This window comes from Odocoileus virginianus, chromosome 28 (assembly GCF_023699985.2).
Source record: "Odocoileus virginianus isolate 20LAN1187 ecotype Illinois chromosome 28, Ovbor_1.2, whole genome shotgun sequence".
NCBI classification, from domain to species: Eukaryota; Metazoa; Chordata; class Mammalia; order Artiodactyla; family Cervidae; genus Odocoileus; species Odocoileus virginianus.
Window position 1 is genome coordinate 35,393,128 of NC_069701.1, and position 72,089 is coordinate 35,465,216.

General features: G+C 41.6%; 1 protein-coding gene, 1 non-coding gene and 1 pseudogene across 2 annotated transcripts; 2 read left to right on the plus strand and 1 right to left on the minus strand.

The window, feature by feature from the left end:
• Positions 1 to 10,066: 10,066 nt before the first annotated feature.
• On the plus strand, positions 10,067 to 10,173 carry LOC139031946 (U6 spliceosomal RNA). Its single transcript, XR_011484495.1, has one exon. It is a non-coding gene; the product is annotated as a U6 spliceosomal RNA (small nuclear RNA).
• Positions 10,174 to 20,417: 10,244 nt separating this feature from the next.
• Positions 20,418 to 40,799, plus strand: LOC110145291 (solute carrier family 22 member 10-like). Its single transcript, XM_070457517.1, has 10 exons — positions 20,418 to 20,853; positions 22,751 to 22,854; positions 29,390 to 29,544; positions 29,640 to 29,808; positions 31,431 to 31,554; positions 32,024 to 32,139; positions 33,794 to 34,008; positions 35,863 to 35,971; positions 38,083 to 38,286; positions 39,508 to 40,799. Exons 1-10 carry the CDS (start codon positions 20,452 to 20,454, stop codon positions 39,566 to 39,568), a joined length of 1,659 nt encoding a protein of 552 aa, XP_070313618.1. The 5' UTR covers positions 20,418 to 20,451; the 3' UTR covers positions 39,569 to 40,799.
• Positions 40,800 to 41,270: 471 nt separating this feature from the next.
• On the minus strand, positions 41,271 to 41,826 carry LOC110145292 (tubulin-specific chaperone A pseudogene; annotated as a pseudogene).
• Between the last annotated feature and the right edge of the window lie 30,263 nt (positions 41,827 to 72,089).

Below are 72,089 nucleotides of genomic sequence, written 5' to 3' on the forward strand. Positions count from 1 at the left end.
TTCAGAGTCCATTGGAGAGGCGGCCTAGCATGATCAGATGGACAGGCCTGAGATGGAGTCCAGGCCCTATGAATTCCTTCTTCAGTAGATCCAGTATAAATTCAAAATTAACCCTTCCTGGCTACAGTTACAGTAACATATTCACAGGTTCTGGGGATTGGGATGTAGCATGCATGCCCACTCCTAAGTAAGCATGTTGATCCTAAGACGAAGGTTTGAGTGCAAGTGGTTTATTCAGGGAGTGACCCCAGGACACCCAGCAGGGCAGCGGGGAAGTGGCATAGGGAAGGGAAGGGAAACGGGGACGATAAAGGAGGCATCATCAAGCCAGATGCCCCTGTGGACAGCTGGAGCTGGACCTCTCTGGGGAGCTGAGGGAGACAGAGTGGAGCACACCCCTCATCCTGGCTGGGGGAGCTGGAGCATTTTTCCTTGAACTCTGGCAGCCATGGGTTGAGGGCTGTTGTACAGTGGTTAGTTCTCCTGCACTTCCAGCCTGCCTTACTTGGGCAGAGCAGAATCTAGTGACCAGGAAAGAACATTGGCAAAGAGATGCAGGTGCTCGACATTAGGATGTCGACTTAAAAAATGTTCACACCCTAAAAGTTTTTTATTCGGTGGGAATTTTTCAAGCCCAGGAGACAGCATCCCAAGTAACCCTGAGAACTGCTCTGAGGAGGTGAGGGGAGGAGACAGGTTGTAGAGAAGTTTTGCAACAAAAGGCAGGTAGTCTGAAAACCAAGAGTTTATTGTTAGTTAAAGAAAACCAGATATCCCAAGTAAAAAGAATTTAGTGCTTTTCTGTGTATGGGAAGATGCAAGAGTTTGGGCTCACTGAAATAGTTTCTTTCATATGCACCTCAGTTCTCTGGGGCCAGCATCCTGTTTTCACATCCTGAGCTTCCTTTCCTTTGGGCTGGCCAGGGGAATGGCTGTAGTCTGATGGCTGCTAGATAGCAGGTATTCTTCTCTTTCCTGTGTTACCTTAGGGTTTACAGGCTCACATTGCAGGGCTGTAACTCTGAGGACTGTGGGATCCTTGTTTACTGATATGGCAGGAAATATTCCACTTCTCAAGGAAGTTTGGTTGTCAGTCACTGACATGGTAAAGGCCAACGGGATGTGGTCTGGAAGTTGAGAGCCTCTGCTGCTCCATCCCAGGTATGGGGGGAGGGGCCGGTCACGGCACAGCAAGGCCCTGCCCTTCTTTGTGAGGGGCATGTGGCCAGGGCCATCTGGCAATCAACCCACGTGCTTTGCTCAATAGGTGGGTGGCTAGGCTGGGGTGTGCCACCTTCCCCTCCCTCAGCCTGTTCACAGCCACATTTTCCTTGGACCTCCTGGGAAAACTAGAGCATTGATATTGTTGCAGGGAAGAGCCAACTATGACTCCAGTTTGGATCTGTTACTTTAACCTTCGCTTCTGATTGCTTTTGTTTACTAAAAGGATACTGTTTATACAAAGTAGCCTGCCCGGAGAACCCTGCTCCTCTGTCTGAATGTTAAACCAAAGTGTCTTTGTTCAGAACCCTGTCACCTGTGTGTGGCTACAGGAAGCCAAAAATTAACAATTCCCTGCCTGAGGCTTGCCATTCCAGGAGATATTTGCTAGATTGATGGCCTTTTTGCTTTATTTCCTTACCTCCCCCATCTCTGTTCTGTAAAAGAACCTGGCATCCAGATGTCATAAGATGGTTATTTTGAGACATTAGTCTGCCATCTTCTTGGTCATCCGCCTTTCTGAATAAAGTTGTACTACTTGAGTCAACACCTCCTTGTATTTAAGCTTGGACTTGGTATCAGTGTGACTTTTGCTCACTCAGAAGTCAGGGTGAGAAAGCTTCCCTTCCAGGACCCAGAGGGGGAGGGAGGGAGTCTGGTGGTGGTGTTGGGGTGGGATGTTGTGGAGACACGTGTGAAGCGGCTGTATTGCTGGTTATGAACGGCATTTCTGAGAGCAGGGAAGCTCTCTCTGTCTGTGCTGTGCTGTGCTTAGTTGCTCAGTTGTGTCCAACTCTTTGTAACCCCATGGACTGTAGCTTGCCAGGCTCCTATATCCATGGGGATTCTCCAGGCAAGAATACTGGAGTGGGTTGCCATGCCCTCCTCCAGGGGATCTTCCCAACCCAGGGATGGAACCTGGGGTCTCCTGCATTGCAGGTGAATTCTTTACTGTCTGAGCCACCAGGGAAAGCCCAAGAATACTGGAGTGGGTAGCCTAACTCTTTTCCAGGGGATCCTCCTGATGCAGGAATTGGGCCAGGGTCTCCTACATTGCAGGAGGATTCTTTACCAGCTGAGCTACCAGCGAAGCCCTCTCTCTGTCTGCTTGTATCTAATTCCCACAATTCTTCTCTTCCCCTTCCTCCTTCCTATTTTATTTTTAGAACTGCATTTCCATCCAGTTTAGAGTTAAAACATACTCATGGATGTACATACAAAAACCATTATAACTTACCTTCACCATAGTTTACTAACATGTTTTTGATGGAAATAGTCAAGCATATACAAAGATCACCCAACTTCAACAGCTATAAACATTTTTCAAATCTCAGTTCACTTATATCCTTCCCCCACCCAATACCTTATCATTTCTTAAAGATGTGTATGCTCAGTTGTATCTGACTCTTTGCAACCCCATGGACTGTGGCCTGCCAAACTCCTCTGTCCATGGAATTTTCCAGGCAAGAATACTGGAGTGGGTCGCAGTGCTCTCCTCCAGGAGATCTTCCCAACCCAGGGATTGAACCCGTGTCTAACCTGCATTGGCAGGTGGGTCCTTTACCACTAGAGCCACCTGGGGAGCCTCTTGTTAAATTCGTTTTCCTCTCTGTGAAGTGAGGGAACCAAGACCAGGAGAGAGGGGGTGTGGTCAAGGCCATCCAGAGAGGGACGGCAGAGCAGGTCCTCTTGGTGATAGGTCCGTCTGCAGCAAGGCTAAGAAGATCTATTATTCCCCCTGGAGAAGAGGAAAAAGTCAGGAAGTGGTTCATGATAATATCCTCTCCCTGAACTCAAAGCTTGACCTGCTGTGAATTCCACATTTATTATAGGATGGAGGTGACCTTAGGACTGTATCAATTACTATTACTGGATGAGATCTCCAAACTGTAGTGGTTTAAAACATAGTCATTTATTTGACTCATGAGTTTGCGGGTTCTTCTAATCTGATCTCTGCCTGGCTTGCTCACGTGTATATGGTCAACTGCTGGGTCAGCTGGCAGGCCTGTTGGTCTAACGGGAGGTTCTTCAGCTGGTTTGGTTCACTTCTGCTCCTATGGCCTCTCATTCTTAAAGGAAGCAAGCTAGCTGGGCTGCCAGATATCAGCAAGAGAGGAAAGTCCTATGTATGAGTACCTTTCAAACTTTTGCTTGTGTCATGACTGGTAATATCTTCTTCACCAAAGCAAGTCACAGCCAAGGGGTGGATTCAAGCCAATTCTTGAGGGGAGGACCATGTCACAGTACAAGAGCGTAGGTGCAAAGGGGGGGCAGTGTAAGAGTTTTTGGTCATTCTTCGTCTACCACAGTGTCTTAGCTTGTGTGGACTGCTGTAACAAAATACCGTAGACTGCATCATTTAAATTTTATTTGTTTTTTTTCATTTTTGGCTTGTGGGATCTTAGTTCCCTGACCAGGGATTGAACCTGGGCCCCCTGCCATGGAGGCACAGAGTCCTAACTACTGGACTACCAGGGAATTCCCTGGAAGGGGTCATTTAGACAACAGAAATTTATTTCTCCAAGTTCTGGGGGCTGGGAAGTACAAGGACAAGGTGCTGAGAGATTTGGCATCTGACAAGCGTTTCTTCTTATTGACAGCGGTGTCCTCCTTGGGGGCTCACATGGCCTTTCCTCTGTGTGTGCACGAAGAGAGGGAGATGCTTGCCTGGGAAATCCTGTGGGACATGGCAGGCTATAGTCTGTGTGTACGTGTATGTGTGTGTGTGTGTTAGTTGCTCAGTCGTGTCTGACTCTTTGCGACCCCATAGACTGTAGGCCTCCAGGCTCCTCTGTCCATGGAATTCTTCAGGCAAGAAAAGAAAACTGGAGTGGGTTGCTATTTCCTTCTCCAGGGGATCTTCCCAACCCAGGGACTGAACCCGGGTCTCCCACATTGCAGGCAGATTCTTTACCATCTGAGCCACCAGGGAAGTCAAAGAATAGTGGAGTGGGGAGCCTATTGCTTCTCCAGGGGATCTTCCCGACACAGGAATTGAACTGGGGTCTCCTGCATTGCAGGTGGATTCTTTACCAGCTGAGCTATCAGGGAAGTGTGTGTGTGTGTGTGTGTGTGTGTTTAGTTGTGTCCAACTCTTTGCTATCTCATGGACTATTGCCCCCCAGGCTCCTCTGTCCGGGGGATTTGCAAGTCCATGGGGTTGCAAAAGAATCAGACATGACTTAGCAACTAAACAACAACTATATCTATATCTATTTATCTATCTATCTATCTATCTATCTATCTATCTATCTATCTATCTATCTATATTCCATGGACAGAGGAGCCTGGAGGCCTAGAGTCTATGGGGTCGCAAAGAGTCAGACACGACTGAGCAACTAACACACACACACACACACACACACACACGTACACACAGACTGTAGCCTGCCATGTCCCACAGGATTTCCCAGGCAAGCATCGCTCTCTCTACGTGCACACACACAGGAAAGGCCACGTGAGCCCCCAAGGAGGACACCGCTGTCAACAACTACATATATATTATATGCATAAATATATTCCTTTTCATACTCTTTTCCATTATGGTTTATCCCATTATATTGAATATGGTTCCCTGTGCTATACAGTAGGACTTATTCACGCATTCTATATACAATAGTTTGTACCTGCTAATCCCAAACTCCCAGTCCAGCCCTCTCCCGCTTGGCAACCGCAAGTCTGCTCTCTACGTCTGTGAGTCTACTTCTGTTTCATAGATAAGTTCATTTGTGTCATATTTCAGATTCCACATGTAAGTGGTATCATACGGTATTTGTCGTTTTCTTTCTGACTTACTTCCCTTCGTGTGATAACCTCTGTACTATAACCATGTGTAGAAGCTTATTCTCCTACGGTATTGGAGGCCAGGAGTATGAAATCGAAGTGTTGGCAGGGCCACACCGCCTCCGGAGGCCGCACGGGAAGACGCATGCTTTGCCTCTTCCAGCCTTTGGAGGCTCCTGGCATTCTTTCGCTTGTGGCTGCCTCTCTCTAATTGCGGCTTCCTCCTCGCCTGGCAGTGGAATTTCCCTCCCTCTCACTCTTTTAAGGACACTTATTGAATTTAGGACCCACCTGGATAACCCAGATAAGCCCTTCCTCTCAAAATCCTTAACTTAATCACACCTTTAGTCGTATAAAGTAATATTTACTCTTTTAAAACGTACGGTTTCTCGTCTTTTTAAAAATGTGTTTGTGTCCCTTCTGGCTGCGCCGCGTCTCGGTTGCGGCGTGTGGGCTTTCTCTGTGGATAGTGTGGGCTGCTCTCCGGCGCAGCGCATGAGCGCCTCCTTGTGGCGGTTCCTCTTGTTGCAGCTTGCGGGCTCTAGGGCGTGCCCGCTTCAGTAGTTGTGGCGGGACAGGGAAGCCTGGCATGCTTCAGTCCTCGGGGTCACGGAGAGCTGGGCATGACTGAGTGACTGAGGATACATGCATGTGTGTAAATGATTCATTCTGCTTTACACCCAAAGCTAACACAACACTGTAAATCAACTATACTCTAATAAAAACTTGAAATAAATATGTGTTTTAAGTCATGACATTGGGAGTAAATTTGTTACAAACAGCCTGTCAGACTCCTCTGTCCATGGGATTCTCCAGGTAAGAATAATGGGGTGAGTAACCATTCCCTTCTCCAGGTGATCTTCCCAATCGAGGGGTCAAACCTGAATCTTCACCATCTGAGCCAATCTTTACCATCTGAGCTCATACATACACTTATATCCATTCTTTGTAAGATTCTTTTCCCAAGTAAGCCATTATAGAATATGACATGGAGTTCCCTGTGTTATATAGTGGGTCCTTATTAGTTTTCTATTTAATGTATAGCAGTGTGTATGTCTACCCCAATATCCCAATTTATCCTTCCCCCACTTACCCTCTAGGAACCTCTACAAACTTATATAACTCTATTTCTGCTTTTTAGATAAATTCATTTACCACCCTCCTTATTTTTAAGATTCCACATATAAGTCTTATCATCTGATATTTGTCTTTCTCTATCTGACTTGCTTCACTCAGTATGACAGCCTCTAGTTCCATCCATATTTCTGCAAATGGCATGATTTCATTATTTTTTATGGCTTAGTAATAGTCTGTTGTGTGTGTGTACCACATCTTCTTTATCCATTCCTCTGTTGATGGACATTTAGTTTGCCTCCATGTCCTGGCTGTTATAAATAGTGCTGCCATGAATATTGGGGTGCATGGACCTTTTCGAATTATGATTAAAACATATTTATTAGCTCACAGTTTCTTGGGTCAGGATTCTGGCTTAACTGGGTGCTTCTGGCTTGAGGTATCTTATGCTAAGGCTAGGGTCTCATCTGAAGGCTAGGGTCTCATCTGAAGGCAGAAGGGAATCTGATTCCATGTGGTTGTTGTCAAGCCTCTGTCCCATGATAGACTCTGCACACAGTGCTCTCACAGCATGGCAACTGGCTTCCTCCACAGTGAGTGAAGCCACAGGCCTTTCTCACCTAATCTTGGAAGAGGTAGCTTATCACTTTTACTGTTTTACTTTTTTATTTACTGATTTTATTTATTTATTATTTATAATTTAGTAAAATCCATACACAATTTTATTTACTTATTTATTTATTCTTGGCTTCACTGGGTCTTCGTGGCTGCATGGGATTTTCTTTAACTGTGGCAAGAGGGGGCTACTCTCTATCTGTAGAGCGTGGGCTTCTCTGTTTTCAGAGCACAGGCTCTAGAGTGTTTGGGCTTCAGTAGTTGTGGCATGTAGGTTCAGTAGTTGCAGCTCCTTGGCTCTTGGCTCTGAGCTCCTCGGCTCAATAGTTGTGGCACGCGGGCTTAGCTGCTCTGAGGCATGTGGGATCTTCCCAGACCAGGATCGAACCCACGTCCCCTGCATTGGCAGGGGGGATTCTTTACCACTGAGTCATCACGGAAGTCCCTACTGTTTTTTTATTTACCAGAAGCAAGTCAGTAAGTGCAGCCCACACTTAAGAGGGAGGATTGTATAACAGAAGTGAAAAATCATTGACGGCATCTTAGAGGCTGTCTACCATAGTCTCCAAGTTGAATACATAAGACACAGAGAAAATCTAATTACCTTTACAATTAAAAGTGGATTTGTTTGCTAATTTACGATAATAAACCCAAACATCTTAAAACTAATGTTTATGTTCCCAAGTCACCAATTAGACTGACATCAAGTGCCTCAGCAGGATTTTCAGTTAGATGGCATTATCTCCTCCTCCCTTTGTTTTTCTAGATGAAATGGGGCTTGGAGAAGTTAAAACGTTTCTTAAGTAAATACAGACAGTAAGCTAGCATTAAAACCAAGTCTACACAGTTCCACACCTTCAGTTCAGTTCAGTTGCTCAGTCATTTCCGACTCTTTGCCACCTCATGGACTATACAGTCCCTGGAATTCTCCAGGCCAGAATACTGGAGTGGGTAGCCTTTCCCTTCTCCAGGGGATCTTCCCACCCCAGGGATCCAACCCAGGTCTCCCTCATTGCAGGCAGATTCTTTACCAGCTGAGCCACAAGGAAGCCCATTCCACACCCTAAATGTGCCCGTTCCTTTGGGCCATGATGCTCCCTGAGGGGAGAGCAGATTGTATGAGGGACTGGTAACCAGGAAGGGTTAACTTTGAATTCATACTGGATCTGCTTCTCTGACTTTATCCCTTATCTTGCCACTTTTGATATTGTAGGCTTACATAATGGCCCGCCTCAGGGAGACAGGGGGACCCTACCCACCAGTGAAATGTTGTAGGGAAGGGAAACTAACACATCCCCCTGCCTGAGGCTTGCCCCTCTAAGAGATATTTACAAGAATTAAATGGTCTTTTTGTTTCTTCACCTCTCCCCGTCTCTGATCCATAAAAGAACCTGGCATTCAGACCCGGACAAGATGGTTATTTTGAGGTGCTAGCCTGCCATCTTCTCTGTCAGTTGGCTCCTGATAAAGCTCCTTCCGAGTCCCAACACCTCGTCTTGGATCTATCAGCCTATCATGTAGTGAGGAGCTTGAACTCGGTTAAAGGCCCTCAACTGCTGGGCAAACGGAAGCCCACAGCTTCTCCCCCTAGGGCTGCTGTGACAAACTATCACAAACTGTGGCTTAAAACAACAGTGGCTAAGAATCCGTCTGCCAATGTATGGGATGTGAGTTCGATCCCTGGTCTGGGAAGATTTGAAGAGGATACATTGGGAATGATGGGACCACCGGTCTGAAAGGAGAATTATGAACATATTTGTAAATCCTGGATTTTTTTTGCCCCTCTTCTCAACTCCCCCTCCTGCACCTAATCCACAAGCAATCCTGTGGGCTTTGCCTCCACAGTGCAGACCAAACGTCTCTCGCCCTCCACTGCCTCCTTCCCAAGCCAAGTCACCTCTCATCAGTCCCTCTCACTGGGACCTCTGCAGTAATTATCTAGCTGGTCTTCCTGCTTCTCTTCTTGTCCTCTGAAATCCACTTTCCACTGAGAAGCTAGAGTGGTGTTTTAGAAACCTGAAACCAAGCTCACGCCCTGCGTTAGGACTCTCCCTTCACGTCCCCCAGCACTCACTTCCCCCAGCATTCCACATCCTACACAACCTGGACCCTGTTTACATTGGCCTGGCACCACTCATGTTCAGTTATTTCTTACTTGGTATCATCTGTTCTTTCCCCGGTCCCTGCCCCTTTCTTTTCCCATTAGAATGCAAACCTCTGGGATGTCCCTGGTGGTCCAGTGGTTAAGACTCCGCCCTTCCAATGCAGGGGCTTGCAAAGAGACAGGACTGAGCAGCTTTCACTTTCATTCCCAATGCAGGAGGTAAGGGTTCCATCCCCGGTTGGGAAACTCTAAAGTTTCACATGCCGTGATTCTAACTGATGGATTGAAAGTTGCTCAGTTGTGTCCAACTCTTTGTGACCCCATGGACTATATGGTCCATGGAATTCTCCAGGCCAGATAACTGGAGTGGGTAGCCTTCCCCTTCTCCAGGGGATCATCCAAACCCAGGGATTGAACCCAGGTCTCCCACATTGCAGGCAGATTCTTTACCGGCTGAGCTATCAGGTAAACCAACTTCCTGTGGGCATGGCCAAAAAATAAAAATAAATAAAATAACAACAAGAAGAATAAATAACAATGTTTTTCAAAAAAGGAACACAATCTCTGAGAGCAAAGATCTTGCTTGCCTTGATCGCAAGAGACAGACTGCCTGGGGTTTTGTGGGTGCTCCATCCATCTGCGTACAATGCAGGTGGTGTAATCAGAAATTTAGGTGAGGAATTATGGTTATTCTGCACTCCACTGACATAGACTTTCAGTCTTTTTCACTAAAGGTGTGGTCAGAGTCTGCAGCCAGGTGGTAGAGGGAATAATCAGGATTTCTCCTCTCCTAGGTTCCGCGAATACTCCTGTTTGTATATTGTTCTTGTTCCACACTGACCCCTGGAGCTCCAGCGGCCCTTTTGACACCCTGCCTCCAGCCCAGTCAGGAAATTGACTCAGTGATTATGTAAAATACACCTAGAGGGCAGAGGAGCGCAGTGTTAAGAGTTTTGGATGGGAAGTGAAGTGAAGTCACTCAGTCGTGTCCAACTCTTTGCGACCCCATGAACTGTAGCCTACAAGTCTCCTCTGTCCATGGAATTTTCCAGGCAAGAGTACTGGAGTGGGTTGCCATTTCTTCCTCCATTGGATGGGAAGGCAGCTTTTTAAATTGTGACTCTTCCCTTCCAGGTGGGTAGAATGCAGACAGGAGAGGGAATCATTTTGGATCATGATGTGAAGACAATGTCCTAGGTGGCGGAGGAGCAAGTTGGGACCATTAGCAATATAACACATATAATAACGATGATTAAGAACTCAGGTTTTGTGCTCACTTTGGCAGCACATATACTAAAATTGGAACTATACAGAGAAGATTAGCATGGCCCCAGCGCAAGGATGACAAGCAAATTCGTGAAGCATTCCATATTTTTACACCATACACAAAAATAAACTCAAAATGGATTAAAGATCTAAATGTAAGACCAGAAACTATAACCTAGAGGAAAACATAGGCAAAACACTCTCTGACATAAATCACAGCAGCATCCTCTATGACCCACCTCCCAGAATATTGGAAATAAAAGCAAAAATAAACAAATGGGACCTAATTAAACTTAAAAGCTTTTGCACAACAAAGGAAACTATAAGCAAGGTGAAAAGACAGCTCTCAGATTGGGAGAAAATAATAGCGAACGAAGCAACAAAGGATTAATCTAAAAAATATACAAGCAACTCCTCCAGCTCCATTCCAGAAAAATAAACGACCCAATCAAAAAATGGGCCAAAGAACTAAACAGACATTTCTCCAAAGAAGACATACAGATGGCTAACAAACACATGAAAAGATGATCAACATCACTCATTATCAGAGAAATGCAAATCAAAACCACAACGAGGTACCATTACACGCCAGTCAGGATGGCTGCTATCCAAAAGTCTACAAGCAATAAATGCTGGAGAGGGTGTGGAGAAAAGGGAACCCTCTTACACTGTTGGTGGGATTGCAAACTCGTACAGCCGCTATGGAGAACAGTGTGGAGATTGCTTAAAAAACTGGAAATAGAACTGCCATATGACCCAGCAATACCACTCCTGGGCATACACACCAAGGAAACCAGATCTGAAAGAGACACGTGCACCCCAATGTTCATCGCAGCACTGTTTATAATAGCCAGGACATGGAAGCAACCCAGATGCCCATCAGCAGACGAATGGATGAGGAAGCTGTGGTACATATACACCATGGAATATTACTCAGCCATTAAAAAGAATTCATTTGAATCAGTTCTAATGAGATGGATGAAACTGGAGCCCATTATACAGGGTGAAGTAAGCCAGAAAGATAAAGACCTATACAGTATACTAACGCATATATATGGAATTTTAAAAGATGGTAATGATAAGCCAATATGCAAAACAGAAAAAGAGACATGGATGTAGAGAACAGACTTTTGGACTCTGTGGGAGAAGGCGAGGGTGGGATGATCTGAGAGAATAGCATTGAAACAAGTATACTATCAAGGGTGAAACAGACCACCAGCCCAGGTTGGATGCATGAGACAAGTGCTCAGGGCTGGTGCACTGGGAAGACCCAGAGGGATGGGATGGGGAGGGAGGCGGGAGGAGGGATTGGAATGGGGAACGCATGTAAATCCATGGCTGATTCATGTCAATGTATGACAAAAACCACTACAATATTGTAAAGTAATTAGCCTCCAACTAATAAAAATAAATGAAAAAAAAAAAGAACTTAGGTTTTTAGACTCACAGACATAGAGAAGAGACTTGTGATTCCCAGTGGGAGTGGGAGGTGGGTGAGGGATGGACTGGGAGTTTGGGATTAGCAGATGCAAACTATTGGATGCATGTGTGCTGTGTCTGACTCTTTGCTCCCCTATGGACTGTAGCCTGCCAGCCTCGTCTGTCCATGGGATTATCTTGGCAGGAATACTGGAGTGGATTGCCATTTCCTCCTCCATGGGATCTTCCTAACTCAGGGATAAAACTTGTACCTCCTGGGTCTCCTGCATTGGCAGGTGGATCCTTTACCACTGAGCCACCTTGAAAGCCCAAACACTTGTATATACAGAATGGTAAGCAACAAGGTCCTACTGTATAGCACAGGAAACTGTATTCAGTATTCTGTTATATACCATAATGGAAAAGAACATGGGAAAGGATGCATATGTATGTATAACCGAATCACTTTGCTGGACAGCAGAAACTAACACAATACTGTAAATCAACTATACATCAATAAAATAAACAAAAAGCAGCTCAGGTTTTTGTTTGCTTTTTTTGGAAGTTAGGCTTGTTGTTGTTCAGTCACTCAGTTGTGTCCGACTCGTCATGACCCCATGGACTGCAGCACGCCAGGCTTCCCTGTCCTTCACAATCTCCTGGAGTTTGCTCAGACTCATGTCCATTGAGTTGATGATGCCATTCGACCATCTCATCTTTTGTCGTCCCCTTCTCCTCATGTCCTCAATCTTTCCTGAACATAGGCTGCCTGGGTTCAAAAATGAAGGGAAAGGGCACATCTCTTTAAAGATAACCTAGAGGTGGTGCACATTGCTTCTTTCTTTTAAAATTTATTTTTTATAAAAATAAAATACATGGCCAGGAGTGTGACTGCTAGATCATATGAAAATTCTATATCTAGTTTTCTGAGGAACCTCAATACTACTTTTCACAGTGGCTGCACCAATGTAGACATTCCCACCCACAGTGTAGGAAGGTTCCCTTTTCTCTATACCCTCTCCCGAATTTATCTGTTGAGTTTTTAATGATGGCCATCCTGACCAGCATGAGGTGGTATGTCATTATAGTTTCAATTTGCTTTTCTCTAATAATTAGCATTGGAGAAGACTTTTGAGAGTCTCTTGGACTGCAAGGAGATCCAACCAGTCTATCCTAAAGGAGATCAGTCCTGGGTGTTCATTGGAAGGACTGATGCTGAAACTCTAATACTTTGGCCAACTCATGTGAAGAGTTGACTCATTGGAAAAGACCCTGATGCTGGGACGGATTGTGGGCAGGAGGAGAAGGGGACGACAGAGGATGAGATGGCTGGATGGCATCACCGACTCGATGGGCATGAGTTTGACTAAACTCTGGGAGTTGGTGTTGGACAGGGAGGCCTGGCATGCTGCTATTCATGGGGTCGCAGAGTCAGACACGACTGAGTGACTGAACTGAACTGAACTGAATAATTAGCAGTGTTGAGCATCTATTCATGTGTGCACATTACTTCTCACATCCCATTGTCTAGAAAACACTGCTGCTAAGGATTTCATATGGCTACATGTCTCTGCCAGAGAGAATGTGAAATGCAGCCTTTCTTCCAGGAGGCCAAGATTCTGTATTACAGGTAAAATGAATATTGGGGGTTAATTGGCCGTTTTGATCACAAATCCTCAAACCAGCTGAGGCTAAATAATTTGGATTATAGATGGACTGATTTTTAGTTGGAGAGGGGAACTTCCAAGGTGATTTGGATCTAAGCCACTGGTCATTAGGCTTAGCATCCTTTTTTGTTTGTAGTTTCACTTTGTTACATTGAAAAGATTTTCAGATATTACAGCCGGGATCTGACCCTGGTGATGTTCTTTTAGAATGCTCTTTGGCTGGTATCCTGTACTTATGATTATGCAGAACTGGTTTCTTAACATTATTAAAGATGTCGGTTTGCACTCTGCTGTGCTCTGCTTAATCACTCAGTCGTGTCTGACTCTTTGTGACCCCATGGACTGTAGTTGGCCAGGCTCCTCTGTCTTTGGGGATTCTCCAGGTAAGAATATTGGAGTGGGTTGCCTTGCCCTCCTCCAGGGGATCTTCCCAAACCAGGGATCAAACCCAGGTTTCCCACATTGCAGGCAGATTCTTTACCATCTGAGCCCCTAGGGAAACCCATGGTTTGCCCTATTAGCATCTTACTGTATTTAGGAGGCCATACAGAGGTTTCCCCTCCTAGGAGTCTGGATAGTCAGCTGCTCTTTCTTGTTTTTCAGTCACTCAATCTTGTCTTTCTTTCCACATTTGACTGATTCAGTACTTTGGAACATGCTGCTGATCTCCACCCCTTGAGTTGGCCATTTCATGTGATCACTGTATGATTTTTTGATCGGGGAATTAATCCATTTACATACAGAGCAGTTATTCATAGTTGAAGACTTACTAATGCCATGCTATTCTCACTTTTTTAGTCTCTTTTTCCTTTCCTCCTCTCTACTTTCTTTTGTGAATTGATGATTTTCCACAGTGGCAAGCTTTGATATCCTTCTCCTTATCTTTTGTGAATCTATTGTAGGACTTGCTTTATGTCACCCCAGGGCTTAGGGCTTCCCTGGTGGCTCAGAGTAGAGAATCTGCCTGCAATGCAGGAGCCGCAGGTTCATTCCCTGGGTCAGGAAGATACTCTGGAGGAGGAAATGGCAACCCACTCCAGTATTCTTGCCTGGAGAATCCCATGGACAGAGGAGCCTGGTGGGCTACAGTTCATAGGGCTGCAAAGAGATGGACATAACTGAAGCAACTTAGCACACAGCACACACCATAGGACTTATATTAAACTACTTATAAATACACAGTCTGCTTCATGATGATAGAAACTCAACTTTGATTGCATACAAAAAACTATCCTTTTACTCCTATATTATGTGCTTGATATCACAATTTACTCTTTTGTCATCATTAATGTATCATTGTAAGTATTATTATTTTTAATACTTTTGTCTTTTGCCTTTAAATCTGAATTAAGCGGTTAGCACACCAACATATTACAGCATTAGGGTATTCAGAATTGGACTATATACTTACCCACACCAGCGTGTTGAATATTTTCATATTTTTTTTGGGGGTTCATGTCATCCATTAGTGTCCTTTCACCTCAGCTGTAAGAACTTCATTCAGCATTTCTTGTAAGACAGGTTTGTGGTGATGAACTCTTTCAGCTTTATTTCTTCTGGGATAGTCTTCAGTCCCTTTAAAAGACTCTTGCTCCTTGGAAGGAAAGCTATGACAAAGTTCAGGAGATTGGAAGACAGAGGGGAGGACAGAGGATCCTGCTGTGCTTCAAATCATGGGGTCGCAAAGAGTTGGATATGACTTAGCGACTGAACAACAACAACAGATATATTGTACAACACAGAGAATATAGCCAGTATTTTATAATAACTGCAAAGGGAACATAAGCTTTAAAAACCGTGAGTCACTACGTGTACATCTGAAACTTATATAATGTTGTGTATAACTATACCTCAATTTTAAAATTTTTATTTGTTTTTGCTTTTGGCTATGCTGCTTTTTGATGCTGCACAAAGACTTTCTCTATTTGGGGTGAGTGGGGAGTGGGAGCTGCTTTCCAGCTGCGGCGCACGGGCTTCTCACTGAATGGGGAGTGGAAATGGCTCTTCAGTTGTGATATGTGGGCTTCTCATTGCAGTGGCTTCTCTTGTTGTGGAGCAAGGGCTGTAGCGCTCAGGCTCAGTAGTCATGGCTCAAGGGCTTAGTTTCTTTGAGGGACATGGGATCTTAGTTCTCAGACCAGGACTTGAACCTGTGCCCCCTACATTGGCAGACAAATTCTTAACCACTGGACCACCAAGGAAGTCCCATAGACCTCAACTTGTAAAATAAATAAATGAAAAATAAAAATAACATTTGAAAAAGGGGATGCAGGTCCTACTAGCTGCATTTCAGACTTCATCGGGAAATGTACCCACAAGCTGCAGGGAATGAGTCACCTATAGATTCCTCTAGCTGGTCCACAGGAATGCTCATGTACTTTGCTCCTTAAATACACACTCCTCATCCTGTGACTGATTCCCTGTGTGTGCTCCTGACAGCAGAGGCAAGAACAAGCTTTGGCAATCATTTAGTGAGCGTGCCCAGAACGCCAGCCCAAATTTTCAGACCAGAGAGAAATCACAAACTTGAGCTTTAGTGTCACCTATGGGAAAGCAAGATGGAGGCTGTCAGCAGGATGTATGGCAGGATAAAGAGAAGGCTTACCAGCTTAAGAACTCTGCTCTTATGAGAGAACAAGAAGCGTGGATCAGGTGCATCAAAAGAAGATCTGAGAAAGCCTCGGAATCACTAGCAGGGCTGACAGAAGGTATTTCTCTCCCAAAGGTAGACAGTAAACACTGAAGGATGTGACTTCAAATGCAAATACAGAACTATAAGAGTCCAAGAAACATTAAAAGTCAAAGAAACATAACACCATCATCAAAATACTGCTATAATTTTACAGTCACCAACCCCAAAGATCTGCAATTTAGCCAAAAAGAATTCTAAATAGCTTTTTATTAAGAAGTCAATCAGCTATAAGAAAACACGTAAGGACAATTGATTAAAATCTGGAAAATCACCCACAAACAAAATGAGAAGCTTAAAAATGAGACGGAAATCACACACACACACACACACACACACACACACACACACACACACACACAGAACCATATAGATTCTGAGGCTGGGGAATACAATGAATGAAATTAAAAATGCCATAAAGAGTACCGACAGAAGACTGCATCATGCAGAAGGAAGGATCTGTGGGCTAGAAGACAGGAACTTTGAAATTACCCAATCAGAGGAGAACAAAGGAAAAAGAATGAAAAAGAGTGAAGAAAACTTACATGATCTATGGGATACCTTCACAAGAAACAATTTGACAATTACTGGTGTTCCAGAAGGAAAATAGAGGAAAACAGGGAAAGATAGGTTACTTAATCAAATAATGACTGATAGCTTCCCAAATCTGAGGAAAGATTTGGATATCCAAGTTCATGAACTCAAAAGTTACTAAGCAATCTCAATGTGAAGAGATCCTTTATAAGACACCTTGCAATAAAACTGCCAAAAATAAAAAACAAAGAGTGACTCTCAAAAGCAGCAACAGAAAAGAAGCCTGCAAATTACAAGGGAAACCCAATGGTGTGATGAGTGAATATCTGAGCAGAAACCCTATATGTCAGGAGACAGAGTGATAATATATTCAGTTCAGTCACTCAGTTGTGTCTGATCTTTGTGACACCATGAACCACAGCACGCCAGGCTTCCCTGTCCATCACCAGAGACCACCCAAACCCATGACCATCGAGTTGGTGATGCCATCCAACCATCTCATCCTCTGTCGTCCCCTTCTCCTGCCCTCAATCTTTCCCAGCATCAGAGTCTTTTCCAATGAGTCAGCTCTTTGAATCAGGTGGCCAAAATATTGGAGTTTCAGCTTCAGCATCAGTCCTTCCAATGAACACCCAGGACTGATCTCCTTTACGATGGACTGGTTGGATCTCCTTGCAGTCCAAGGGACTCTCAAGAGTCTCTGCCAACACCACAGTTCAAAAGCATCAATTCTTCGGCGCTCAGCTTTCTTTATAGTCCAACTCTCACATCCATACATGACCACTGGAAAAACTATAGCCTTGACTAGACAGACCTTTGTTGGCAAAGTAATGTGTCTGCTTTTTAATATGCTGTCTAGGTTGGTCATAACTTTCTTCCCAAGGAGTATTCAGAGCTCTGAAATAAAAATACTGCCAACCAAGAATAGTCTATCTGGCACAGTTACCCAATAAGACTGAAGAATTGTTCAGTCACTAAGTTGTGTCTGACTCTTTGCACTCCCATGGACAGCAGCAAGTCAGGATCCTCTGTCCTCCACTATCTCCCAGAGTTTGCTCAAACTCATGTCCATTGAGTCAGTGATGCTGTCCAACCATCTCATCCTCTGTCACCCCCTTCTCTTTTTGCTTTCAATCTTTCCTAGCATCAGGTCTTCTCCAGTGAGTCAGCTCTTTGCTTCAGGTGGCCAAAGTATTGGAGCTTAAGCTTCATCAACAGTCCTTCCAATGAATATTCAGGGTTGATTTCCTTTAGAATTGACTGGTTTGATTCCTTGCAGTCTAAGGGACTCTCAAGAGTCTTCTCCAGCATCATAATGCAAAAGCCTCAGCTCTTCGGCGCTTAGTCTTCTTTATAGACAGTACTAAATACACACACACACACACACACACACACACACACACACACACTACAATGAATTCACTGAAGAATTCTGAATAAGTTCAGTAGATTATATCAGTATTGATATCTCAGTTGTGACATTATATTATAGTTTTTCAAATATTACTATTTGAAGAAATTGGATGAAACCTATGCAGTTTTTCCTTATATTATATCTAGGTACTGCATTTGAATTTCCATCCCAATTCCAAAGAAAGGTAGTGCTAAAGAATGTTCAAACTATCGGACATCTGCATACACTTCCCATGCTAGAAAGGTTATGCTCAAATCCTTCATGCTAGATTTCAGCAGTACTTGAATCGAGAACTTTCAGATTTACAAGCTGGGTTTAGAAAAGGCATAGGAACCACAGATCGAATTGCCAACATCTGTTGGATCACCGAGAAAGCAACGGAATTCCAGAAAAACATCTACTTCTGTTTCATTGATTATACAAAAGCCTTTGACTGTGTGGGTCACAACAAACTGTGTAAAATTCTTCAAGAGATGGGACTACCAGACCACCTTACCTGCCTTCTGAGAAACCTGTATGCGGGTCAAAAAGCAACAGTTCAAACCTTACCTGGAACAACTGACTGGTTCAAAATTGGGAAAGGAGTATGATAAGGCCATATATTGTCACCCTGTTTATTTAAGTTTATGCAGAGTACATCATGCGAAATGCTGGGCTGGATGAGCTAAAAGCTGCAGTCAAGATTGCTGGGAGAAATATCTACAACCTCAGATATGCAGATGATACCACTCTTCTGGCAGAAAGTGAAGAGGAACTAAAGAAGCTCTTGATGAGGGTGAAAGAGGAGAGCGAAAAAGTTGGCTTAAAACTCAACATTAAAAAAGAACAAACAAGATTATGGCATCCAGTCCCGTCATCACCTCATGGCAAATAGAAGGGAAAAAAGTGGAAGCAGTGACAGATTTTCTATTCTTGTGCTCCAGAATCACTGTGGATGGTGACTGCAGCCATGAAATTAGAAGACACTTGCTTCTTAGAAGAAAGGCTATGACAAACCTCGACAGCACATTAAAAAGCAAAGACATCTCTTTGCTGACAAGGATCCGTATAGTCAAAGCTACTGTCTTTCCAGTAGTCATGTATGGATGGGAGAGTTGCACCATAAAGAAGACTGAGCACCAAAGAACTGATGCTTTCGAACTGTGGTGATGGAGAAGACTCTTGAGAGTCCCTTGGACTCAAGGAGATCAAATAAGTCAATCCTAAGGAAAGTCAACCCTGAATACTCATTGGAAGGACTGATGCTGAAGCTGAAGCTCCAATACCTTGGCCACCTGATATGAAGAGGGGACTCACTGAAAAAGACTGAAGCTGGGAAAGATTGAAAGCAAAAGAGCAAGAGGGTGGCAGAAGATGAGATGGTTGGATGACATCACTGATTCAATGGACATGAACTTGGGCAAACTCTGGGAGATGGTGAGGGACAGGGGGACCTGGTGGGCTGCAGTTCATGGGGTCACAAGGAATTGGACATGACTTGGTGACTAAACAAAGCAACAACAGCTGCATATGAATCTGAAATAATCTCACTGAGCATTTCAGTTAAAAATATAAAGGATTAGAAAGTTATGGCATGCAAGCTGCAAGCATAAGAAACCTGGAATAGCTATTATAATGTGAGTATGAAGTATGAATATTGAGGAGCTTTACCAGGCTTCCCTGATAGCTCAGATGGTAAAGAATCTGTTTGTAATGGGGGAGACCCATGTTTGATCCCTGGTCAGGAAGATCCCCTGGAGAATGGAATCGGTACCCACTCCAGTATTCTTGCCTAGGGAATTCAGTGGACAGAGGAGACTGGTAGGCTACAGTCCATGGGGTTGCAAAGAATCAGACACGACTGAGCGACTACCACAAACACACACACCAGGTATAAAGAGGCCAAATTCATAATGATGTAATAAATAATGAAGATTCTGATTGCTGGCACTTAAAAGATCCTCTAATATATTCTGTAAATGAATAAAGGAATCTAAGAAAATGGACCTTGAAAGAGCTTACAGTTGCCTTTCTCTTGTATATATATTTCAAGGAATCTAATATTATTATGAATTCTTGGTGTGATTTAAACTGAAGCACAATGTTGGTTACCAAAAGTTAGCAATTGCACACACATTCTGCTTTGCTTTAATTAAAAACAAAGGATTACATTTTTACAAATGATTTTAACCGAAATCCAGTACGATACAAGAAATACTTGTTTTCTCTTCTTGCCAGAGGAAGAAAAATCACAGAGCATTTCATTTCTGTGTCTCTCAAATTCCATCTCCTGGAAATGACTGAAAGCTGTGTAGGAGGCTTATTTTACAGTATTTAGAGACCAAGTACATGCCAAAGTCCAATGCTGGTTTTAGAGTCAAGGTGCTGAGGATAAACATGTTCAAAGAGTAAACCTTTAAACAGAGTTCACTGGAAACCGAAGTATTTTTGGTAAATTATTTTCTCTATGACTTTACTAAAAAAAAATAATGCCTTGTGATTTGAGAAGGACTGGGGAAACTGTTTCCACTTCTCTATTGCAGTAGTGAGGGGATGGTACTCATTTATGAGAAACTGTTGTGAGATTATATAGGCTCAGTGTGAATTCATGAAAGGAAATTTTTTCTTCCGTTGAACTTACAGCCTTAAAGTCATTGTGCATCGTCTTGAGGATTACCTGTCCAGAATGGCCTTTGAGGAGCTTCTGGATAAAGTTGGTGGCCTGGGGAAATTCCAGATACTTCAGATGGCTTTAATTTTTCCTTCTTACATGATAGTAGTCTGTCACATACTGTTGGAGAACTTCACTGCAGCCGTTCCTGGCCATCGCTGCTGGATCCACATTCTTGATAATGCCACTGTCTCTGGTAATGCCAGTGGGATCCTCAGCCCTGATGTCCTCCTGAGAATCTCCATCCCACTGGACTCAAACTTGAAGCCAGAGAAGTGTCGCCGCTTCCTCCACCCGCAGTGGCAGCTCCTTCACCTGAATGGGACCTTCCCCAACATGACTGACCTGGACACGGAGCCCTGTGTGGACGGCTGGGTGTATGACCATAGCTTGTTCTCCTTCACCATCGTAACTGAGGTAAGGCCCCATTTGCCTCTTGTCAGTATATGCTCTGGGTGTTTCAGTCAGTTCAGTTCAGTCGCTCAGTCGTGTCCGACTCTTTGCGATCCCATGAACCACAGGATGCCAGGCCTCCCTGTCCATCATCAACTCCCGGAGTCCATCCTGGGTGTTTTAGAAAAAAAAAGTCTGAGTGTTTAGAAAAACATAAAATAAGTGAAAGGTTGTTGCTGAACTACGAAAGACGCTGGGGTTCTTGGCCTCTGGAGAAGAATTCAATCCGGGGCCAGAGACGAGGCTTGATCGCTCAGAGCTTTTGTGTAATAAAGTTTTTTTTAAAGTATAAAGGAGATAGAGAGAGCTTCTGACATAGACATCAGAAGGGGACAGAAAGAATACCCACCTGCTAGTCTTTAGCTGGATGTTATATAGTTACCAGCATCTGTTAATGAAAGAAAGAAAATGTCTCAAAACTCAGAGAATGGCACCAGGCTCCTCACCCACAAGATGCATTTTGAGATAATCTTGGCACCAGGTGAGTCATCCTGGGCCATAAAATGATTGACTTGAATCTTGGAGAAAGGCAAATTAGATTAAACAAAAAGTTTCATTTACATAGATTAGGAGAATAATGTCTGAGTATAACATTGCTTTGAGTATAACATACTGGTTTGTCAAGTCTGAGCCTAAATCTGAGCTTTTAGGGGGAACCAACCAGAAGATAGAGTCCAGGGTAAATGCATAGTACATTAACATAGCTTAAGACAAACATTTCCATAAGAAAAATGCATTGGTTAGCTCAAGATTTGAGTAAAGTTAAGTTCAGGTGGAACCAGGTGTCATTATGGCAACAGTATTTTAAGAGAAACATCTTTTTAAATTTGTTTAGAGAAGGGGAAAAAATATATCACTAGTTTGTTTCCTCCTGCCGCTTAAGAAAGAGAGATTAAAAAAAAGTCTGACACTTGCAGCCTATTTCCTCCGTTTGGAGACCCCTGGCCTTCCTGCCTGTTACCTTATCATAAGCATGGCTCAAATCTTCATTTACCGAGTAGACAGTAACTCTCCTTCAATCTTTCAGCAAATGGTGATTGTCTATCTTTTTAACTGCCAAGCACTTACATTCCAATGGACACCGGTGAAATCAACCATCTAGACATGAATTTTAGTACTGAAGAGCTTTAAACCAAGTGTGAAGATAGATGATCAGACAAGGAATTACCTGATACAATGTGTGAAAAATTATTCTTAGTCACTTGTTCTCAGCCTAGTTGCAAATTGGAAACATTTGCATTAATGGAAAAAAACTTCATGTCCTGGCTACTTGTCAGGGAAACAAATCAGAGAGTATTTCACTCTAAGTGTAAAATTCAGGCATCAGTATATTAAACGGGCGCCCGCCCCCCCCCCCCCCCCCCCCCGCCAACCTTAATCCTTACTATGTGTGGCAAAGTTTGAGAACCATTGAGGTATGCTGTGCTAAGTGAATAGAAAGATTGGTCTTGATGTAATCTAGAAGATTTAGTTGAAGATTTCCAGAGAAAAGCGTGCTTAAGTGACTTGAATGATATAGATGAGTAAATGTGGTAAAGGAAACCAGAGTGTGTTCACTGAGGGCTATCAGAGAGGATGATTACTGAGGGGCTATAAGATTCTGTGGAACTCCTCAGGGTTTCCCAGGTGGTGCAGTGGTAAAGAATCCGCCTGCCAATGCAGAAGATGCAAGAGATGCAGGTTCAATCCCTGGGTCGGGAAGATCCCCTTGAGTAGGAAATGGCAAACCCACTCCAGTATGCTTGCCTGGAAAATTCCCCCAGAGGAGCCTGGCTGGCTACAGTCCATGGGGTTGCTCAGTCCATGACTGAGCATGCAAGCATGTGATGATCCTCTTCTGGCCGATTTCCTTCTCTTCCAGTGGGACCTAGTATGTGACCATCAGTCACAGAAATCGATGGTTCAATCCCTATTCATGGCTGGAATGCTGGTGGGAGGCTTCATTTATGGCCATCTCTCAGACAGGTGAGTTTCTCCAGATCACTGCTGCCCACAGTTTATGATTGCTTCATAAAGAAATTTTTTTTAATTCCCCGCATATCCAATTTACACTGTGCTGGGTTGCCTTGGTTCCCAGGGAGTTATAGATGGAAATTTAGAATAAGCTGATTGTGATGATGTCATTTTGTTGCCCCAGAGCTCTGTGTACTGGACACAGAAATGTCATCTCCACAAGATCTGGGGGATATTTCAGGACAGTATTTAGAGGGGAGGTTTTGCAATACTTCATATAGAAATATGAGGAAAAGTTACTTATGGGAAGGAGGAGGAAGTTGCTTCAAGACAGGAATTTCAGCCTATTTCAAGACACAGATATAGAGAACAGCATTGCCAGCCTTCGCCGTGGCTTCTGTGTTAAGTTCCCACTGGAATCAGTGAGCCAAAAGCTTGTGGGTTCCCACTTGATTGTTGTGCCTCACATGCAGGTGTGTGTGCTAAGTTGCTTCAGTCATGTCTGACTCCATGTGACCCTGTGGGCTGTAGCCCACCAGGCTCCTCTGCCCATGGGATTCTCCAGGCAAGAATACTGAAGTGGGTTTGCCATTTCCTCCTCTAGGGGATTTTCCCAGCCCATAGATTGAAGTGGTGTCTCTTAAGCCTCCTGCACTGGCGGGCAGGGTCCCAGGTGCCACCTGGGAAGTCATGCCTTGCAGGCCTCACACATCTCACTGTAATTAGAAGGCATTTCTATAAAACCTGAGTGCTTAGTGAAGTGTCCCTGAATTGCATCAAGAAATAATTGTGGCTATAATTTGGCCATTTGATCTTGTGAAAAGACTCTTTAGAGGTAATATTTGAAATCCTATAAGGAAATTAATCTATGGATCTCAAGTGTCATAATTTCTGATATGAGCATTTTGGCTTATCCTGTGCCCGGCGCTGTCCATCCTGAAGTAAGTGACAACCTTGGCAGCCAGATACTCAAGTCTTTCATAGGTGAAATGGGAGACTCTAAGTAACCTTTATCCCTTACCTACAAGTCTAACATATTTAACCTTCCAGGTGAAAATTGTGAATGCTGAATATATCACCCTGAGTGTAATTTGTAAACTATATCAGAATCAGACTGTTCATGTTGACCAGTCTTAAGACTGAACCCTTTATAGTGATTCATGTTAAAATGCTAATTGATCAGTTTAAATGCACACAGGGTAATAGATTTTTTTCAGTTTCTGTAGAGGAAATGGGATTATGACAGATGTCGAGAATAGAAAATTTGGTGAAGAAAAGGGGGACTTATAGCTAACCTAAAGATTTTGAACTAAACATAGGCAAAAAGCTTCTTATGGCTAAGAAGTATTATAGATTGACATAATCCCCAATTCTTTATTTTACTTTCACTGACTGTGCTTTTGTGGCCAAAGTCAATGTCCAGAATACTTCTTCATAGCAAAGCAAAATGATCAACAAAAGGAAATTGAAATCTACAGAATGGGAAAAATATTTGCAAGCCTCAAATCTGATAGATTTAATATCTAAAACATACAGAAGACTGCTGCAACTGATAGAAAAAAACTCACAAATAACCTACTCAAAACTGGCAAAGGAATTCAGTAGGTATTCCTCCATAGAAGACATGGAAATTGTTAACAGGAATATGAAAATGTGCTTAATTTCACTAATTATCAAGGAAATGCAAATCAAAACCACAATGAGATATACCTTCATGCCAGTTTGGGTAGCTATTATATTAAAAAGTCACTGTTAAGACTGATGTCAGGGAGTTTTTTCCTAGGATTTTTATTTTTTTTTCATTTATTTTTATTAGTTGGAGGCTAATTACTTTACAATATTGTAGTGGTTTTTGCCATACAATGACATGAATCAGCCATGGATTTACATGTGTTCCCCATCCCGATCCCCCCTCCCACCTCCCTCCCCATCCCATCCCTCTGGGTCTTCCCAGTGCACCAGCCCTGAGCACTTGTCTCATGCATCCAACCTGGGCTGGTGGTCTGTTTCACCCTTGATAGTATACTTGTTTCAATGTTATTCTCTCAGATCATCCTACCCTCACCTTCTCCCACAGAGTCCAAAAGTCTGTTCTGTATATCTGTGTCTCTTTTTCTGTTTTGCATATTGGGTTACCATTACCATCTTTTAAAATTCCATATATATGCGTCAGTATACTGTATTGGTCTTTATCTTTCTGGCTTACTTCACCCTGTATAATGGGCTCCAGTTTCATCCATCTCATTAGAACTGATTCAAATGAATTCTTTTTAATGGCTGAGTAATATTCCATTGTGTATATGTACCACACAGCAAACATTATCCTCAATGGTGAAAAATTGAAAGCATTTACCCTAAAAATCAGGAACAAGACATGGGTGCCCACTCTCACCTCTACTATTCAACATAGTTTTGGAAGTTTTGGCCACAGCAATCAGAGCAGAAAAATAAATAAAAGGAATCCAGATAGGAAAAGAAGTGAAACTTTCCTAGGATTTTTAGTGTTTCAGGGCTAATATTTAAGTCTTTAACCCATTTTGAGTGAAGTTTTTTTGAATATTGTCAGTAGAGTGCAAATTCGTACTCCTGCATGTCATCATTTCATTGTCCCAACATTATTATTGAAAAATTATATTGCCCCTCTTTAATATTATTGGTTTATTTATCAAATAATACATATCAACGGTTAATTTCTTGAATCTTGGTTCTTTCTGTTGTTTTATGTGTCTTTTCTTAATGTCAGTGCCACACCATTTTGATCCCTATTGTTTTGTAGCATAGTTTGAAAGCAGAAAGTAGGATGTTTCTAGATTGGTTCTTTGTCAGGATTGACTTTGCTTTTGGGGGTCATTTGTGATTTCATATAGATTTTATGATCATTTTTTTCTATTTCTGTGGAAAATGTCATTGGAATTTTAATAAGGATGCCATAATTATAGGTGGGGCTTCCCTTGTAGCTCAGTTGGTAAAGAATCTGCCTGCAGTGCAGGAGACCCAGTTTTGATTCCTGGACTGGAATCCCAGAGAAGGAAATGGCAATCCACTCCGGTATTCTTGCCTGGAGAATCCCATGGACAGAGGAGCTTGGAGAGCTACAGTTGGTGGGGTTGCAAGAATCAGACACAACTTAGTGACTAAACCACCACCAACCAATCTATAGATGACTTTGTGTAGTACGTGCGTTTTGACAATACTAATTTTCCAGCCCATAAATATGGGTTATTTTTCCATTTATTTGTATCTTTTTCAAGTTCTTTAATCAAAGTCTTGTTTTCAGTGTTCAGATCTATATCATCTCCTTGGTTAAATTTATTGTTGTTGTTCAGTCGATCAGTCATGAGTCAGTCATGTCTGACTCTTTGCGACCCCATGGACTGCAGCACACCAGGCTTCCCTGTCCATCACTGACTCCCAGAGCTTGCTCAAGCTCATGTCCATTGAGTCAGTGATGCCATCCAACCATCTCATCCTCTGTCATCCCCTTGTCCTCCATCTTCTTTCCCAGCATCAGGGTCTTTTCCAATGAGTCAGCTCTTTGCATCAGGAGGCCAAATTAATGTATGACTATATCTACTTGTTTTAAGGGCTTCTAAGATGGCTCAGCAGTAAAGAACTCACCTGCTAATGCAGGAGATGCAGGAGAGGCGGGTTCAGTCCCTGGGTTGGGAAGATCCCCTGGAGCAGGAAATGGCAACCCACTCCTGGGAAAAATTTTTACCTGGGAAATTCCATGGACAGAGGAGCCAGGTGAGCTACAGTCCATGGGGTTGCAATGAGTTGGATACGACTAAGTGGGCACAGACTCACACTTGTTTTAAACTGGTAGTTGTTTAAGTTCAGACACATTCTCAAAGTTCTGCCTTTAAAAAACCCCCCTCATCCACGTTTTGTACTTTTGATGTTGTATTTTAAATCTTCATGTTTATGCTCTGTTTTTTTCTGTCTATAGTAGCTGTTACAGTTTCTTTTCATCTTGTAATCTATGTACTGGCTTATTTAAGCAGTAAATCCTCAGTCCTTAATGTCTATTTGCCTTTTCTAATGGGCTTTTACCCTCTGCCACCCCCACTTGTTGTAGAACAGCCCCACGGGGCTGCTGTGGCCTGTGAGGACTCTCAGCAGGTATCGGGTGGTTAGCTGTCCGGAGCAGCTGCTGTCAGGGATGTGGGAGGTTTCTGAGGTGTCGCCTGAGTAAGTGTCAATAACGGCTGCTCCACCCCAACCAGGCTCTGCCCTGGGACCAGCTTGCCTCTGTGTCCCATGCTCAAGTCTTTCTCCTGGTTGTGGGTACCCCGGATCTGGTGCAGGGCTGTGGCGTGGGTTGAGTGGGGTGGGAGAGTTCCCTCAGAGCTGGGATGTGCATCAAGGCAGCAGCAGGAAGCCTGGCAGCCTCTAGGGAAGCTCTCTCTATGCCCTGCTGTGGAGGCTAGCAAACACACACGTGCTCCCCACAAGCTGAGTCCAGGCTCCCCACAGCCCTTCAGTTATTCCCAGCAGTCCAAGGAGATCAAACCAGTTAATCCTAAAGGAAATCAACCCTGAATACTCTTTGGAAGGACTGATGCTGAATCTGAAGCTCCAATCCTTTGCCCACTTGATGCGAAGGGCTGACTCATTGGAAAAGACCCTGATACTGCGAAAGATTGAAGACAGGAGGAGAAGGGGGCGACAGAGGATGAGATGATTGGATGGCATCACCAACTCAATGGGCATGAGTTTGAGCAAACTCCGGGAGATAGTGATGGACAGGGAAGCCTGGCAAGCTGCAGTCCACGGGGTCACAAAGAGTCGGACGTGATTGAGAGACTAAACAACAACAAGTCCTCCTACCAGCCACGGGGGATTGTTTCCTCATGTGCCCCAGGACTGGGACGCCCGATCTGTGGCCTGACCTGCTCTGTCCCCAGGGTAGGTGTCCTCCTATGTCATCTCCCTTTTCCTCTGAGTCCTCTCCCAGGAGCACAAGTCTGGACCTGATTGTGTTTCTTTCCTTCCTACCTGATTACATGTGTATCTTACATCCTTGGTTTACATAAGTCACTCTGCCAGTTTCCAGTTAGTTTCAGTGAGAATTTTTCCATATATAGATGTATTTTTTTTTTATTAAAAAAATTTTTGGCTGCGTTGTCTCTTCGTTGCTGCATGCGGGCTTTCTCTAGTTGCGGCGAGTGGGGCTACTCTTTACTGTGGTGCTCAGGCTTCTCACGGCAGTGGCTTCTCTTGTTGCAGAGCACAGGCTCTAGGCCCATGGGCTTCAGTAGCTGTGGCACATGCGCTTAATTGCTCCATGGCATGTGGAATCTTCCTGGGCTAGGGATTGAACCCATGTCCCCTGCACTGGCAGGTGGATTCTTATCCACTGCACCAGCAAGGAAGTCCTGTAGATGTATTCGATGTGTTAATGGGGGAAGGTAAACTCCATATGCTTTTACTGCCTCATCCAGATCTTTTCCCAGGGTTGTGGTGGTCTTATATTCTGTTCTCCTCTGGAGAAGGGAATGGCTACCCACTTCAGTATTCCTGGGTGGAGAATTCCATGAACAGAGGAGCCTCACGGGCTACAGTCCGTGGGGTTGCAAAGAGCCTAAGAAGACTGAGTGACTAACACTTTCACTTCATATTCTGTTCTAGATAAGGCACATTGCTTGAGGCCTATAAACTCAGATTCAACAAAGACTGACCCTTACATAAACCTTCAACAACTTTGAGTATTGTTCCACTGATCTTCTGCATCAGTTTAACCTTGCCTGTCTGGTCCTAGAGACCCAAGTACACTTTTAGCTCTCTTGTGTTCTGGACACTGTACAGACTCTCTACCATGCTAAATACATATGTTAGTATAATGGGAGCTTATAGTATATTACAGTTTCCAACACTGTAATTTCTTTTATATGATATATCACTTGGTGTCAAAGTCCAAGTGATTAGAGGATGAAGTTTTGGTATTCTTAGTGTATACTGCAGACAAGGAGTGCTAATTTGAGGAGATCTCCATTGTTGATTTAGCTTTTGAGTTTTCAAGCTTTCAGGTACAAAGAATCACTTGGAATCTAGAAAGACAGTACTGATGAACCTATTTGCAGGGTAGCGATGGAGACATAGACGTAGAGAATGGACTGTGGACACAGTGGAGGAAGGAATGGGTGGGATGAATTGAGAGAGCAGCGTGAAAACACATATATTACCATACATAAAATAGAGAACCAGTGTGAATTTGCTGTGTGACACAAGGAACTCAACCCACTGCTCTGAGACAACCAAGAGGGGTGGGATGGGGTGGGAGAACGGAGGGAGTTTCAAGAGGGAAGGGACATATGTATGACTGTGGCTGATTCATGCTGATGTGTGGCAGAGACCAGCACAGTATTATAAAGCAACGATCTCCCACTAAGCAATGTAAAAAATTAGTGAAATAAAAAACCAAACCATAAAAAAGGATAAAACCATTATGAACATTAAAAAAAATTCTCTAAATTTCAGAGTAGGCTTTGTTTTTATCACAGGTTGCTATTGCTCTCACAATCTAATGTGCCTCTCTGTTTCTTAGGTTTGGGCGCAAATTGATCCTCAGGTGCTGTTTGCTCCAGCTCGCCATCTCGGGGACCTGTGCAGCCTTTGCCCCCACCTTCCTCATTTACTGCGCCCTACGCTTCTGGTCAGGCTGTTCTGCTGAGGCCATCGTGGCAAATAACAGTATGCTCAGTAAGTCGACAGTTTTAGTCTTCTGCAAGTCCAGAAATTGGCCTTGAAATTTCACACTTACCTGACAATAATATCCCAATGGGATTTTCTTTCAGTTGTAGAGTGGGTAAGGTCCCAGTCAAAAGCCATGGTAATAACACTGATAGCCTGTGCTGTTAGTATTGGACAGACGATGCTGGGAGGACTGGCTTTTGTCTTTCGAGAGTGGCGCACCCTGCAGCTGGTGGTGTCTGTACCTTTCTTTGTCTTCTTTCTCTCCTCAAGGTATGAGCATCTCTCTCATTCTGTTATGGGAACCTGGGATGGAAATGCATATTGTATCTGAATATATTCATTTTTTAATTCCTTAAACCCTTTTTTATTGTTTGAACTTAAAACCCTTGTCTATCATCTGTTACACTGTGCAATTTGTGAAACAGAACATTGACTAACAGTGACCCTTCTCCTGGGAGTTCTGGGTATTTTCTGCCATCATTCTTCATTGTCTTACTTAGTATAGTGGTTGGAGGGTTATTCTGACATGATTTTTGTTAATATAAAATATAGACTCAAATATTTTGAAAAGAAGTAACTTTAATTCTTTTTTTGTTTTTTGTTTTTGGGAAGAAACAGGTTATGGTAAAATTTTCCATGATTTTCATCATTGTAGGTGAATTGAACAAAGGGAAGACGCAGTGATTTTATTCATAGAGTAATTTAACAAAATAGCCATGTTCTTTCTCCAGTGCTAATAATTGGCATGCAGGTAGGGTAATTTACATCATGTGCTCACCAGTCCCTTAAATAATTTTAACAAACATTTATTTATGGATAACTTGACCCCCACACTTAAAACCAGTCTAGGGAGAATTAAATTTAGGAGATCGCAGAGAGATGACTACAGATTTTATATAGAGATATGAGTTCAGGGAGAAAGGGAATGTCAGACTCATTGGTTTTTTTTAATGATGTCATTTTGTTTATTTATTTACTTATTTTTAAACTTTTTAGCTTGTATTGGGGGATAGCCAATTAACAAACAATGTTGTGATAGTTTCAGGTGAGCAGTGAGGGAACTCAGCCACACATATCAAGTCTTTCCCAAACCCCCTCCCATCCAGGCTGTCACATAATATTGAGTAGAGTTCCATGTGCTATACAGACTCATTCTTTTTTTTTTTTTTTTTTAGAAATTCATTAGGAGGATGGTTCATTTATTCAAAGTCAACTATGTTCAAAAATAAAAACAAAACATCTTCATAAATCATTCTAAGCAACGTTTGCTGGTTATAGCTGCATGTCAGAAATACATCAGTGCGGTTTCTGCTTGTTACTCCATATTCATAACAACCCTACAAGCAAGCTGACACTGCTGTCCCATTTAATTGATGAGAAAACTGAGGCAGGTATAAAGTAGTTAGCTATTAATTGATATTAGTAATTGGGTCATTAGTTATCAACATAGCTAGTAGTGGCAGGAGTACTTGCAATCGTCAGGTTTTACGCTGATATATCTGGGGCTTCTTTGCAAAAATAATATATACTGTAAATATGTATTATGCGCACAAAGTTGCTAGATCCCATGCCAAGGTTTGGAAGGAAATTGTGCATATTAGGGACAAACTTAAATTTCATAAGTTTTCTGTAAATTCTCCTGATGAGTAAGCAGAGGAGATTTAACTCCAAGTCTGTGTCCCTTACTAGTAATACAACTTTCAAGTACACTGCAGGGAGTGGTCACTCTCATATTCTCCTAGTATTTGTGAAATAGATCTGGAATTTCTATTTCTGACCCAACAAGTGAAGCAGTGGATTTTGGATGGAAGGCAAAATGCATCTGTTGTCAATAATCATATGACATATAACAAGGGAGAGCTGACTACACTTGTGTACTCACCTTCCATCAGGTGGCTGGTGGAATCTGCTCGGTGGCTGATTGTCACCAATAAACCAGATGAGGGCTTAAAGGGACTTCGAATAGTTGCACACCGAAATGGAATGAAGAATGCTGAAGCCGCCCTGAACATGGAGGTGAGCAGGGAAGAGGAGGTGGTTATTGGGTTGGAGGGAAGGAGTAAACTGATACCTGCCTTCTCCTTATTGAGGTATGCAAACCCTTTTCTAACAAGGGCAGCTAGTTGAGAATGCAAGCTCAGTTTCCTGGCCTTTCATGGCCATCTCATGAAAATAAGCTTTGCCCACTGCGCAAATAGCTCCTTTATTCACTTCCTCATCTGAACCTGTAGGTTGTGTACCACAGTGGATGCCCTGCCCTCCTCCGTGGCCTCATTTTCAAATTTTCATTGTTGCCGTTTAATTTCCTGGAGTCTCCCTTAACTCCCTACATCCTCCTTCATATCACATTCACACCCGTGATTACGTATGCAATATGCTACACTACAAAGGAAGGTAACATATTTCTTCTATCCTGTTGGTTGCCGATGCTCGTCACAATACCTGGCACTATATTGGCAAGTGATTCGTGTTTTTGTTGCTAAAGGGTTTGAGAGCAGCCATGCCAGAGCAGCTGGAGGCAGCACAGACCAAAACAACTGTGTTTGACTTGTTCCGCACACCCAACCTGCGTAAAAGGATCTGTCTCCTGTCCTTTGTGAGGTGGGCTTCACACAGCGCATGATGACATTCAGAGAGGGGACGTGAATCTGTTTATTTCAAAGGTTATAGGACTGTTGTGAGAGGGAGGCACTGATCTGGGGATAAAAAGTGAAGAAAACACACGTAGTAATTGCTATTTTGGGAGGTAGTTGAAGGATTATAAAAGACTCACATGAGACTGATAATAAAGTGAAGAGTTAGAAAAATAGACAAATGGGATGTGATTAAACTTACAAGTTTTGTATTGCAAAGGAAACTATAAGTAAAATTAAGAGGGCCTACAGAATAAAAAAAATTTGCAAATGATGTAACAACAGGGGATTAAGTTTCAAAATAGACAAATAGATCTTACATCTTAATATAAAAAGACAAACAATCCAATTGGAAAATGAGCAGAAGATTTAAATATACAGTTTTCTAAAGAAGACACGTAGATAGCCAACAGCCACGTTAAAAGATGCTCAACTTTGCTAATAAGAAATGCAAACCAAAACTACAATGAGGTATTGCCTCACACCAGTCATAATGTTCATCATCCAAAAGTCTACAAATAATAAATGCTGGAGAGGGTGTGGAGAAAAGGGAAACCTCCTACACTGTTAATGGGATTATAAATTGGTGCAGCCACTATAGAGAACAGTGTGGAGGCTACTTAAAAACTGAAGGTAGAGTTACCATATGATCTAGCAATCCCACTCCTGGACATGGATCCAAACAAAACTCTAATTCAAAAAGATACAAGCATCCCAATGTTCATGGCAGCATTACTTATAATAGTTAAGACATGGGAGCAACCTAAGTGTCCATTGACAAATGGATAGAAATGATGTGGTATGTGTGTGTATATATTTGTAGCAACATGGATGGACCTAGAGATTACCACACTAAGTAAAGTAAGTCAAAGACAAGCATCATGATGTCACTTATTTGTGAAATCTAAAAAAGTGATACATATGAACTCATTTACAAAACAAAAAATAGACTCACAAACATAGGGAAAAAATGTATGGTTATCAAAGGGGAAAAGTGTGGGGAAGGGTAAATTAGGAGTTTGAAATTAACACATACACACTGCTACATAGAACATAGATAATCAACAATGACCTACTGTATAGCACAAGGAACTCTACTCAATAATCTGTATTAACCTATAATGGAATATAGGTTAATATATTATGCGACCCCATGAACTGTAGCCCACCAGGCTCCTCTGTCTATGGGATTTCACAGGCAAAAGTACTGGAGTGGGTTGCCATTTCCTCCTCTAGGGGATCTTGCCAACCCAGGGCTCGAACCCACGTATCTTATGTCTTCTGCATTGCCTACTGGATTCCTTCACCACTTAGATATTGTAATTATTTACGTTAACTTTATTGGCTACACTTCACAGTTTGTGGAATCTTAGTTCCCTGACCAGGGATCGAACCTGGGTCCACAGCAGTGAAAGCACTGAGTTTTAATCACTGGACTACCAGCAGATTTCCCTATTTACTTTAACTTTAAAATTATGACCTTAAAAGGAGGTATTGTATAAATCAGACTGTGCCTTTTTTTTTCAACCTTGACCATTGGCTGCCTGGGTCAACATAATCATCAACTGCCGCACTGGGCTCTAATCTTATGACTTGTGTCTTTCCTCTTTTGTTCATTACAGATTTGCAAACACAGTACCCTATTATGGTATCTTTATGAATCTACAGCACTTTGGGAGCAATATATTCCTGTTCCAGGTAATCTTTGGAGCTCTCACTATCTCCGCTCGATGTCTTGCACTCCTAGTACTGAATCACATGGGCCGTCGACTAACCCAGATGCTTTTCATGTTCCTTGTGGGACTTTCCATTTTGGCCAACATGTTTGTGCCCCAAGGTGAGAGAAGACTGGAATTTGGGGAAAGGGAAGTGTCTTTTTCATGACCTTCAACGATTGCATTAGCCCTACTTGTCCAAAGCTAGGAATAAAGGGAAGTCCCAATAATGGCTTGCTAAGTATTCCCACAAATGTTAGAAGTCCTACTACTAGGTTGTTGGGAAAAAGAGCCAGAGGTCCGTAAGGGCAGCTCTGGCATATCTTCACCTTCCTCACGTTTTGGAAGTATCTGGAAACTGATTTAGTCTGAACATTTATTCTGAACACTTCCTCTAGGAGAGCATTTGTTCACTTGCCCTTCACCCATTTGGGACTTCCCAGGTGGCATTAGTGTTAAAAAAAACCCGCCTGTCAATGTGGGAGACATAGGAGATGCAGGTTTGATCCCTGGTTTGGGAAGATCCTCTGGAGGAGGGCATGCCAACCCACTCCAGTGTTCTTGCCTGGAGAATCCTCATGGAATGAGGAGCATGGCGGCTACAGTCCATAGGTTTGCAAAAAGTCGAACATGACTGAAGTGACATAGGACATTGGCCATTCTCACTTTTAAAAACAAGCATGGAGGGGTGAGGCCTTGCAATTATATCCCAGGTGAGGACACAGGATGGTCACTCCCTCTGACAGGGTTCCTCATCACCAACTTTGATGACTGGTCTAGTTCCTCACCTCTATGTTCCACATGTGAGTGTGATATTAAGTCATCGTGACTACAGCTCTTGCTTATGAGAGTTTCTCAGGTAATGAAAAAAATTCATCTTTTTAAAAAAGTGAACGTCTGTACAGTTGGAACCAGGATTTAAGCAGATTAAAATCCTTGTCCGTTTCCTGTTAGATTACTTTATAAGTTAACAGAACGATGCTATGTAACGATTTGCGGTTGTTTAGTTGCTAAGTCGGGTCCGACACTTGGCGAACCCTTGGACTGTAGGCCTCCAGGCCCCTCTGTCCGTGGGATTTCCCAGGCAAGAATACTGGAGGGGGTTGCCAGATCTCTAGGGGATCTTCCCGACTCAGGGATGGAGCTCAAGTCTCCTGCATCACAGGTGGATTCCTTACCGCTGAGCCACCAGGGAAGCCTATGTAACAACTAGGAGAACCTTAGTGGGCACAGTGCTTCACGTTGCACAATGCAGAAATGTGCTTCACGGCCTTAGAGATGAGTGGACTTTGCTTCTCAGAATATCATTAGTAATGCCTGATTACTTTCTTACAAGAGAGTTCTGTCCAATATATAATGCTATAACTAGATTTCTTTTCATACTGTGTAGAATACAGATTCCTTGAACATTTTTTCATTTGTTCCCAAATCCTGACATTCCCCTCCTCTGCCAAATAGAAGTTTCCATTGTAGGTTGACTGAGTCTTTTAGGTTTACCTGGAACTTTCCTTTTTTTCTTTTTCCAATGAAAATCCCACACTGCTAAGACCTCCTAATTCCAGGAAAACCAGGAAATCCTGCACTTGAATAGTAAGGTCTTCCAGGTTAGAGCTGAGTCTTAGACTCAGCAATCATCCACAGTTCTACCTTCTACAATAAGGATATAACAGAATAAGTAAAAGCAAATTTCCACCAGACTTAGCTTTTCTTCTGATTCTTCAGCAAATCTCAGCTATGCACAGAGAGTTGCTATAATTAATTCAGAAGGTTTTATATACTTTTAACCACCTATGTTGATAATGTTACATTTCTCACATTGTTAACTGTTCTATGCTCCCTGCCACTGTACAGTTTTCTACAATATATTTCAAAAACGCAACTAACCTATAAGGCTTTTTTTTTTTCCTGACTAAATTTGGTGGATGCTGTTTCCTTCAATGCAGCTTTCTTAATCTCCCTGCTCTTTGTGTCTCCAGAAATGCAGACCCTACGTTTGACTTTGGCAAGTGTGGGAATGGGCTGTGTTGCTGCCGCTGTCTCCAGTAATGCTGTCCATAACTCTGAACTCGTGCCCACTCTCCTCAGGTAAAATACTTTGTGGATGTTCTGCCAGGGCCCTCAATAGGACTTTCGCAGGTAATTGATCAGGAGTAATCAAAATAAGATCTGTTAACTAGAAAGCATTCATTTGTAATCATAATAGTAACAACATACTAACAACGATTACCCAAAGTTTATTGAAAAAATGGGCTCTGTGCCATGTACTATGTTAAGCAGTACTTCAGTGTCTGTCTCATTAATCTTTTGGGCCACTTGTCAGGGTAGTTGCAATGCATTAACATACTGTTTAAAGTGATGAAAATGGGTTTTAACACACTTTGTTTTTTTATTTTTTATTATTATTTTTTCCATTTATTTTTATTAGTTGGAGGCTAATTACTTTACAACATTGTAGTGGTTTTTGTCATACGTTGAAATGAATTAGCCATGGATTTACATGTATTCCCCATCCCGGTCCCCCCTCCCACCTCCCTCTCCACCCCATCCCTCTGGGTCTTCCCAGTGCACCAGGCCTGAGCACTTGTCTCAGGCATCCAACCTGGGCTGGTGATCTGTTTCACCCTAGATAATATACATGTTTCGATGCTGTTCTCTTGAAACATCCCACCCTCGCCTTCTCCCACAGAGTCCACAAGTCTGTTCTATACATCTGAGTCTCTTTTTCTGTTTTGCATATAGGGTTCTCGTTACCATCTTTCTAAAGTCCATATATATGTGTTAGTATACTGTAATGGTCTTTATCTTTCTGGCTTACTTCGCTCTGTATAATGGGCTCCAGTTTCATCCATCTCATTAGAACTGATTCAAATGAATTCTTTTTAACGGCTGAGTAATATTCCATGGTGTATATGTACCACAGCTTCCTCATCCATTCGTCTGCTGATGGGCATCTAGGTTGCTTCCATGTCCTGGCTATTATAAACAGTGCTGCGATGAACATTGGGGTGCGCGTGTCTCTTTCAATCTGGTTTCCTTGGTGTGTATGCCCAGAAGTGGGATTGCTGGGTCATATGGCAGTTCTATTTCCAGCTTTTTAAGAAATCTCCACACTGTTTTCCATAGTGGCTGTACTAATTTGCATTCCCACCAACAGTGTAAGAGGGTTCCCTTTTCTCCACACCCTCTCCAGCATTTATTGCTTGTAGACTTTTGGATAGCAGCCATCCTGACTGGCGTGTAATGGTACCTCATTGAGGTTTTGATTTGCATTTCTCTGATAATGAGTGATGTTGAGCATCTTTTCATGTGTTTTTTTTGCCATCTTTATGTCTTCCTTGGAGAAATGTCTGTTTAGTTCTTTGGCCCATTTTTTGATTGGGTCATTTATTTTTCTGGAGTTGAGCTGGAGGAGTTGCTTGTATATTTTTGAGATTAATCCTTTGTCTGTTGCTTCGTTTGCTATTATTTTCTCCCAATCTGAGGGCTGTCTTTTCAGCTTGCTTATAGTTTCCTTTGTTGTGCAAAAGCTTTTAAGTTTCATTAGGTCCCATTTGTTTATTTTTGCTTTTGTTTCTAAAATTCTGGGATGTGGGTCATAGAGGATCCTGCTGTGATTTATGTCAGAGAGTGTTTTGCCTATGTTCTCCTCTAGGAGTTTTATAGTTTCTGGTCTTACATTTAGATCTTTAATCCATTTTGAGTTTATTTTTGTGTATGGTGTTAGAAAGTGTTCTAGTTTCATTCTTTTACAGGTGGTTGACCAGTTTTCCCAGCACCACTTGGGGTTTTAACACACTTTGATCCCGACAAAGACAGCTAGAATCACAGAATAAATCTCAAAAACAAGTGTCTTTCATCAAACTCATGTATGTAATAATTGTGTTTTCTGTCTTCCATTACAATGTCAAAGTGGGCTTCCTTGGCTGCTCAGTGGTAAAGAATCTGCCTGCAATGCAGGAACCGCAGAAGATGCGAGTTTGATCTCTGGAGGAGGGCATGGCAACCCACTCCAGTATTCTTGCCTGGAGAATCTCATGGACAGAGAAGCCTGGCAGGCTACAGTCCCTAGGGTTGCAAAGAGTCGGACACAACTGAAGCAACTTAACATACATAATGTCAAAGTAGTAGATCATAAATTACATGTATGGGATTTTTTAAAACTGAATTATTATGCATTTTTCTCTTTTACCCCTCAGAGCAAAAGCTTCAGGATTAAATATGATGGCTAGTAGGTGTGGGGCAGTACTGGCTCCCCTGCTGATGACCCTAGTGGTGTATCTACCCAGTTTACCCTGGATCATCTATGGAGTGTGTCCTATCCTTGCTGGTCTTGTCGTCTTTCTTCTACCTGAAACCAGGAATATGCCTCTGCTTGACACCATCCAGGATGTGGAAAATAAGTGAGTAATCTTCTACCACCCCCTGGGAGGGCCTGTGTGCTTTGGATCTGTAGGTGAGAAAGGCAACACACTGAGTAGGTCCCTCAAATCACTGGGGAGGAGGAGCCTTGCCTGGGATACTCCCATCTTGAGCCATTGCCTTCATGAATGGCAAGGTCATTTCTATCCACTGTGAGGTCCAGTCTAGACTGCAGAGATCCCCCCTGCCCTGTTCTCAATGGTAGCTTTAGTATTGAAGTGACAATAATTAGCTCTATTGTGAGGGAACATCCCACCTGCCCTCATGAGAGACACACATTCCTGATGGTGTTTCATGGTCCTCAGATCCATAAGTGTTAACATCTCTCTTTGAAAATATATTAGAGAGAGAAATCTTGTGTTGGTGCCTGTAAGATTAGGCAATTTTGCTGCCATGAATAATGAAAATATTGAGGATAGGGAATATAATAAACTGGTAAAAGATACTTTTAGATAAGAAAAGTGGTATATTCGTCACATAGAGCTTCTGTAATAAAGTTCCACAAACTGAGTTACTTAACAGACATTTATAATCACATGGTTCTGGAGCCTGGAATTCTGAGCTCAAGTTGTTGGCAGGGCCATGCTTCCTCTGGAACCTCTAGGGAAGATCTGTTCCAGGTCTCTCCTGGCTTCTGGGATTAATAGTCCCTTGGCTCGTGGCAGCATAATTCCAATCTACACACAGATCTCCCTGGCGCGCCTGCCTGTCTTAATGTTCCCTTTACATAAGGACACTAGTCCTATTGGATAAGTAACCAATCTTACTCCAGTATGACCTCATCTTAATTAATCATATTGACAACAGCCCCGTTCCATATTTGGAAATCTTCCTAAGATTCTGAGTGTTTAATACTGAGATGCTTCAATATATGAAATTTTAGGATGGATGCAATTAAATACATAACATATGGGAAATCCCTTAAGATTTTCAGTCCACTTCTTGATTTTGCAAAGGTGTCATTGGCCAAAGATTTAAAGAGACCACGTGAGAGCAGCAACTTTCAAAACTGTTTTCTTGGGTCTGCAGAGTCCACACAGCCTTTTCCAGCATGAGTGTCAATCCCACATATGTTACTGAATCTAAAAAAGATGATGTGAGAGGATCAGATTGTGCATGGAGAGCCCACAGACTTATTTTTTTTTCTTGTTTTTATTTGCTGATTGGTTGGTTGATTGGTTGTTTCTGTTTTGTTTTTCCAGCAAAAAACTCTCAAGAGAAGTAAATGAAAAAGATTGCTACATAAAAGTGACAAAATTTTAAAGTGCTTTCATAAGCTGACTGGTGAGGAAAAGAAAAATATGAAGGGAAAAAAAAAACCCCGGGGGTTTTCCTTTATATCTACAAACTAGCAAGAAAATATACTCGAAAAATGAATCTCATTTACAATTATGGCATTATTTTGCACATAAATACACAACTTGAGGGAACATATAACCCTTGTACAATCTAATATTTTGAGGCAGTAGTTGAAAAAAGTTTGGAATTTACCAATAAATTATGAACAGGGAAAATGATTCAGAGATAGAGGAACATCATGTAATTAGGACGTGGCTGGTTGATGTATACAAGTAGAATAATTTAAAACATTACTTGAATAATCATGCAAAAAATTCTATTATTTTATGCCTGTTGTGTTCCTATGTACCCTCTTTACCTGAGAAAATATTTTCAAAGTAATTAATAAGCTCTTCAAAATTAGGACCCCACTTTCCCAATAAAAATTAAAATGTACAAAACTCTTGAACAAATGAAAATATATCAAACTACGTAGCAGTAGAAGGCGGAGTTGGTAACCAGGACTACCTTTGGTTGATAGCACTTTCCATGGCAAGTCCAGTAATGTGATCTAGTGGTCTGCAGTTAAAGTACCAAGCAACTTACTTACAAGGATGAGTGAAAACAACAGTGCTTACGTCCGAACCCCTACTCTGCCAAGCAAGGAGAAAACGTGTTCAGATGGAATTAGTATGAAATGGGACTTAATATGGGGCTTCCCAGGTGGCACTAGTGGTAAAGAAACTGCCTGCCAATTCAGGAGACTAAGAGACGTGGTTCGATCCCTGGGTTGGGAAGATCCCCTGGAGGAGGGCAAGGCAACCCACTCCAGCATTCTTGCCTGGGAAATAACATGGACAGAGGAGCCTGGTGGGCTACAGTCCATAGGGTCGCAAAGAGTTGGACACGACTGAAGCGACTTGGCACCTCATCACAAGTCAACATTTGGATATAAGATATATGTCAAAATAGGAGCTAAAATATTTACTCAAAGAATCAACTAAGAACATAAGCAATTACAGATTTGATTATACTTGAGGATATGAATAGATTGATCATGAGTTTTCTAAAATGATCAGGTTTCTTTCCTTCTTTCATTAATATTTCAAATTATCAAGCAGAAAACAAAGTAAGCAAAGCAATTTCTAATTTTGACCTCTTCATACCTTGAAGTCAAACAGATTGTTATGTATGGAGTGGCATATGATGAATTATAAATAGATTTACAAAAATCAGTGTAGCAGATGTAACCCCAAGTTAAAACAAATTCATATACATGTATATATATATATATATATATATATGTTTCTTTATATATGATATTTTGACATCATAAATCATTGGCAAATTGAAAGATTATGTGCCCTTTGAAAATATATTCACTGAAATGATAACAATGGTGACTTTTTGGGAACTTTTTTCTCATATTGGGATATAGCCAATTAACAGTGTTGTGATCATTTCAGGTGAACAGCCAAGGGACTCAGTCATACAAATACATGTATCCATTCTCCCCCAAACCCTGCTCCCATCCTGGTGGCCGTGTAACGTTGAGCAGAGTCCCAGGTGCTATACAGTAGGTCCTTGTTGGTTATTCATTTTAAATACTGCATTGTGTGCATGCAATGGTGGCCTTTTAATGGTGGATTTTTAAGTGATTATTTCTTTGCAATTTTCTCTTTTAATATTTTTTTAATTAGATGAACTCATTTATTTGACACATTAAATTAGGCAAAGAAAAATATATGCACTGCATAAAAAGAATCACATTCTCATACTACTTGAACACATAGCAGTGGTCAAAAATAATGAATTGTGGAATGGATCCCAGGATTTAATGCAAAAAATACCCTGTACAGAAAACTTCAGGCTTCTAACTTCACTGAATCCAGTACTAAACGTGCCTCCTTATATTCCTCAGCTTCTTCCAAGTCTTTTTCACTCTCTAATAACTGCGAAGGTCAGCGTGTGCAGCTTCCAACCTGCGTCGGCAGTCTGGAATCATCATCCGGGACTCCTGCAGGATCTCGGCCTGTTTTTTAATAGCATAATTTTCACCATCTTCGGCTTTCATCTTTTCAATCTTTTCTTCTTGTTGTTTTGCTTCTTTTTCATACATCATTTTTTCTTTGACCAATCGCTTCACCACGCCAGTTTTGATCTTGATCTGCCTCACGCGAGAATCGGCCATGGTCCCTCGAGGGCCGCGGAAAGGACGGGCTGAGAACCGGGGTGACCGTGGCGGGGACCCTCTTTTAATATTTTTAACAATTAGCATGTATAATTTAAAATATTATAGAGATATAAAAGTTAAAACTTTTCAATTTTAAAATTTTATTGGAGTATAGTTGATTTACAACAAAGAGGTTTTCTAAATGGAAGATGAACATGAATAAAAATCCTACATAAAAACAGGAAAGGACAATTTACAAAATGATTAGAAAAATGGCCCTTAAAATACGAAAAGATATTAAACTTGACCCGTGATAAGTGAAGTACAAATTTGAACCATAACAGATTCTATTTTCTAGCCATCATATTGGCAAAATGTGAAAAGCTTGATAATAAACTCTGTTGGTAAAATTAAAAAAAAGACAAGAAAACTGGAAACCGCCTCTATTTTCTGATTAAGCAAATTAGGAATATATCCATCCAGCAAGCCTGCTTCCACGACTGCCATTAGAAAGGATGAACATAGCGGTATGCATCAAAGATAGAAAAAAACCCCAACATAAGTTAGGAAAGCAGGATGAAACAAAGTGTGTAATGCGACACTATTCTTACGGGGAAAAGTAAAGGTTGGGTGTATTTGGCCAAAATATTAGCATTAGTATCCATGTGTATTACTACTGTCCAGAGATTTTATGAAGCAAATTTCTGTATTTCTAACATATTATGTAAAAAACTTTAAATTCTATAGTGACAGGAAATAAAAACACTTTCTCTATAGGGGAACATTATTTGTGTTATTTGCAAATCTCCTTGTCCCGGCAGGAAGGAAGAAGTAGTTTTCCATGGCAGAGGCTTTGGGGCTATGGGATTTATAGGAGCCTGTCTCACTATCCCTTCTACCTCCTCTCACCTCCATGAAGCTAAAGCTGGAACCCCCTAGGCACCAGTTTACAAGACCTGACTAAGCTGGCCATGGGCCCACCCTTTCTGAAGGCTCTTCACTTCAGCTTGTGGAGGCCCAGCAGCCCCTCCTAACCCTAGCCCCTCTTCCTTAGGCACTCATCAGAGCCCTCCTTGAATCAAGCTCCCACGCCTTATCCTGCCGTGGAGACCCTCTGGGGACACCAACTCTAACGCCAAGGATCACCTGCAGGCTCCCTGAATAGCCTTCCTTCCTGAGAAAATATTCTGAATAGACTGGCCTCTCCTTACACAAGGTCCTTCTCTGTGAGACTGGGAAGTGCATGCAAGTGGGCCGGCAGGGGAGGAGGGTGCTGAACAAGAGCCAATCCCGTCCCATTCATGCACCTGGAAACTGTCATGTATTACCTACACAACTCTGTGCACTTAGATATGTGGTTGGAAGTAACTTTTTTCCATTTTGCACTTTGGACTCAAGTCACTGAATGTGATTGCTCACTTTTCTCAGTAAATGTGAGGCTGTAACTGCAGGAAAGCTACCTGGCTCAAAATAGCTTGGAGCTAAAACTCCCCTCCAGGTCCTCCCCACCATTTTATGCAAAACAAAGAACTCTCTCACCTCTTCCCCCGCTCCCCAAAATGGACATTAAGGTAGATTACCCCCAGCTCCCAGCCAGTCCAGCCTCTGGCCAATCTCCAGAATACCTTGCCCCAGCTGTTTAAGAGATCACTACACCAAACGAACTTGGAGAAAACAGGCCCCCTTAAGACAGTAGAGTTCCACACAGATGCCTATGTGTACTTACTCTTTCCTTGGGTTAGTGCAGCAGCTCACTAGTCTGACTGCTGCCCCTTCTCGCCTCATTAAAGGTGATCTGTTCCTGTAGAGTGCTGGTCTTGTTCTTTTTCTGACCTCACCTTCTCTAAATCCCTTACCCTACATTTTTTGGTGCTGAAACCCGGGAGGTTGCGGTTCCTTCTCGTTCTCCACAGCCAACTCTTTGGAGCATGGAAGCCTGCTGAGTTCACTTTCCCGTCCGGGCTTTCAAGACCTCCTCGAGAGACGCCCTGTGCCTTCGTGAGCGTTACAAGTCCGGTGTAAGGCCTTTATTGGTTTTCCACGTAACCTGAGGAATATTGGTCTCTCTCTCCCTCTTTTCTCTACACTTTCTTTTCCGTGAGACTGACCAACTCCAGGACAGAGGCCTTTTGCCATTCGACCTCCCTCCATCCACCACGAATTCTTGCCCAGGTAAGCTCAGACGGTACTCTAGGGCGCCATAGACTATCGTCCTTTCCAGGTGCCCTGGGAACACTCTGGCCAAAAGGCCCTCTGCGAAGGTACTTGGGGGACACCCCTTCCTCCTCCAGAGCATCTCTCTCTCTTCGCCCGGTCAAAAGATTAGGTGATAACCTTTTCTCTCGACCGGACAGTCGCTAGCCATTTGCTATGGGGTCCAGTCAATCTGTCCCACGGGACTCTCCCTTGGCCTGCGTAAAACAAAACCTCAACTGCTCTTCTTGACTGATGTTAAGGTTCCTAAACTCGAGTCACTGTGCACTCAAATTTGGCCTCAATACGAACTGGATAACCAAAACTGCTGGCCTGAGTTTGGGACTTTCGATTTCAGTATTTTATCAGATCTCACAACTTCCTCAAACTGAATGGCAAACGGTCGGAGGTCCCCTGTACTCAAGCCTTCTGGGACCTTAGAAGTCGTCCGTCTCTCTGCAAGGCCTGTGCTGCCTATCAAATCCTCCTCTGCTCTCGCTCCCCCTCCATTACCAAAGAATCCAAATCTGAAGCCCCTAAAAGGCCCCCTAAATTCTCAGCCCCTGATTTTGACCTGGCAGATGAGCCTCCTCCCTACCACCCCAGAGAGAAAACTTCCGGAGATGAGACCCCATCCTCTAGCCCTTCCTCCTCCAAAACAGGAAGGGATGACTCTGAAACCCCAAAAGAGATTTCCACCCCTCCTCCATCGGCCAGGACCCGAAGCAAACACTTGTTTCTTCTCAGAGAGGTATATACCCTGACCACAGACTCCTGACAAAGACTTAAACCAATAATCTCCCGACTGCTCAAAGCCAGCCTTTTGTGGTCTATCTGTTCTCCTCATAATACTCCTATACTGGCAGTCAAAAAGGGACCACACTCCTGGCATCTAGTCCAAGATCTTTGCAAGATCAGTGAGGCCACAATACATGTACACCCTGTGGTCACTAACCCTACACCCTTCTCTCACATGTTCCCCCTGACATACTCTATTCCATGGTATTAGGCCTCAAAGATGCTTTCTTTACTATACCTCTACACCACTCCTCACAGCTCCTATTCGCCTTCACCTGGATGGATCCAGACACATATCAATCTCAACAATTAACTTGGACTGTTTTACCACAAGGTTTAGAGATAGCCCTCAGTTTTTTGGTCAAGCCCTCCAAAGAGACCTACAAACTTTAGACCTAGGCTCTACTATCTTACTCCAATATGAAGATGATTTATTGTTATGTAGTTCCTCTCACCACAACAGCCTAGTCCACACTGCGTTGGTATTAAATGCCCTAGGCAACTCGCTCTCCAAAGCACAAATTGCTTCCACCACTGTCAATCACATGGGATTACTTCTCACTCTCACATCCAAAATAATCCCAGCTCAGAGACTTCGAGCCTTGCTTGACACAGACCCCCAGGCCCCAAACCAAGAGGGAACTTCTTTCTCTATTAGGTCTATTAAACTTCTTTTGAATATGGGTCCCAAATTTTGCCTTCCACACAAAACCTGTCTGCCAAGCTGCTCGAGGAAACTTAGATGAGCCCTTATTGGCCCCCATCTCTCTCCACACCCCAATATAGACTCTTCTCAAACATTTACTACGGGCCCCTTCTTTTTACTTACCTGATCACACCAAGCCTTTTCCCCTTTTTGTACATTCTAGACAAGGACATGCCTTAGGGCTTCTGTGCCAAAAAGGGGGGACATATGGGAGCCTCTAGCTTACTTATCTAAACAACTTGATCTCGTCATGCTTGGATGGCCACCTTGTCTCCAGGCCTTAGCTGCAACCACCCTCTTAATACCTGAAGCCCCCAAAACTAACCCGAAACGCTCCTCTAAATGTATGCTCCCCTTGTTCCTTCAGAGATTTACTCTCTCATTGGGCTTTCCTTGCTCTGTCCCCTGCTCGACTACAAATCCCCCACGCACACCTTCTCGATCCATCCCTTTCTTTTATGCCTTGTAAAGCTCTTAATCCTTCTAGCTTACTCCTTACACCGAATTCTAAAGCAGAACACCTATATCATGACTGTGTTCAGACTTTAGATATGACACTTAATCCCTTTGAATGTATAACTGATCAGACCCCTTACTGACCCCAAGTTCAGTTCAGTTCAGTTGCTCAGTCGTGTCCGACTCATTGCGACCCCATGAATTAGAGCACGCCAGGCCTCCCTGTCCATCACCAACTCCCGGAGTTTACTCAAACCCATGTCCATCGAGTCGGTGATGCCATCCAGCCATTTCAGCCTCTGTCATCCCCTTCTCCTCCTGCCCCCAATCCCTCCCAACATCAGGGTCTTTTCCAATGAGTCAACTCTTCGCATGAGGTGGCCAAAGTACTGGAGTTTCAGCTTCAGCATCAGTCCTTCCAATGAACACCCAGGACTGATCTCCTTTAGGACGGACTGATTGGATCTCCTTGCAGTCCAAGGGACTCTTAAGATTCTTCTCCAACACCATAGTTCAAAAGCATCAATTCTTCTGCACTCAGCTTTCTTCATAGTCCAAATCTCACATCCATACATGACCACTGGAAAAACCATAACCTTGACTAGATGGACCTTTGTTGGCAAAGTAATGTTGCTGCTTTTTAATACGCTGTCTAGGTTGGTCATAACTTTCCTTCCAAGGAGTAAGTGTCTTTTAACTTCATGGCTGCAGTCACCATCTGCAGTGATTTTGGAGCCCCCCAAAAATGAAGCTTGACACTGTTTCCACTGTCTCCCCACCTATTTGCCATGGAGTGATGGCACCAGATGCCATGATCTTAGTTTTCTGAATGTTGAGCTTTAAGCCAACTTTTTCACTCTCCTCTTTCACTTTCATCAAGAAGCTTTTTAGTTCCTCTTCACTTTCTGCCATAAGGGTGGTGTCATCTGCATATCTGAGGTTATTGATATTTCTCCCGGCAATCTTGATTCCAGCTTGTGCTTCTTCCAGCCCAACGTTTCTCATGATGTACCCTGCACAGAAGTTAAATAAGCAGGGTGACAATATACAGCCTTGACGTACTCCTTTTCCTATTTGGAACCAGTCTGTTGTTCCATGTCCAGTTCCAACTGTTGCTTCCTGACTTGCATATAGGTTTCTCAAAAAGTAGGTCAGGTGGTCTGGTATTCCCATCTGTTTCAGAATTTTCCACAGTTTATTGTGATCCACACAGTCGAAAGCTTTGGCATAGTCAATAAAGCAGAAATAGATGTTTTTCTGGAACTCTCTTGCTTTTTTGATGATCCAGTGGATGTTGGCAATTTGATCTCTGGTTCCTCTGCTTTTTCTAAAACCAGATTGAATATCTGGAAGTTCATGGTTCACGTATTGCTGAAACCTGGCTTGGAGAATTTTGAGCATTACTTTACTAGCGTGTGAAATGAGTAGTTTGCGCAGTCTTTGGGATTGCCGTTCTTTGGGATTGGAATGTTTCTGGTCCTACAGGACACTCTTTAACCTTTACAGGATGGTTTCCCTCAGCATATTCCTCCACTTCTCCCACCGTAGGGGCCACCTTAGCGGGATCTCTGAGTGTCCTTGAACGAGCGATCAACACCCCCCCCCACCCCACCCCCCTGCCGCCACCAACTTCTCTTCGCCATCAACTTCAGCTGTTGTGTTATGACACCTGGCCTATTTTTCCTGTGTGGGATGTCTACATACCTCTGTTTACCTACTAATTGGACTGGGACCTGCACCCTGGTATACTCCAGTCCAAACATTTTAATAGCCCCCAATGATCAACCCTTGCCTATTCCTCTTATCCACAAGCGAATAAAATGAGCCATTCATTTCATTCCCCTCTTAGTAGGACTAGGAATAGCGGCTGAAATTGGAACAGGAACCCCTTGCTTAACCACCTCCATCCAAAACTACCAGACACTATCTAAAGACTTATCAGCCTCCATGAAATAGCTCAAGGCCTAATAACTATCCAAAATCAACTCGATTCCTTGGTGGCCATAGTATTACAAAATAGAAGGGGATTAGATCTACTCACTGCAGAGAAGGGAGGTCTGCACCTTTTTCTAGATGAATCCTGCTGTTTCTATGCCAATCAGTCAGGTATTGTCCAAGGAGCTGCAAAAAACCTTACATACCGAGCCTCATGAATCCGCCAGAGATTAAGCAACTCCTGGCGGTCATGGTTAACTGATTGGAACTGGGTGCCTTGGGTTTTACCCCTTCTCAGACCATTCATTTTTATCATCCTCCTACTCACCTTTGGGCCTTGTTTGTTTAATCTTTTCCAGGGATTCCTCCAAGACCAAATCTGAGCCATTTCCCGAGACCAAGTCAAGACTGTTCTTTTGCTAGAGACCCTGACGGCTAGAATAGAAAATCAACACTATGGGTCTTAGACTTCTTTCCTCCCAGACCACAAACCCCTGGCCCTCATTTATCAGCACGAAGAAGCCCTGAACATTAATGACGCCCACCTCTCTTTCTCTTTTTGTATATATTCCTTAGGGTCTGGAATGAAGGAAAGTTACATGGCTCAAAATAGCCTGGCGTTAAAACTCCCCTAGGGTCCTCCCCACCATTCTATGCATAAAAAAAGAACTCCCTCACCCAAAGGGAAAAAAAAGGACATTAAGGTTGATTACACCCAGCTCCCAGTCGGTCCAGCCTCTGGCCGATCTCCAGAATTCCTTACCCCAGCCGTTTAAGAGATAACTACTCCAAACAATCCTAGAGAACAGGCCCCCTTAAGACAGTAGAGTTCCACATACATGTCTATATATACTTACTCTTTTCTTGGGTTGGCAGCTCACTAATCTGATTGCTGCCCTTCTCACCTCATTAAAGGTGATCTGTTCCTGTAAAGTGCCAGTCTCATTCTTTTTCCGAACCTTGCCTTCTCTAACTCCCTTACCCTACAATAACTACCAAGTGAATCCATGGAATTCCCTGGCAGTTGTACTATATTTGCAGGTTGATATATGCTGTGTCTTTGTGGGAGGGACCAGTCATCCAATTTTTGTACCCAGTCCTCTCTCCTCAAACTTACAACACTGCCTCTCATATGTGTACTCCTGCTGGGAACCCTGTTACTTACGTCAGTTAAAGGACAAACCACAGTGGAGATCTCATTTTTTATTCCCCTGTATCTTTATCCCCAAACTCTGCATTTTTCCTTCTGCACAGCATGGCCTTCTCCTGCCCAGAGCCAAACCTTTCATTTTTTTTTAGCAATTTTATTAAATTTTTATTTTTATTAAACTTTCATTAAAGTTTACAAGAGTTTTTTTTTCTTTAATTCCTTAGTAGTAAGCAAGGTTATTTCAAGCACATATCCTATACACACACACACACACAAGACAGCCAGACATTGTAACACTATGTCTGCTTTAGTAACTGCCTTAGAAGATAATAAAGCTGTTATCCAAGCAGCTATAAAAAAAGATATATTCAGTGAGAAATCAATTGTGTGGAACAAATAGAAAAAAAAATACCCTTTTACCTTTCTTTTTTTTTTCATTTATTTTTATTAGTTGGAGGCTAATTACTTCACAACGTTTCAGTGGGTTTTGTCATACATTGACAAAATCTTTCATTTTTACAAGGAATCTCATTTCCTCATATCTCCTGAAAGACTTGGCTTCTACGAATATCTTCAATTTCTTCCTCTTCATTATATTCCTTTCTCTTGCTACCAAACTTTATGAGCTACTCTGCTTTCTCTTTGTCTCCATTGCTGTACCCAGCAAGGATCTCATTCAGATATGAAGGAGAAATCAAAAGCTTTACAGACAACCAAAAGCTCAGAGAATTCAGCACCACCGAACCAGCTTTCCAACAAATGCTAAAGGATCTTCTCTAGACAGGAAACACAGAAATGGTGTATAAACTCGAACCCAAAACAATAAATGAATGGCAATGGGACCATACCTATCAATAATTACCTTAAATGTAAATGGGTTAAATGCTCCAACCAAAAGACAAAGACTGGCTGAATGGATACAAAAATAAGACCTCTATATATGCTGTCTACAAGAGACCCACCTCGAAACAAGGGACACATACAGACTGAAAGTGAAGGGCTAGAAAAAGATATTCCATGCAAATAGAGCCAAAAGAAAGCAGGAGTCGCAATACTCATATCAGATAAAATAGACTTTAAAACAAAGGCTGTGAAAAGAGACAAAGATGGACACTACATAATGATCAAAGGATCAATCCAAGAAGAAGATATAACATTCATAAATATATATACACCCAACATAAGGGCAGCACAATATGTAAGACAAGTGCTAACAAGTATGAAAGGGGAAGTTAATAATAATACAATAATAGTGGGAGACTTTAATACCCCACTCACACCTATGGATAGATCAACTAAACAGAAAATTAACATGGAAACACAAACTTTAAAAGATACAATAGATCAATTAGACCTGATTGATATCTATAGGACATTTCACCCCAAAACAATGAATTTCACCTTTTTCTCAAGTGCACACGGAACCTTCTCCAGGATAGATCACATCCTGGGCCATAAATCTAGTCTTGGTAAATTCAAAAATATTGAAATCATTCCAAGCATCTTTTATGACCACAATGCAGTAAGATTAGATGTCAATTACAGGAGAAAAAGTATTAAAAATTTCAACATATGGAGGCTGAACAACACGCTGCTGAATAACCAACAAATCACAGAAGAAATAAAAAAAAAATCAAAATATGCATAGGAACGAATGAAAATGAAAACACAACAACCCAAAACCTATGGAACACTATAAAAGCAGTGCTAAGGGGAAGGTTCATAGCAATACAGGCTTACCTCAAGAAACAAGAAAAAAGTCAAGTAAATAACCTAACTCTATACCTAAAGCAACATGAAAAGGAAGAAATTATGAACCCCAGGGTTAGTAGAAGGAAAGAAATCTTAAAAATTAGGGCAGAAATAAATGCAAAAGAAGCAAAAGAGACCATAGCAAATATCAACGAAACCAAAAGCTAGTTCTTTGAGAAGATAAAATTGACAAACCATTAGCCAGACTCGTCAAGAAACAAAGGGAGAAAAATCAAATCAACAAAATTAGAAATGAAAATGGAGAGATCACAACAGACAACACAGAAATACAAAGGATCATAAGAGACTACTATCAGCAACTATATATAGTTTTTTCAGTGCATACTTCATACACAATCCATCCTTTCAACATATGTACAGACATATAGGTTGAAATAGGTCTTCATCGCTGCATGTGGGCTTTCTCTAGTTGCAGTAAGTGGGGGCTACTCTTCATTATGGTGCATAGGCTTCTCATTGCAGTGGCTTCTCTTGTGGGGCACAGACTCTAGGCGCATGGGCTTCAGCAGTTGCAGCACATGGGCTTAGTATCTGCAGCTCTTGGGCCTTAGAGTGCATGGGCTTCTGTAGTTCTGGCACACAGGCTTAGTTGCTCAAGGTATGTGAGTCTTCCCAGACCATAGATTGAACCCGTGTCCCTTGCATTGGCAGTGGATTCTCATCCACCGTACCTCCTGGAAATTCCCCCTTTGACGTATTTTAAAATGTGTAATACCATAGTGTTAACTATAGCCTTATTTATCTTGAAAAAATAAACCTATACCCATTGAAGAACAATTCTTTCCTCCCCACAGCCTCTGACAACTACCATTCATTCTACTGTCTGCTTCTATGATTTTGACTCTCTTAGGACCTCAGATAATAGGAATCATGCAGTATTTGTCCTTCTGTAACTGGATTATTTCACTTGTTTAATATCTTAATGTCTGTATGCTTATCCATATTGTCCCAAATGACAGGATTTGCTTTCATTTAAAGGCCAAATAATATTCTATTTGTTAGCAAGACAAACAGAATCATGTCATAACACATCTCAAAGAAATCAGGGGAAAACTTTTTAGACATTGGTCTTGGCCATGATTTCATAGAAGACACCAAAATCACAGGTGGTAAAACTAAGATAGAAAGCTGGGACTGAACCAGGCTCAAAAGCTTCTACACAGCAAAGGAAACAATCAACAAAATGAAGAGGCATATGGGCTCTTTATCAGGGTGAAGTCCCCTTCTATTGTGCATTTATTGAGCATTTTTACCATGCAGGGGTTTTGCATGTTAAGAAATATTTTTTTTCTATTGACATAATTAAGTAGTTTTGAGTTATCTATCTATTGATATAGTATTAGTTAATTATATTAGCTAAATCGATTTTGTATTTCTGGGATTAATAATACTTGGTTGTGTTTATATAATAATCATTTAATAGTTGGTACATTTAGTTCACTAGTATTTTATTGGGGACTTTTGCATTCACATCCCAAAGGAAACTGGCCTGAAACTATCAACAAAATGAAAAGGCAACTATGGAATGAGAGAAAATATTTGCAAATAGCACATCAGAGAAGGAGTTAAAATACGCAAAACACCTCACACAACTCAATAATAACAATAACAAAACATCTGAAATAGAAGAACAAAGCAGAGTTTCTTCCAAAAAGTCATGCAGATGGCCAAAAAATATATGAAACAATGCTCAACATCACTAATCACTGGGGAAATAAAAATCAAAACCACAATGAGCTACCACCTCACATCAAATGCTATGACTATCATCAAAAAGCGAGGCCATGACAAGCGTCACTGAAGTTGGTGGAGGAAAGGGAGCTGTCGTACTGTTGGTGGGAATGTTAATTGGTGTCGCCTCTGTGAAAAACAGTAGGGATTCCTCAATCAGAAATAGAACTATCATATGTTTCACAATCCCACTTCTGGTAATATATCTGAGGGAAATTAAAATAGTATATTGAGGAGATAAAGTGTACTCTCGTGTTTATTGCTGCATCATCAAAACAGTCAAGATATGGAAACGAAGTGCTGTCAATGGATGAATGGATTTTTTGTCAATGGTATGAGTGGTATACACATACCACTCCAGTATTCTTGCCTGGGAAATCCCATGGACAAAGAGCCTGGTAGGCTGGAGTCCATGAGGTTGCAAAAGAGTTGGATATGACTTCACGACTAAACAACACACACAGACACACACACACAGACACACAGACACACACACTGGAATACTATATGGCCATGGAACAGAAGAAAATCCTGCCATTTGTGATAATATAGTTGGACTTTGAGTACATTAAACTGAGATAAGTCAGTCGGAAATAGATAAACACTGTATGATGTCATGTGTATGTGGAATCTTAAAAAGCCAAATTTATGAAAATAGAAATTAGAATGGTTTGTTGCCAACAGTGTGGGAAAGGGAGAGTTAGAGTGATGTTGTTCAAGGGCACAAACTTGCAGGTATAGATAAATACTATAGATAAGTAAGTTCTGGAGAACTAATATATAGCATAGTGATTATAGTAAAAAATACTGTTTTATAAACTTCAAAGTTGTTTATGAGATGAGTTTTTGTTTTTTTTTATGGACTCAAATTTTATTTTATTTTTTTAACTTTTATTTTGTATTGGAGTATAGCCAATTAACAACGTTGTGATAGTTTCAGGTAACAGCGAAGGGACTCAGCTGTATGTATACATGTATCCATTCTCCTCCAAACCCCCCTCCCATCCAGGCTGCCACATAAAACTGAGCAGAGTTCCATGTGCTATACAGTGGGTCATTGTTGGTTATCCATTTTTAAGTAGAATTTTAGCTCTATTCATAGTTTTACAACTATTGCCATGTGAAGAACTACCAGATCTTTTGCAGTTCAGTTCATCTATTTAAAAAAGAAGCCATTTCAACGCTTTCTCTTTTCACTCCATGTGAAATTTCTACCGTAAATTTTAACTGATGTATAGTAATTCAAGAAAGATTTTTTTGCTATTTTATTTTCATTAAAATAACTTTCCCTCTTCTTTTAAAATAACTTTTTATTTTGTATTGGGGTAAAGCTAATTGACAATGCTGTGATAGACTCAGGTGAACAAGCAAGGGGCGCAACCATCCAGATACATGTATCCATTCTCTCCCAAACCCCCCTCCCATCCAGGCTGCCATATAACATTGAGCAGAGTTCCATGTGCTATACAGTAGGTCATTGTTGGTTATCCACTTTAAATACAGCAGTGTATACACATCCATCCCAAACTCTCTAACTATCCCTTCCTCCCATTCTTCCCCCCAGGAACCAGGAGATGAGATTTTAATTGTTTTCACCACAGAAAAAAAGAAATTGTGAATGTGTGACATAGTAGAAATGTTAGTTGATGTTATGCTGGTAATCATACTGCAATATATAAATGTATCAAATCAATACATAGTATACCTCAAACTCATGTGATACCATATGTGACTTATATCTCAATTTTAAAAAATAAAAGGGAATTGGTTTCTGCCTTAGTTTGCTCAGAGTGCCATGTCAAAATGCCATGGACTGGTATCACTTCCCCAAATCACATCCCAGTTGTTTCTTTGTCTCATGACTATTTTGTTCCTCTGGTCCTCTTTTAATACCACCTTTTGTTTCAAGTAAATATTTTCTAGTGTATCATTTAATTCATTTAAGAAATTTAAACTATTTTTCCCTCAGAGGTTGCTCTAGAGTTTACAAAACACAGCATAACCTATCAGAAACTATTTCATATTTACACTCATTAAATTTTAAGAAACATAGAAACTTTACTCCTATATACTTCTATTTTCTCTCCCATCTACTTTAAACATTTTTTATATATTTTATTTTATTTCTGCCTCTTCATACTGTAAAAACTAAAATGCTTGCTCCTTGGAAGAAAAGCTATGACCAACCTAGACAACATATTAAAAAGCAGAGACATTACTTTGCCAACAAAGGTCCATCTAATCAAAGCTATGGTTTTTCCAGTAGTCGTGTATGGATGTGAGAATTGGACTATAAAGAAAGCTGAGCACTGAAGAATTGATGCTTTTGAACTGTGGTGTTGGAGAAGACTCTTGAGAGCCTCTTGGACTGCAGGGGATCAAACCAGTCCATCCTAAAGGAAATCAGTCCTGAATATTCATTGGAAGGACTGATGCTGAAACTGAAATGCCAATATTTTGGCCACCTGATGCGAAGAATTGACTCATTGGAAAAGACCCTGATGCTGGGAAAGATTGAAGGTGGGAGGAGAAGGGGACAACAGAGGATGAGATGGTTGGATGGCATCACCGACTTGATGGACATGAGTTTGAGCAAGCTCTGAAAGTTGGTGATGGACAGGGAAGCCTGGCGTGCTGCAGTCCATGGGGTCACAAAGAGTCAGACACGACTGAGAGACTGAACTGACTGACTGATCTATTTTATTTTATTTTCTGTCTGTGCTGGATCTTCATTGCTATATGCAAGCTTTCTCTAGTTGCGAGAGTGGGGGCTACTCTCTAGTTGCAGTGCATGGGCTTCTCACTGGAGTGGTTTCTCTTGTCGCAGAGCGCAAGTCGCTCAGTTGTGTCCGGCTCTTTGCGATCCCATGGGCTATACAGTCCGTGGAATTCTCAAGGCCAGAACACTGAGTGGTGTGTGTAGCCTTTTCCTTCTCCACGGGATCTTCCCAACCCAGGGATCAAACCCAGGTCTCCCACATTACAGGTGGATTCTTTACCAGCTGAGCCACCCAGGGAAGCCCAAGAATACTGGAGTGGGTAGCCTATCCCTTCTCCAGCAGATCTTCCTGATCCAAGAATTGAACCAGGTTCTCCTGCATTGCAGGTGGATCCTTTACCAACTGAGCTGCCAGGGAAGCGCATGTTGTGGAGTACAGGCTCTAAACCCCAGGGCTTCAGTAGTTGCGGCCTGTGGGCTCCAGAGCACAGCTTCAGTAGTTGTGGGGCACGGGCTTAGTTGCCCATCAACATGTGGGATCTTCCAGGTCTAGGAGTTGCACCAGTGTCCCCTGCATTGCAAGGCAGATTCTTAACCACTGGACCACCAGGAAAGCCCTGTCATCTACTTTTCGCTACTGATTTTAGACATATACATGTACTACTGTAATATACATTCACAGTCTAAAATAGTTTTTTCATACATTTCCCCCCCCCCCCCCCCCAGTTCTCAATGTGCATTTAGTGAAAGAGCCCAGACGTAGTATGCTTACTCTATCTCTCCTAGCATCAGAGCCGTCCTCCTCTCCTATGGAAAGCTCTGTACCACAGCAAACTAGTAATATATATTTAATTTTAGTATACAAGGTGTACATATGAGTGCCTTTTAAAAACTGTTTTCTGTAGATAATTTTTTTAAGAGATAAAATAAGGAATAGGACAAAAGGAAAGTGGATAGGAAGCAGAGAAACACATAAAGTTTGGTACTAGAAAGAACAAGCAGATGAAGAGGGAGAAATTATGAAACCAATGGAAGGTGGCACTTAACAGAACTCGTTGAGTGTGTCTTATAGAATAGCAGATAAGGGAACAACTTCTCACAAACCCCCCTGCTTGTAACCTGCCTTTACTGATTAAACCTACTTTAGCTGATTTCCCCCCGTTTTCCCTAATTCATATTCTCCAAACTTCATGAACCCTACATAATTTATCATCAGATTTCTAACCACCCCTATAAATCATGCTTCTGATGCATGAGTCACTGTAACAATGGGGGCTTAAGCTGTTTTCCAAAAATTTGGAGTCAACTCCTGCCCAATACACTTGGCTAAAACTAGTTGAGCCCTCTAACCCTAAACCTGGGCCTGCAGGGAAATGAATGACCTCACCTCACCTCCAATCCCCTTTCCAAATGTCTGAGACCACTCTGCTTCTTTATATCATAAATATCTCAAGCCTCTGGCCTTTGGGAATGCAGTTCTGAGATCTGTTCTCTTGCGTTCTCAGTTGGCTGCCTCATGAAAAAAATGTTTCTCTGTTGCAAACCTCAGTGTTTGTCTTGCTGTGATACAAGCAAACAGGCCTGGTTTGTTTACAGACTTGGTCAACAAGCTAGGAGATAAGTCCAGATTTGCCTGTGGTTCCTTAACCCCTTGCCAGTATTGATAGCCTGTTAGATAGTCCAAACGGCTGCCTGGTATGCAGTTTCCTGGACTTTCTGAGACCCCAAAAGACCAGTGCTTCTAAGTATCATAGGTGTATCTCAAAGAAATTTTCAGGAGTAGAAAAATATTTAGCACCCAAGAAGTTGAAAGGCACAATGCTTGGCTTCTGTCAAAAATTACCAAGTAAAGAAAATGGAATCTATGATGAGGAGAGAAACTATTCATAAAGACATAAACTAAATAGTCTATATCTATTCCCAGTGGCTCAGTGGTAAAGAATCTTGCCTGCCAGTGCAGGAGACACTAGAGACACGGGTTTGATCCTTGGATCTGAAAGATCCTCTAGAGAAGGAAATGGCAACCTGCTCCAGTATTCTTGCCTGGAAATTTCTGTGGATAGAGGAGCCTGGCAGGCTACAGTCCATGGAGTCTCAAAGAGTTGGACTTGACTGAGTGACTAAGCACACACACATGGCATAAAATTTTTTTAAATTTATAGTTAAACATTCTCCCACAAAGAAAACTACAAGTATCTTCACTGAAAATTTTCACCAAATACTTAAGGAAGACATAATTCTAATTTCACATACTCCTTCAGGAATAGAGGAGGAGAAAATGTTTCTTAACGTTCCAAGTGGGTAACATTACTGGGATGCCAATGCAGATAAAGATAAACTGAGAAGTAATCTAGAGAACACTAACTCATTAACATAGATTCAAAGCTTCTCACTAAAATTTTTAGCAAATCAAATAAAACAATGTGTTAAAAAAGATTACTCTATCTTGAACGTGTAGGCTTATCATAGTGGCAAATCTGTTTAACACTGTAAAATATATCAATGTAATTCACCATTTCAACAGAGTAAACAAGAAAAACTATTCATTAATCTCAATATATTAGACAAAATCTATTGGGAGAAGCAAAGACTTGTAGAACTGCAAAGTGAACAGGAACAAAGGATGCTCTTCAGGAGACCTAGTAATCTTTTTGAGCAGAAAAATGAAAGCCCATTCTTTGATATCTCACCTCTAACTCTGGCTTTGTATAAAGAATTCTGATACCTCAGATGGAGAGATTTTGAGATCAGTTCAGTTCAGTTGCTCAGTCGTGTCCCACTCTTTACGACCCCATGAATCGCAGCACGCCAGGCCTCCCTGTCCATCACCAACTCCCGGAGTTCACTCAAACTCATATCCATCGAGTCGGTGATGCCATCCAGCCATCTCATCCTCTGTCGTCCCCTTCTCCTCCTGCCCCCAACCCCTCCCAGCATCAGGGTCTTTTCCAATGAGTCAACTCTTCGCATGAGGTGGCCAAAGTATTGGAGTTTCAGCTTTAGCATCAGTCCTTCCAATGAACATTTTGAGATATATGCACTCAAAATAATTCTGGAATCCTGCCAACTTAGAGAGACTGGAGCTTCTATGTTAAAATCACAGACTTGTAGAAAATCATAACGTGACATGTTAACTGCATTTGTGAACTCTCCGATAGTCTGATTTTATGCTTTTTGTCTCATCAAATCTATCCACAAGCCAAGTCCATTGTATGTTATATAGGCGCAACAAGGGTTTGCTGAACAAAAAGTGAAATAAAACTCTTAATATAATGTCAGCTGTTTTGGGCAGCTTCACAGCATGTTTGATTTTTAAAAATTGTACCATGTTTTCATGTATATGAAAGTCCATTGCAGTGTACCCTCACCCACAATGAGAATTATTAGTACTTTTGAGTCTGTTGTTTTTAAAATGAAAGCTTACGTTTCAAACTGGGTTTGTCTTAAATTATTAACAACTTATCCTGTTTGAATTAGCTATGAAACTTGGAATATAGTTTTCCCCCCACTGAATCATACAGTTTATTATTAAGTTTTTTTTATTGGAGTACAGTTGATTTACAATGTTGTGTTACTTTCTGATGCACAGCAAAGTGAATCAGATATATGGAAAAATATATTCACTTTTTTTGAATCTTTTCCCATCTAGTTCATTACAGAGTAATGAGTAGATTTCCCTGCGCTGCTGTACAGTAGGTCTTTGTTAGTTATCTATTTATACACAGTAGTATATATATGAACTTATTTACAAAACAGAAATTGAGTCAAAGATGTAGAAAACAATCTTATGGTTACTAGGGAGGAGAAGGGAGAAGGAATAAATTGGGAGCTTGGGAGTACAGTTTTTAATTTGTAGTGATTTTACAAAATGCACACACATTTTGAAGTTGCATATCCTTCAATTTTGATGTCTTAAAAATGTTAAAGTTATATATGGTAGTTGTTGGAAATATGAAAAGAGAAAATTGCAAAGTAATAATCACTTAAAAACACACCATTAAAAGGTCACCATTGCTATCATTTCAATGAATGTATTTCCAAAGATTACATAGTCTTTGTATTTGTAGATGATTTATGATGTCAAGAATTTCCCAGTTGGCTTGGTGGTAAAGAATCCTCCTGACAAAACAGAAGCTACAGAAGATGTGGATGCTATCCCTGGGTCGGAGGGTCCCCTGGAGTAGGAAATGGCAGCCCACTGCAGTATTCTTGCTTGAAAAATTCCATGGACAGAGGAACCTGATGGGCTATAGTCCATGGGGTTGCCAAGAATTGGACAGGACTGACTGCACCCATGCACGGGGCTATGGTGTCAAAAGGATCATGTTCAGTTCAGTTCAGTCTCTCAGTCGTGTTGGACTCTTGGCGACCCCATGGACTGCAGCACTCCAGGTTTCTCTGTCCATCATCAACTCCCAAGGCTTGCTCAAACTCATGTCCATTGAGTTGGTGATGCCATCCAACCATCTCATCCTCTGTCCTCCCTGTCTCCTCCTGCCTTCAATCTTTCCCAGCACCAGGGTCTTTTCGAAGGAGTCAGTTCTTTACATCAGGTGGCCAAAGTATTGAAATTTCAGCTTCAACATCAATCCTTGTATCTAAGCATATACATATTGGGTTTCTGCTTCTGGATTTCTTTCAACGTCCAGTTGCATGTGCTATGCTGTTAAACATCTTTTCATGTGTTTGTTAGCCATCTGTATGTCTTCTTTGGAGAAATAGCTGTTTAGGTCTATTGCCCACTTTTTGATTGGGTTGTTAATTTTTCTGGAATTGAGCTGCATGAGCTGCTTGTATGTTTTGAAGGTTAATTCTTTGTCAGTTGTCTCATTTGCTATTGTTTTCTCCCATTCTGAGGGCTGTCTTTTCACCTTACTTATAGTTTCCTGCATTGTACAAAAGTGTTTAAGTTTACTTAGGTCCCATTTGTTTATTTGTGTTTTTATTTCCATTACTTTGGGAGGTGGGTCCTAGAAGATCTTGCTGTGATTTATGTTAGAGATGTGATTAACTTTCTGTTATTGCAGGCAGTGGGACTGTATTTTTTCTTGCTTCTTCTGTCTGCCCTCTGGTGGACGAGGCTAAGAGGCTTCCTTTTTATTCTGTTGATCATTTTATTTGCTGTGCAGAAGACTTTTGGTTTTACGTAGTCCCCTTTGCCTATTTTTGCTTTTGATGTCAATTCTCATAAGCTTTTTGCCTACTTTTAGTTTAAAATACTTAGCTTAAAAACATAAAAAGAGACTCAGATGTATAGAACAGACTTGTGGACTCTGGGAGAAGGCAAGGGTGGGATGTTTCAAGAGAACAGCATTGAAACATGTATATTATCTAGGGTGAAACAGATCACCAGCCCAGGTTGGGTGCATGAGACAAGTGCTCGGGCCTGGTACACTGGGAAGACCCAGAGGGATCGGGTGGAGAGGGAGGTGGGAGGGGGGACCAGGATGGGGAATACATGTAAATCCATGGCTAATTCATTTCAGTGTATGACAAAAACCACTGCAATGTTGTAAAGTAATTAGCCTCCAACTAATAAAAATAAATGGGAAAAAAAATACTTAGCTTAGCTGCAAGGTTCTCTCTTCATCAAATTTTCTACTCTCATCTCCTATCCTAACTCACATAGACACACAAGCACACACATCTATTACTCTATGCTTATCTAAACTCATCAATTAGCATTTTATTGTGAATCATAAAGGGCTCAGACTGGTCAATATGAGCACTCTGAGTGTGAAATCTTTTATGAATTACATTCAGGTGATGTATTCAGAGTTCATGATTTTCAGCTTAAGGTTGAATGATATTAGACTTAGAGATGACAAGGGATATTTTAAGCTTCTCATTTCCCCTATGAGAGACTTAAGTGTGTGGCTGCCTTATTTGTTCTCTTACATTGAGGATTACCACTGCCAGGCCCAGGACAACCCAAACTTCTCACAACACAAATTAAAACACATGAGGCCTATAGATTAATGACTGTATATGGTTGCAAGTATTACCCCTAATTAGGTTTTTTTTTTTTTTTTAAGACAAAACCACAAATCAGATTATAGGTGCAAGTATTTCTTAAACTGAACTTCAGTACCATCTTACAAATCACACAGGTTTCATAGAAATGAATACTAATTACAGTGAGGTTAACCACGACAAGAGGACCAAGGTGGGAACCTGAAAGTATTTAGCTCACTGAATCTGTGAGGGACTTAACATAGAATTTATGACAAAGGGCTTTAGTGCTGTTTCTTCAAACAGGCTGAATTGCCTATCTTGAAGCACTATTTTCTTATTAATTTTTCTGGTAACTTGCCTCTAAAAACTTCTCTGCATCAGATCTTAGGTAGATGTCATTTCTGTATCCAGTACAGAGAACCCTGTGGCAACAAAATCACATTTATCAAAATGAGTCTAATTCCACACTTCCATCTATAGCTCCTTGGGGATCAAGGCAACCCCTAACAGTATAAATTACATACTGGAGCTCAGTAAAGACTTCTTCATGAAATAATTTAATACAAACTGTGAAAATACTACAGAAGAAGGATAACAGTGGTGTGGAGACACTCACCTGTCTGTGAGATGGCCATATATGAGGCATCCCACCAGCATTCCAGCCATGAATAGGGACTGAACCACTGATTTCTGTGATTGATAATCACATACAAGGTCCCACTGGAAGAGAAGGAAGTCAGAACAGAGCAGCTTCACAGCATCTTATAGCCCTCAATGTTCACTCACTTCTATAGCCCTCAGTGAACACAGTTTCTGGTTTCCTTTACCACATTTACTCATCTGTATCATCCAAGTTAGCTTTCTCTAGAAGCCCTCAGCTAACTCCTTTAGGTTATATCAGGGCCAATCTTCATATTCACTTAGCACTGCATTCCTCGGTGGTTCTAAATCTTTGCCACACATTAAAAATATTAAGGATGCTTTTCATTAATGAGGTCTGGATTTTACACTTAGAGTGAAATGCACACTGATATGTTTCTCTGAGAAGTAGCCAGAACATGGGCATTTAAAAAAATTAATACCAATTTTTCCAAGTAGGAACTGTATCCTAATTTGCAAGTAGGTTAAGAACATTTGACTGAGAATAATTTTTCACTCATTATATCTTGTCTAACTGTATACCTTAACACAATGTAAAGTTTTGGGATACTTAAATTCATTTCCAGCTTATTTTTCCACTCTACTCAATTGTAATGAAAAATAAAGTGCTTGGTAATTCAAAAGATAACCACTACTTACTAAAAGAATGAAAGGCAACTGACTATACTATCTACTCAGTAATTGAAAACCTGAACCCTGTTTACTTTATGTTATTCTAAACACAGAGATCATATAGTTACAAGAGGTAAATGAGGCCTTGATCTCAGTCACAATGGTGGAAGAGAACAAGCTGAGGTCATACACCCAGCCGTCCACACAGGGTTCCGTGTTCTGCTCACTCATGTTGGGGGAGGACCCATTCAGGTGAAGGAGCTGCACTGGGGGCAGAGGAAGTGATGACATTTCTCTGGCTTCAAGTTCGAATCCAAGGGGATGGAGATTCTCAGAAGGACATCAGGGCTGAGGATCCCAGTGTCATTATCTGAGACAGTGGCATTATCGAGGATGTGGACCCAGCAGCGATGACCAGGAATAGCTGCAGTGAAGTTCTCCAACAGCATATGACAGACTACTATCATGAGAGAAGGGAGAATTAAAACCATTTGAAAAAGTGAAAGTTGCTCAGTCATTTCTGACTCTTTGGGAGTCTATACAATCTGTAGAATTCTCCAGGCCAGAATACTGGAGTGGGTAGCTTTTCCCTTCTCCAGCAGATCTTCCCAATCTAGGAATTGAACCAGGGTCTCCTGCATTGCAGGCGGATTCTTTACCAACTGAGCTATCAGGGAAACCATCTAAAATATCTCGAATTTCCCTAGACCACCAATTTCATCCAGGAATTCCTCAAAGGCTATTGAGAACAGGTGGTATTCAAGAGGAGTCAAAATGACTTATGGAGAGAAGCTTAAAGGAAGGAAACTATTTTCTTTCATTAACTCACAGTACATCTTTGTGACCTCATAACAGTTCCTCATCCATGGGTCTCACTTGCTTCACTACTGCAACAGATCAAAGGAATCGGTTTCCCTAGTATTCTTTTGGGAGTATGGGATGTTTGATTTTTTGTAAATTCAGAAAGAAAATTATTTACCAAAAAATACTTGTATCTGATGAACATTAAATCTGTTTAAAGATTTACTGTCTGAATATGTTTGTCCTCAGTGATTCTATGAAACCAGCATAGGACTTTGCCATGTACTTGACCTTTGAGTAATCTATAACAAACCTGCTACACAGTCTTCAGTCATTTACAGAAAATGGAATTTGAGAGACGAAAGAGTAGATGCCCTGTGATTTTTCTGAGAAAAGGACAGAAAGCAAGTGTTTCATTGTTTGTACTGTAACAGCAAATAATTAACAAAATACAATCCTTTGCTTTTAATTAAAAGTGGAATGTGGTGCAATTTCTGTTTCCAAACTGGGAAAGGAGTATGACAAGGCTGTATATTGTCACCCTGCTTATTTAACTTATATGCATACTATATCAGGTGAAATGCCAGGCTGGGTGAATCACAAGCTGAAATCAATTGCTGGGAGAAATATCAACAACTTCAATATGCAAATGATAGCACTCTAATGGCAGAAACTGGAGAGAAACTAAAGAGCCTCTTGATGAGGAAGAAAGAGGTGAGTGGAAAAGCTGGCTTGAAACTCAACATTCAAAAAATGAAGCTCATGGCATTCAGTCCCATCAGTTCATGGCAAACAGAAGGCGAAAAAGTGGAAGCAGTGACAGATTTTATTTTCTTGGGCTCCAAAATCACTGCAGGTGGTGACTGCAGCCATGAAATTGAAAGATGTTTGCTTCTTGGAAGGTAAGCTATGACAGACCTACACAAGGTATTAAAAAACAGAGACATTACTTTGCCAACAAAGGTCCATATAGTCAAATCTATGGTTTTTCCAGTAGTTGTGTATGGATGTGACAGTTGGACTGTAAAGAAGGCTGAGCACCAAAGAATTGATGCTCTGGAATTGTGGTGCTGGAGGACTCTTGAGAATCTCTTGGATGGCAAGGAGATCAAGCCAGTCAATCCCAAAGGAAATCAACATTGAATATTCATTGGAAGCACTGATGTTCAAGTTGAAGTTCCAATACAGTGGCTACTTGATGCGGAGAGCTGGCTCACTGGTAAAGATTCTGATGCTGGGAAAGAGCGAAGGCAAAGGAGAAGGAGGCAGCCGAGAATTTGATGGTGAGAGAGCATCACTGACTCAAAGGACATGAATCTGAGCAAACTCCTGGAGAGAGTGGAGGACAGAAGAGCCTGGCATGCTGTAGTCCATGGAGTCAGATATGACTTAGTGACTGACCAGCAACAAGAACAACCTGAGGATGTATTACACAATGTGAGAGAATATAGCCAATATTTGGATTATAATTCTTGGAATGTAAATTTTACGTTATTTGTATCTTCAGCTCAGTTCAGTTGCTCAGTCATGTCTGACTCTTTGTGACCTGTGGACTATAGCACTCCAGGCTTCCCTGTCCATCACCAACTCCTGGAGTTTGCTCAAACTCATGTCCATCGAGTTGGTGATGCCATCCAACCATCTCATCCTCTGTCATCCCCTTCTCCTCCTGCCTTCAATCTTTCCCAGCATCAGGATCTTTTCCGGTGAGTCAGTTCTTCCCATCAGGTGGCCAAAATATTGGAGTTTCAGCTTCAGCATAAGTCCTTCCAATGAATATTCAGGACTGATTTCCTTTAGGATGGGCTGGTTGGATCTCCTTGCAGTCCAAGAGACTCTCAAGAGTCTTCTCCAACACCACAGTTCAAAAGCATCAATTCTTTAGCGCTCAGCTTTCTTTATAGTCCAACTCTCACATTCATACATGACTACTGGAAAAACCATAGCCTTGACTAGACGGACCTTTGTTGGCAAAGTAACATCTCTGCTTTTTAATATGCTGTCTAGGTTGGTCACAGCTCTTCTTCAAAGGAGCAAGTGTCTTTTAATTCCATGGCTGCAGTCACCATCTGTAGTGATTTTGGAGCCCAAGAAAATAAAGCCTGTCACTGTTTCCATTGTTTCCCCATCTATTTGCCATGAAGTGATGGGACCGAATACCATGATCTTAGTTTTTTGAATCTTGAGTTTTAAGCCAGCTTTTTCACTCTCCCCTTTCACTTTCATCAAGAGGCTCTTTAGTTCCTCTTCACTTTCTGCCATAAGGGTGGTATCATCTGCATATCTGAGGTTATTGATATTATATCTTATCACCATAAAATGGAACCAGAAAAATGGGCAAAGGAATTGAACAGGCATTTCTCCAAGGAAAAGATACAAATGGCTAACAGGTATTTGAAAAATTGCTCAACATCATCAGTCATCAGAGAAATATAAATCAAAACTACACTGGGGTAGGTCACACCTGATGGAATGGCTATGATGGAATAAAACTGTTTTTTTTTTTTTTTTAAGGCTGGGCTTGAAAATTGAACAAGTGGGAACTACATTTGAAATTAAGAAACCAGAAACTTTACCATCTTTCTAAATTCCATATATATGTGTTAGTATACTGTAATGGTCTTTATCTTTCTGGCTTACTTCACTCTGTATAATGGGCTCCAGTTTCATCCATCTCATTTGAACTGATTCAAATGAATTCTTTTTAATGGCTGAGTAATATTCCATGGTGTATATGTACCACAGCTTCCTCATCCATTCGTCTGCTGATGGGCATCTAGGTTGCTTCCATGTCCTGGCTATTATAAACAGTGCTGCGATGAACATTGGGGTGCACATATCTCTTTCAGATCTGGTTTCCTCGGTGTGTATGCCCAGAATTGGGAATTTAGAAAGATGGTAATGATAACCCTACATGCAAAACAGAAAAAGAGACTCAGATGTATAGAACAGACTTGTGGACTCTGTGGGAGAAGGCGAGGGTGGGATGTTTCAAGAGAACAGCATCGAAACATGTATATTATCTAGGGTGAAACAGATCACCAGCCCAGGTTGGGTGCACGAGACAAGCGCTCGGGCCTGGTACAACTGGGAAGACCCAGAGGGATCGGGTGGAGAGGGAGGTGGGAGGGGGGACTGGGATGGGGAATACATGTAAATCCATGGCTAATTCATTTCAATGTGTGACAAAAACCACTGCAATGATGTAAAGTAATTAGCCTCCAACTAATAAAAATAAATGGAAAAAAAAATAAAATAAAGAAAAGAAAATATTCTGTATGATACCATAAAAAAAAAAAAAAAAGAAACCAGAAACTTAAAAGAACCTTGAGAATTGAAGCATAGCATATTCCCAGCCCTTAATTGGTCCCTCCTTAAAGTGCATCTATGTTAGACATTAACCAGACCTTCTCTGTGGTTGGCATGCTCAACCGAATCGGGGATGCAAGCTCAACCGAAACGGGTCATGGTGACCTATTCTCACTTGTTACATTCAGAACTGGACAAATGTCAATGTGACACTTTGATGTATGATTCTTTGTCTTGAAACATTTATTTTTTTGGCTTCAACTTCTAACAAACAGAACAGACTTCAGAATTTTCTGGAAGTCTGTCTTCCAGATTATAGTGCCCAGGTTGGCTTGAAAAGATGCTCTGTTTCTCCTTTTGATTGACCATTGGTTTTCATCCATAGCTATCACCAAGAGGATAATAGATAATAGCAATCTATATATGTACAAGGTTCTTTTAAGTTTCTGGTTTCTTAATTTCAAATGTAGTTCCCATTTCCTGCAGTTGTGTTCTTCTCTTTTAATAATTATTACTGGTTTTGATATCATATTTGTGGGTGGATGATATCTTACAATTACTTTATGTTTGCCTTTACCTGTGGGGTTTCCCATTTAAATTTTCTTATATACAATTGTGGCCTCTTTTCTGCCTCCCTTACCTACAGAAGTTCCGTTAGCATTTTTGTATGACTGATTTGATGGTGCTGAACTCTCTAAGTTTTTGCTTGCCTGTGACGCTTTTGATTTCTCTGTCCAATATGAATGAGAGTCTTGCTGGGTAGAATATCTTGGTTGTAGATTTTCCCCTCTAATAATTTAAAATATATTGTGCCACTCTTTTTTATAAAGTTTTTAAAATGTGGACCATTAAAAAAAAGACTTTATTAAATTTGCTACAGTATTGCTTCTGTTTTTTTTTTTTTTTTTTTGGCTGCCAGGCATGTGGGATCTTAGTTCCCCATCCAGAGGTTGAATTCACACTTCCTGCATTTGGAGGAAAATTCTTAACCACTGGACTGCCAGAAAAGTTCCTTTCCTTACTTTATTGATGAGAGAACTGAGTGAGATATATTGGGTTGGCCAAAAAAATTGTTTTTTCTGTAGGATGTTACTGAAAACTCTGAACAAACTTTTTGGCCAACCCAATAAATAAGTAACTCATTTGTGTGGTCAGTTACCAATATTACTGGAAGTGGAGTAATAAGTAGGAGGTGTACTTACAATACTTGTTGGTGTAGGGGCTTACATAATTTAAGGGCTTCTTCTTTTTTAAAGAATATGTGTTATGAAAATACACTATGTGCACAAAATTGCTAGATGACGTGCCAGACTTTGGGAGGAATCATGCTTGTGAGTGACTCTAAGTTTAAACTTTAAAGTTGCTTAAAAAATCCCCTAGTGAATAAACAGAGGGACGGTTTGACTCTAAAGTCTGTGATCCTTTGTATGTAGTACAAAGAAACTCATATTTGAGTTAATATTTATTTATGAAATATATTATTATATATTTATAATATTTAGGAGCTCATATTTTCCTAGAATTTGTTTACCAGAACATGAATTTCTATTTTTGACCCAACAAGTGAAGTGGTGGATTTTAGATGGAAGGCAAAAGGTATCTGTTATCAATAATAATGTGACAAATAATGAAGAGACAACTGGCTGAACTTGTGTGCCCATCATTCATCAGGTGGCTGGTAGAATCTGCTCAGTGGCTGATTATCACCAATAAACCTCACGAGTACTTTGTTGTTGATATTCAATTGCTAAGTCATGTCTGACTCTTTGCAACCCCATGAACTGTAGCACGGCAGACTTCTCTGTGCTTCACTATTCTTAGAGTTTACTCAAACTCATGTTCATTGAGTTGGTGATGCCATACAACCATCTCATCCTCTGCCACCTCTTTCTGTTTTTGCTTTCAATCTTATTCAGCATCACAGTTTTTTTCCAATGAGGCAGCATTCGCATCAGGAGGCCAAAGTATGGAGCTTCAGCATCAGTCCCTTCCAGTGAATATTCAGATTTGATTTCCTTTAGGATTGACTAGTTTGTTCCCCTTGCAGCCCACGGGACTCTCAAGAGTCTTCCACAGCACCACACTTTGAAAGCATCAATTCTTAAGAGCTCATGGAGAAGGCAATGGCAACCCACTCCAATATTCTTGCCTGGAGAATCCCATGGACGGAGGAACCTGGTAGGCTACAGTCCATGGGGTTGCAAAGAGTCAGACATGAATGAGCGACTTCACTTTTTTTTTTCAGCTTTCTTTATTGTCAAACTGTCACAACTGTACATGACTACTGGAAGAACCATAGCTTTGACAATACAGATAATTGTTGGCAAAATGACGTCTTTGCCTTTTAAAACACTGTCTATCTTTGTCAATGCTTTTCTTCCTAGGAACAATCATCTTTAAATTTCATGGCTGCAGTGATCATTTGTAGCACTTTTGGAGCCCAAGAAAATTAAATCTGTCACTGTTTCCACTTTCTCCCCATCTCTTTGCATGAAGTGATGGGACTGGATGCCATGATCTTAGTTTTTGAATGTTGAGTTTTAAGCCAGCTTTTTCACTCTCCTCTTTCATCCTCATCCAGAGATTCTTTAGTTCCTCCTCACTTTCTGTTGCTAGAGTGGTACCTTCTTCATATATGAAGTTGTTGATATTTCTTCTGGCTATCTTGATCTCAGCTTGTGATTCATCCAGACTGGCATTTTGCATGCTGCACTCCTCATGTAAGTTAAATAAACAGGGTGACAGTATACAGCCTTGACGTACTCCTTTCCCAACTTCTAACCAGTCTGTTGTTTCATTTCCATTTCTAACTGATGCTTCCTGACCTGCATACAGGTTTCTCAGGAGGCAGGTAAGGTGGTCTGGTATTTCCATCTTGTTGAGAATTTGCCACAGTTTGTTGTGATCCACACAGTCAAAGGCTTTAGCATAGTCAATGAGGCAGAGGTAGATGTTTTTCTGGAATTCCCTGTGTTTTTTTCTATGATACAATGGATGTTGGTAATTTGATCTCTGGGTCCTCTGCCTTTTCTAAATCCCGCTTGTACATCTGGAAGTCCTTCATGCACATACTGTTGAAGTCTAGCTTGAAGGATTTTGAGCATTAGCTTGCTAACAATGAACCTAGAAAGCTGCATACAGAGATGGAATAATGAATGGTGAAGCAACCCTGACCACAGTGGAGAGGAGGAAAGGGAAAGTGGTTACTGGACTGGAAGGAAGACAAACTGAAACCTGCGTTCTCCTTACTGAGCCAGACAAACTGCTTTTCTATTAATAACAAGGGAAGTTAGTTGAGAATATAAGCTCAGTTCCTTCTCTGTCATGTCTAGCTCATAGAAGAGAAGTTTTGCCCATTGTGCCATCATTGCTTCATTTAGCCCACTTCCTGATGTGAATCTCCAGTATATGTGCTCACTTGGATGCCCTGTAACCCTCTTTGTTCTCATTTTCAAAATATCAGTGTGGCCATATAAATTCCTGGTGTCTCCCTTAGCTCCCTACACCGTCCTACATATCACCTCCACACCTGTGATTGCACGTATACTATGTTATAGAGAAAGAAAGGGAACACATCTCTCTTGTTTATTGTGTGCTAGTGCTCATCGCAAAACATGGCACTATGTTGGCAAATGATATGTGTTTTTTGTTGCAGAGTTTGAGAAGAGGAGGAACTGGAGGCGGCACAAATGGAAACAACCTTGTTTGACTTGTTCTGCACACCCAACCTATGCAACAGGATTTGCCCCCATCCTTTGTGAGGTGAGTGTCATACAGTACAGGACAACATTCAAAGAGTGGGGACATGTATCTAAATCTATTTATTTCAAAGTTCATAACAGTGTTGTGAGAAGAAGACACTGATTTGGAGATAAAAGGTGAGGAAAACACACCAAATAAGACTCACATGGAACAGATTACATTGTGTAGACTTCCTTATTCATATTACACTGTCAGTCTCTTCACTGGAGACTGATGTGGAGAACTTCCCTCACAGTACAGATTTTGTCATTTAATATTCTTCATTTTTCTTTGAATTTTAGTTGAAGCAAATCTTGTGCATGAAGTCATGAATAGACAGAGAATATATACATGTCAATGACTATTTCAATAATTAAAATGTAACCAAGGTCCTGATCAAGATAGAAAAATCTGAAAGCCTCAGAAGATCCTCTCATTTACATCCTGTACGTCCACCCCCACCACAGCCTCACTCTCACTTCCTCCTCAGTGTCATGTCCCGTCTACTGTCCTGATCTCTATCACTGTATCACAGTTTAGTCTGATCTTAACCTTCACATAATGTAAATGGTAAGTAGATTCTGTGACAACCTCCTTTCCTCGTGTTCTTTCATGAAGAGCCATCCATTCTGTTGATGCAGCAGTAGGATGTTCTCCTTGTTAGTGATTTAGTTTCCATAAGATGAACACTTGTGGGAACTTAAGATGAATAATATGAATACTAATGGAAACTTAAGGAGTTCAGGCCATGAACTCCTTGTTGCAAAATTCAGACTTAAATTGAAGAAAGTAGGGAAAACTAGCTGACCATTCAGGTATGACCTAAATCAAACCCCTTATATTATATAGCAGAAGTGAGAAATCTATTATAGGGATTAGACTTGATAGAGCACCTGAAGAACTATGGACAGATGTTCGTGACATTGTACAGGATGCAGTGATCAAGACCACCACCACTCCCCCCCACAAAAAAAAAAATACAAAAAGGCAAAATGGCTGTCTGAGGAGGCCTTACAAATAGCTGAGAAAACAAGAGAAGCAAAAGGCAAAGGAGAAAAGGAAAGATAAACCCATTTGAATGCAGAGTTCCAAAGAAAAGCAAGGAGAGATAAGAAAGCCTTCCTCAGTGATCATTGTAAAGAAATAGAGGAAAACAATAGGATGGGAAAGACTAGAGATCTCTTCAAGAAAATGAGAGATACCAAGGGAACATTTCATGCAAAGATGGGCACAATAAAGGACACAAAAGGTATGCACCTAACATAAGCAGAAGATATTAAGAAGTGGTGGCAAGAATACACAGAGGAACAGTACAAAAAAGATCTTCACGACCCAGATAACCATGACAGTGTGATCACTTACCTAGAGCCAGATATCCTGGGATGCGAAGTCAGGTGGGCCTTAGGAAGCATCACTACAAGCAAAGCTAGTGGAGATATTGGAATTCCACTTGAGCTATTTCAAATCCTAAAAGATGATGCTGTGACATTGGTGCAGTCAATATGCCAGCAAATTTGGAAAACTCAGCAGTGGCCACAGGACTGGAAAAGGTCAGTTTTCATTCCAATCCTAAAGAAAGCCAATGCCAAAGAATGCTCAAACTACCACACAATTGCACTCATCTCACATGCTTGCAAAATAATGCTCAAAATTCTCCAAGCCAGGCTTCAGCAATATGTGAACCTTGAACTTCCAGATGTTCAAGCTGGATTTAGCAGAGGAAGAGGAACCAGAGATCAAATTGCCAACATCAATTGGATCATAGATAAAGCAAGAGAATTCCAGAAAAACATC

Coding starts and splice junctions, on each gene's coding strand:
- LOC110145291 (XM_070457517.1), top strand. CDS start 20,452: ATGGCCTTTGAGGAGCTTCTGGATAAAGTTGGTGGCCTGGGGAAATTC. Junction 20,854..22,750: donor CCTTCACCATCGTAACTGAG/GTAAGGCCCCAT, acceptor CTTCTCTTCCAG/TGGGACCTAGTATGTGACCA. Junction 22,855..29,389: donor TATGGCCATCTCTCAGACAG/GTGAGTTTCTCC, acceptor TCTGTTTCTTAG/GTTTGGGCGCAAATTGATCC.